Source organism: Zophobas morio, unplaced genomic scaffold (genome assembly GCF_036711695.1).
Source record: "Zophobas morio isolate AGI-343-1 ecotype UQ-CSIRO unplaced genomic scaffold, CSIRO_AGI_Zmor_V1 ptg000206l, whole genome shotgun sequence".
Taxonomy (NCBI): Eukaryota; Metazoa; Arthropoda; class Insecta; order Coleoptera; family Tenebrionidae; genus Zophobas; species Zophobas morio.
Genome location: NW_026972310.1, coordinates 21,096 through 90,955, shown reverse-complemented (window position 1 = coordinate 90,955; position 69,860 = coordinate 21,096). Strand labels below are relative to the sequence as shown.

Here is a 69,860-nt window from a genome sequence, read left to right as displayed (position 1 = left end):
AGTGACCAACGACGAGTTTTCCATGCACCTTTCTTTAAATGAAAATATTGATCATATTTATCTAGTCCTCCTTTAGTGGGTTATTAAGATAATTTCCAGTTTTTGCGAATTTTGATCAACTATTTTTTCGTCATGAATACATAATAAACGTAATAAAAACGTTCTTTTTTAGAGAAAACGAAACTAAAATTTTATTGCGATAATAAGCAAAATCTGAACTTAGCACTCGAGGTTTGCTATTCGAAAGTTTGTAGGTACATCGGGTTGTCTATTCTAAGAATGCACACCATGGTAAGGTTCTCTTCAAGAAGTTTTTCTGCCAGCTGGGAAGAACAGAACTAGTTTTCCGCTGTTACAGAACGATTCACATAAGAACATATAGTGTTGGTATTGAATTCGTGGAGGATCGTGCTTCTTTACCTATATATGGGGTCGCCGATGTCATATACGATGTTTCGCGTCAGCCGACATTACTATTTTAATGTCATATTTGTCCAGCTTGTTAATATGTAAACTTCAAACGTTAATGTGTTCCTTGGTGTGTAATAGTTGGTACAAATTTCGAAATTATGAAAATATATATTGAATTGGAGCGAACTTGTCTTACCTTCTTCTCTTAGATCGAGTGTATTTATTGCATTTATAGTATAAGGAATCGAGGGCTGCATGTGCTTATTTTAGTGCTGCCCATGCATGAGCTGCTGCAATTTTTATTATTTTCTGAGGTTGATTTGGTGCTCCTAGAGAGTCCAAAATTATCAAATAAATCTCTACAATACTTTTGGTTCTTCGACTTCATAATTATATTACGTTAAAGTCTATAGTAAATATTATATTATTTAACGTATTGTTTTATATTTATACTGAGGGCTTGCGGCCTATAAAATCAACAGTTATCAAAACGTAGGTATTTTATTAGAAAAGTGATTCGTTTTTCAGATCAAGTTGCCCTATATATGGGAATTCCTAATTTCTTAGGCCAGAGCTCATTATGTGTTAGATAATTATTCTTAGGACTCTACTCAAATACAGTAAGCTTAGGTGGACCAATCGCTGATTTTTGTATTTTGAAGCTTGCCTAGCAATATCTTCGTTTGTGTGAGCAGCTACACTATAGTTCAAAATTGTATTAATTTTTGGCATTTTTTCCTTAATATAGAATAACTTTTTAATAACGAAAGGGGTTATTTAACAATTCATACATAATAAACTTCTAAGTTCTAACTACATATTGTAAATACTTGACATTAAATTGGTTCACATATTATTCGAAAAGATATAAAATTTTTAAGTGGAAAGATTGTCGAAACTATTTTGCACGTAGATGAAACTTAATTTAGTAAACGAGGTTTTAATAATTAGCATAGCTCCTTTTTGCATCCTCTTTGGCATACTAACAATCAGATTGTAGCATTGATCCAGGTGTTATAGTTTTCCGATTCTGATTGTACGCGAGTTCAAAGCTCGTCCAAAGCTCGCCCAATTAGCAGGAGCTGATTCGTATGATCCCAATTTTACTGCAAGATACCCCATGCGTGCTCAGTGGGGTTAAGATCAAGAGATAGCGGAGAGCCAGACTAGCACCTGGAACGACTGTAATTGGAGCCATGAGCGCACTGATAGTGCGGTGTGATATGAGGGATTACCCTGCTGAAAAATCATTTTATCAAGATCAAACATACCGATCGCATGTCCTAGGTAATAATTCTTAATACTGTTTAATACGCGCTTGTGGTGACGCTCCTAATTACTTTTTCCAATATCCGAACCCCTTAGATGTTATACCTGACCGAATCATAGTCGATCCTCCCCCATGTTTATAAGTTTGCTCCACGTTGATCAAGTCTTCGATTATCACTTCCAACGCCACCTAATACCATCTGAACCACACGATTAATCTTAGTCTCGTCCGAAAAATTACTTTTTCCCAGTCAGAAATGGACCATTTTCCGTACTTTGCAAACTCATTTTAGTCGCTCGTGACGGTCTGCCGTAGCTGGTTTAATAAACTTTTTTTTCGCTTGAAAAAATACGGTGGCTCTTGAAAATGGTCTATCTAATGTTCTTTCTATGAATTCTGTAGCTCTCTGTGCAGATTTAATTGCACTCGATACCGCTTGTCGTACAGGTTAAGCTACATCACGATTTTTCAAGATCTTTAGAAGCCCCGGTTTATTGCAATGACGATTTGGATCAATTGGGCTTTAATCCGGATAATTTGGCGTTACTGACACCGCATTTACGAGCGATTCAGTATAATGGTTTACCTTGATCTAAAAGACATTCTACATCATTTTCTTTATCCACTGAAAGTGTACTCAATATTGGATTAAGACCTCTAAATAAGCTATCCTATATAGTCACTCAAACGCTTTAAAAAAAACCCCCTATGAAAAGGTGATTGTAAAGTTTGTATAAGGATTGAAACAATATTGCACGAAGGGGGGCCCGTGCAAAATCGTTTCAATCGATACCCAAAGTTTAAAAGGCCAAACTACACTAAGTAGGTCCTAATCTAAACCTATATATATAGGGGATCAATACAACCAATTATTACTTAAAGCATTATTGAACTTTAACAAAGAAGTTTTAAACATAGAAACAATTTTGATCGATAGTGTACTTATAACTTACTTAAAGCATTATTGAACTTTAACAAAGAAGTTTTAAACATAGAAACAATTTTGATCGATAGTGTACTTATAACATGATCAAAAAAAATAGTTCCACGAAGAAAGTTCGTCATCTGCCTCATCACATGAATCTTGGATAACTTTATCTCCACTATCTTCCTCTTCGCTCTCCCTTTTTAGGTGATTATCTTCCAACTCGGTCCCACCATCGCCCATACGGTCATACTCCCCTATTGCTAATATGAGTGACAGTAACAGTAACATCGCGTCATATTTAAGTTTATGTTTAGTTACCTTTAATCTAAATTGTATTTGAAGCGCAAACTCACTAACAATAGTTATAAAATTACTGAGGCGCAGGTACCGATGCGGTCATTTTTCCACTTAAAATAACGCATGCAAAGTATGCTTGGGTAGTCAATTCTGACAATACATCGAGAAGTTGCAGAACTTAGAGGAGATGTCTTTCGCGCCTCATAAACTCCTACAGCTCTTGCGTAAAATACCACCTACGTTCCAAAAAAAGAAGCCTGATTTGACGGAGAGCCCGTGATCTGAAAATCATTAAACGGTTTCAGCCCTTGACTGTCTTAAGCATAGTTGACAAATTTGTTGCCAACTGCCCAAGCGAACGGCGTGTTAGGCCCTGGTATTTATTTTAGTTGAAGTAGGCTCTTGATAGCGGAGCATTTGTAGGATTTATCAGGTAATGTTCGCAGCTCAGTTTGCAACAATTAGCGTGACTGTCTCGTGTTTTTGTGTACTGCGCAGTTAAGTGACCCTCGCCCATTGCACTTGTTTGAGGTCACAGAGCATAAACTAGCAATGATAGCGGTAGCACGTCTTAGATACTCTTTTGTAGCTCCTTCACTCTAATTTAAAAAAGGGAAACCACCTTGAAATTATTAGCTTCTGTCGGCCATACCTCGACTTATCACCTGTACCGCTGATAAAGTGATCTTAAATTTTAGTGCTTACAATAATATTTGGTACCTATGTCCCGTGATATGAATCCAGTAACCATCTCCAATAAGTTTTGTTTACGATAGAAAGAAAGAGAGAGAAAAGCTAAACACAGGTTCCGGAGTTATATTTTTACTTGAATTAATTTAGTTTACTCCTCCGCCAATGTGTTTAACTTTTATCAAGTTTAAGCAGAAATTATAATTAGATAACTTAGCTACAAAGCCATTAAACATAAGAATTATTAAATTTAGCCTTACCGTCTTGATTTTTTTTACATTCTGCTAGTTACAATAGAATAACACAGAAAACCTTCCGGCAAGTATGGCTTCTAATTAATAAAGGTATAAACCTACGATTCTGTATGTAACTTTTTAATTAAACATAATATTTCAACTTGCTAAACCAAATTGTTTTGTAATTCATACTAAAAAACAATAAGCAAATATAAATTCTAACAAAACTATAAAATATGCCTTTACTCGTTAAAAGGAAATTGACTGCCACTTTAGACTTAAAAACAATTTTTACGTCTTGTACAAAGCCTTCAAGACTGTTGCATAACAAATTGTGATATTTATGTGGAGCGCTTACATGCACATAAACAAATATGTACGCTTTAAAAAACTCCATGAAGTTTTTAAAGGTTTGTATAATAAATTAATACTTAAATATTAAAAATTGCAGTCCGACTAAGTAGAGATAATCGTCGAGGCAAGTTGTTCCCAGCCTGTGGGGGTTCAGTCCGTACATTATAGTAAGGTCTTACAGCATTAAAGCTTAAGCTAAGGCCGGAGTGTTACCGTTGAGATGCAATAATGGAGGACCCTTGGGCCTCCTTCAGCAGGAAAATACTTACCTTGTTCTCCGGTGATCTCGAGGTCCATTCGACGCAAAAAAATTATACTGATCTTCGTATTTTGAAAGCGGGAGATTTGAAGGTTCCAGAGGAACTTATAAAAAGTAACTGTCAGTATGTAACGCATCTTTTTAGACAACTAACTTATTTTCTTTTTCCTTGATTATAAATAACTTAATTTTTAGATTTCTTAGATACTTACTTAGGTAAAGTTGTGTTAGACGGCGTTTGGAAACCTTTCATAGAATTATTGGTACAAACCGTTATATTTCTTTCATATCCGTTAGCTTCCTTGAATTTTGGTACTTTGTTATCGCGTCTTTGTATCACTGCGATACGCGGAAATATTATTTTAAGCTTGTTCGAACAATATAACATTTTATTTCACTTATGGTTTAGATTTGTATTTTATAGTTTACATTTAATTTTTATTTCAATTCTATTTATAGTCTGTACCTAGCCTGGATTTTTAACAAGTTTTTAAGCTAAAAAAACACAATAATTTGTAGTTATTTTTAATTAGGACACTGAGCTTGAAAATGGAGAGAAACTGTTACACTTTGTATGTAACTTTCCTATAACCGTTATGAACCTAATTTTTTTAAAGTTTTTATATTATACTGTTACTTCTAGTTTAGTTGTTACTAAACTTTTTCTTTATTACTAACTGTATCTAGGCGAAGAGTGTTTATAAGTTAACCAGGGGCTTATTCAGCTGTCTTGAGCTCTTTAATGATTATCCTCTGTATTTGGAGGATCGTCTTTTTCAATATCAAAGTGGCCATTTTTTTCCGATCTGTTGTTCTTTTTTACAAGAAACTTTTGAAGCTTATTGCACTCGGGTATTTTGATTTACACATTTAGTTTCTTTTTCGTTAATAGTCGATCTTTTATAGTCTTCCGATAACAATTCGACCTCTTGTGCTAGCGAGCTTGAGCTGCAGAAGGCCGATATTACGTTGCAGCTGCTGAGGGAAATAGTTGAGGTACTGTCCAGTCTGCGGCTGACTCACCGGTAGTATGTCACCGTCCCGGGTATTGAGTGCCGTCATGATCCATAGGCGGGTTACAGGGTTTTTGGTGTTTGCTCCGCGGAAGTTGCTCAGAAGGCTATCTCAGCCCGCATGGAGAACATCCGGAAGCGTTTCGGTGTGTTCCCGTTTGCGCAGCCACTCAAACAAATTCTCAGTCTCTTTTCTGCAGCCGCCCGCTACCTTCCGCCGCTGCTTGCGTGGGTCCGCTCTACAGTTGTGAGTTGGCTCACCCACTTATACAGAGGTAGGAACCCATGCTCCGTGCAGCTGAAATCCTTACCGTTTGCACAAGGGTACTTGCCGGAGCCACTCCCACGGCTGGAGCTGAGTCTTTTCAGCTACACCTACCATTCGTTTGGCCTTATGAGGTTGGGGCGTTGACTTGCACGGCTACTCGGCGCTTTAAAATTGCTTTTGCTTAGAATTGAAGAAATCTTCGATATAATCGTAGACTACGATAGCGAGGACCACGCGAGTCATCCAGCGCTCGAAGATCTCAAGGTACTAGCTCACTGCACTGAAATCATCTGCCTATCAAATTGTTATTAGGAGTGCCTCCATCACACCGACTTGAAGGACAATTTGATTCACCGTTTGAAATCACAGTACACTGAGTACAAACACGGCTTTGTCTTAAAATAAACGACATTTTTAACAGAAACGAGGAACGGCTACTGCATCACGGTGCTGACACCAGCGACATCATTACACACCTCCAGCAATTAACTGCAGTACTTCCTTTTCACCTTTTATTATTCTCAAAGGATCGCTGCTACTCTGCAGGCCCTTCGCTTTATAGATCCCTCTGGGGCGGTTCTGAAGGCTGTGCAGGGTGGTGCTGTAGGTCTGCTCGCTGTGCCCTGTTCTCACCGATAAGCGCTGTAGGGGACATCCATAGCTACCTTCGCCTGCGCCCGGACGCCTCTCGTTGCCTCATCAACACGTTTGTGGATAACGACCAGTACATGACGGGCATACTCTCGGCCTTGCCGGTGCGGCCCTCACGAGCCTACACTCTTTATTGCTAGACGGTGACTGTATGTTACGAATAGCAGGCGGAAGACGAGTCGGACTCGGACTGGGAGCCGGAGCCTAGAGTCTCCTATGGTGGGTAACCAGACAGTTTGTTTACTTTTATTGAAAGAATTTCTTGAACGCAGAGAAGAATAGTTACGAAGCGACGATTTATGGAAGCAAAGAACGCTTTGCCGCTGACTACCACGCTGTCTTGGCGGAAACTCTTCTTTTGTCTGAAAACTGTGATCTGGATAAAGAGGCACCTCTTTTCTTTTTTTGCTTTTATTCCCGCGGACTGCTATTACTTCTAGTCTCATAGCTTCGTAACTTGGAGCTTCTGAAGGCTCGCTTCGGCGAAGATCTATTTCTCAAGTGCACGGTGTGTCCGTTGCTTCGATCCTCGTTGCTTTATTATCTGCCGCATGACTTAATGAGCAGGTTATGCTCGAGGATGTGGCGGAGTCTAGACGGCTCAATGCTATTCTTGGTCAGCGGGTTTGCCTCTTCTGAGCTCTCTTTTTCTCTAAACAAATCTTTTGGCATCAGGAGCTTCCGTTGCAAACGCTGATCATCTCGAAGTTATTTTGGCCCTCCCTGCACGAGGAGCTATTTTCACCTCCTTTGCTCGTTAAACGGCTAGAAAAATATTTTTCATAACGTTATAACTAGCTCAAAGTTGGCTTCCCTGTGCAGGTGGCTGAGTCAGTTTGATGAATCTTTCCAAAAGATCAAGGCAGCGAGATGTTTGTCATATTTGGTACTGCTTCAATATCACTTGGTTGTCTCGATCGCTCTAGATTAAGTAACGGGCCAGATGAACTACGGCACGGTAGAGCTCGAGCTTGTCTTTGGAAATAAAACCTTCCAGTATTGCGTTTCGCCCCTTCTTGCAACCATCATCATCCACTTCAAGGAGAATGACAAGATCTCCTCCGCTGAGTTAGCTACGCTCTTAGCTGTGCCTCCTCACGTTATCAAAAGGAAGATCGCTTTCTGGGTGAATGAGGGTGTCCTTATCGAAGTGGGAGACTCTACTTACGAAATCAACCAACTAGGCCCACATAGCCCTGCTCAGACCAGTGGTACTTTTGCAGCAGTCTTACCTCTTCCCTCTTAGTTCTTCTCCGTTCCAGCAATTTGCTTTGAAAGGGACGCCGCTATTCCAGCGGAGCCTCCGCAAGAGGCAGAGGATCTCGAGGTCTCGTGTGTTCTGCTAGTCATCTCGAAATGTTCTAAAGCTCCCCCCACTGTAGCTGTGCTGGAAGTTTGTGGTTGGTATGCTCACCAATATAGGGGCCATGTCTCTAAAGCGGATCTACTCCATGTTGAGCATGTGCGTGGGGGAGTCCGTGCCCAAAGAGACCGCCATCAAGACGTATCTGCAAAAACGCGTTATAGATGGGCATCTCGAGTATTTGGCAGGCAACTACTCACTGACTACCCACCAAAAGATTCCGAAGTCCAATTAGAGATTGGTTATAAAATAAATTCTTTATGGTGGTTTAGTACTAGAGCCTTCACTCGAAAGTCTATAAGCAAAAACACTCGGCACTACCTTATAATCATGCCTTGCTACTTTACCATCACGCGACTCCTTCTGCTAGTCGATCTGTATCTTCTACACAAGCTCTTAAAGTAGCTCAATGTACGGCTTTATTTAAAAGAGTAGTGAAAGGCCTAAAAGAAGTGCTAAGGAAGACCTCATGTTAAGCGACAAAGATCACTTCACTTCACTTCTACATTTTTAAAATAATACCAACAATTATAGAAAAGAAAACAGCACGGTAACTACACCCCGTAGCAAAAGTAAAAATTTAAAAGTTAACTTTAGGAATTTTTTATTTATAATTTATTTTTAGAAGTTCTTCCATCATAGTATGGACTTCATCTACCTCTTCCGCATCCCTAGGTGCTAAAAAGGTGCTCTTGGTTATATAGAAAAGCAATAGTTAAGCATTAGTGAAAACCTCCAAGATAGTCTTCAAAATCTATACTTTCATCGTTTCCTAAAGCGACGTCTAGTAAAATTTGAGAGGAAGGGAGGCCGGGAAGTCGAAGTGGCTAATTAACACATATTACTGAACGTTATAATGTGTAAATACGTAAAAAGTACTCTAGAAAAAAGTTTTCTTTCCAAGCAGATTTTTATAGGGGCGGCGAAACCTTGAGTATACCTCAAAACTTCTAATTGACGCTCTTCAGTGAAATAGTCCTTCTGTGGAATGTATAGTGTAAAGTGGTAATAATATAAATATACTCGTAAACAACCTCTTCTAATACTTGTTCAATTGCGTGGAGAGGAGATAGAGTATTTGCAACGTTATAAAATCCTCTTTGTAAGTTATTACAACCCCGGTAAGGTCCGTCAATGGGAAAGCTTGACTTGTGTTGGATCCCAGGTTTTAAGAAGCGCGCCTTGAGGCTCAAATTAGTTAACAGCGGACATAGAAGATAAAAGCGGAAAAATTTTATAACGACAAAGCTACCATTGATCCTAGTCTTCAGCAAGCAAAGTTAGCTCGCTGTTTTCTAAAATAACTCTTTGCGTTGGTACGGCCTCTGGCCATTCGTTGATACCAAGTGGTGCCTCAGACTTCGGAATAACCGCTAGTTAGCGCAGTGAACCCTCTTACTAAGCGTGATACGAAGTAAAAGAGCCCCGGAGACTAAAAATTTTCAATTTAACCGCTATAAATTTTATCATATTTTTCACTTTCATTAGTTTGCAACAAGAACATCTCATCGCTTTCAAATTACTCACTTTTTATATACCGTAGACTTACCTATTTTTTGCTTTCTCCTGCTGTCCCCCTCAACTTTCAACTCTAAGTATTTAAAACCCTGTAGGTTAACTTATAACTTTCTCTATGGAAGAAGTTAAGAGTCTTTATTTTTAATTTTCTAATAGGTTGATACACTCCCATCATGAATGATAGACAAAACAAATTATTATTTTTGGCCCAACGGGTAGCGGTTACACCCTCATAAAGAGTATATATATATATATGGTAATTATTCCAACAATGCTATAAATAGTTAGTACATAAATAGTTATAGTTAAACTAGTACTAGTAGTACTAAGAAAATGCTAAATATACTATAAAGATGAAGACTAAGAAGTTCGGGGGAAACCTATCTTTAAATTAAACTAAGAGTACAACACCCCTATATTTGGTGGAAAAATAAATACCAAAGAAATTAGGATGTTAATCTCTAAGGAAAAGCTTTGGAGTTGTTTAATAACTTGAGTTATACCATATTTACCATTACACTCTTAAAAGCATTCAGGTGCTATACGAGGTATTATGGTCGAAAAGAACTCAGAAGAATTTGAAATTGGAACGGAAAGTCAAAAATGCTAAACAAGTGAGGCAATTTAGACTCGAATGTTTGATAAAAACCGTTCACCTATGCGAATTTCTGCTTAACCTCCAAATGGAAATAAGAAAGATCCTATTCTGTAAAAAAACCTTGTGTTCTTATCAGTATCTGTAGAACCCCTTAAAACAGATAGAATTTTTCAATACTTAGACGTAGACTTTCCTTTTCAACTATAATTGAATTTTACTCTTTAAAATTCGGAAAAGACATCAACCTTAAACTAAAGGGCGAAAGTTTGAAAAAGCTAACCAGATGTACTATAAGCTACCGACAAGTTTTAACCTCTCATTGTGCGAAAAAAAGTCTATAAACCTCCCGCCAAAAGACTAGAAGGGAAGTATACTGGTACAATGTTTTCTAGACTCGACCTTAGTGCATGGATACGTCAACTGGGGGCATCCACTAAGTAATAGTACTTGCATAAATCCATATGGAGTAGTTCTAAAAAACTTGCAGACGAATAGAGTTCTCGTTATCGTTCCCCGATGCTCCGTTTAATTATACCACAAATTACATATCAGATTTGCTTAATATTGCTTTAGTTAAAAATATTTGTACCTTAGTTTCTGTAACAACGTTGTCGGGTCTTTCTTCAGACCGCCATCCCTTTCCACTCACACGTTAAAATACCTAGTATAATTTACTTAAAACGAAAAAGAAATTGACAAATTTAGTCAAGTTTAAAAGGATACGTGGAGGACAATCCTTTAACTGCATCTACGCTCTCTAACCTTAATTATACAAAATGGCATACTTAAAGTCCGTACTTCCAGAATATACAGTTAAACGGCAAAGACTTAAGCTTAATTGTTTCACCCTTAGTAACCGAAATAAAACGAACAATTACTAATAGAAGGTCTATGAAGACAAGGTATACACCTATTAAAACCTCGAATGACAAACGCGTTTTAAACCATAGAATTTATAGAATCTGCTTATTGCTTGTGGGAATTAATTCCTAGGATCTAGGTTGCTAATCCCACGTGGTACATAAATACCCATTTTGTTTTTGCCTTCTTTTTTTTAAGACTTATTGTGTTTTGATAAGGAACCCTTTAAAGCTTTGTGATTGAACCTGACAGAAAATGAAAATTAGGATCATAACTATCGTATAACAACCGAGTTAGTGCCAAAACGTAGCTATTTTTTTGGTTTCAAACCAAGAGTATAAAAAGCATACCACTACTTTATGCAAGAAATTTAAACTGAAATACACCATTTGATGTACCTGAAATATGATAAAGCAGTTGTATTTACCAATTTATAAAAGGCCTAAAATAGGCACGTAGTAATATGTAGTTGTCATAGTTCATAAACATTATCTGGACATTTAGACAGTGCGACCTTTTAATTAAACGAATGGTAAAAATAATTTGTATTTTTACATAAGTTATTTTAAAACATAGCAACGTGAATGTTTGCGTATAAATTGACCCTTTAATATATAATACATAGTGTTTATATATGAATTATTATATAATGCTACTTAAAAGTATAAGATACAAACATTTTTTCCTAACAATAAAAAGGTAATAGGTTAACGTAACAGCTATATAGCTCATATATAGCTCATACAAGGCTCATTTTATTAGTTAATATCATCGAAAGGCACGAAATTAATCAGTATCTTCATCAGAGCCCTCAACGTCAAGTCCTTGAGCCTTCCTTAACTTTTTTAGTCTTTCCTTCTTCCTTTGTTCAGCGCGCGATAGTTGAGTTTTCTTTTTAGGTTTTATTTTAATTGTGTTACCCAAAGCGTCAACCATCTCCGTAGCTTCCTCTTTCTTTTCAACTTTTTCTAAAAGCGCTTGTTTCATCCACTCAGGATCCCCCTTCAAGTTTAAGGTGTTATTTTCCAAATGCCAAACCTCAGGGCAAAGTTTTTCGCAAAAGTCATTGTTATGAGTAATCATAACTATGCCCCCTTCAAAAGTTTCAATGGCTTTTGAAAGTTGCGCTAAAGATTCCCTGTCTAAGTAGTTTGTAGGTTCATCAAGAATAAGCAGGTGTGGGTTGTTCCACATGCATGCAGCTAAAACAACCTTTACTTTCTGACCCCCAGAAAGTGCTTGAATACGTGTGTGCGTACCAAACTCGCGGTGAAGGCCGAAACCTTCCAAATGTTTTTCTACGTTCTCCACTGAGAGCGCCTTAGTATATGATGCAGCCCTTTCTGCAATCGACTGATCGACTTCCTTCAAAACTTTGCCCCAGCCATGCTCTATTAAAGTTTTCAATGGTAACCAGGACGTATCATCCCGATGCATCCATTCAACTTCATATTCTATTTCTTTTTTATTCTGACGCCGACCTTCAGTAAGCCTTTTAATGACAACCTTTTCTTTTTTTGAAACACCTTTATCGTCAATAAAGGTCCAAGAAATTGGTACACGCATTTTAGCTTTTTCTTCTTCAGTTACTACCATTGTAACCTTCTCTAAAGCTTCTTTGTCTTTGCCATATTGAAAGCGCCATCTAATATACTCATTAGGTGTTTTGCTTAGGTGGTTTTCTAGGTGGTTTTCTATATGATGAAACGCATGCTGGGCCACGTAAGCTACACGGGCATTAGGGTGTTTCCAAACTTCCCCTGAGCCCTCGTCCGGTGCTAATTCGCCAGTAAGCAATTTAATCATGGTTGACTTACCAGCCCCGTTGACACCAACGCATGCCACCCTTGAAGATAAAGAGCAACGAACAGTTACATTTTTTAACTGTGGTTTAGGAGTACCGGGGTAGGTGAAGGTGATGTTGGTCATTTTCAAAATGGGCTTGCCTTTGGTATTGATACCCTCTAAATTTCCGGGTGACGGGAACGTAAAAGGGGCTTTATCAACTTTTTCTTGTTCAAAAACTTTTCTAGCTCCAGGGCATTGATTTAAGAACATGCTTAAGTTACCTTTAAAAAATCTAAGTTTCAGAGAATCCACATATATAATATTAGTGCAAACGCGCTCTAGAAAGCCTTTGTCATGCGACACCATTATTGAAGTGACGCCACTTAACCCAGTAAGGTAATTTTCAACCCATTTTACATTATATACGTCAAGATGATTGGTCGGCTCGTCCAAAAGCAGTATATCTGCCTTTAAAAGCATAGCCCGGGCGAGGGCAAGCTTCATTTTCCAACCACCGGACAAAGATCCAACAGTTGATGTGATATTCGCGGGGGAATCATCGTTAAAGCCAACACCTTGTAGTACTTTGGCCATTTCTTCTCTAGGAACTCCGCAATCCTTAAGAAGCTCGTCTTGAAAGATGTAATCCAGTACCGAAAGATCGGACAATTCGCCTTGAATGTCAGTGGCTACAAAAACTGTGCGCACAAGAGAAGGGTCAGGAAAACCTTCCACTTTCCCGCCGGCAATGGCACGAAGTAGAGACGACTTCCCAGAGTCATTCTGACCAATAAGACCGTATCTGAAACCCCGCTTAAGTTTTAAATAGGTATTGTTCAGTAAAATCTTCGTGCCATATGCCAAAGAAAAGTTACAGTTGCAGAGCTCTTCTGCATCGTCTTCCTCTTCTGCATAATTAGGTGGGGTGTGATCCTTCAAACATTCCTCCAGAAGACGAGCGCAACAGATGGAGGGGTCAGCAATACCAGCAAACTTCAAATAAGGCAGCAGAGCGTTGGACCATGTCTTCGGCTCATAAGCTCTAATTGATATTAAGGACAGGCACACGTAAGCCACGTGCTCTAAATAAAGTTTTTCAGCATCTGTAAGTTCCTTGAGCCCAGAGGCCTCCAAAACCACGGGGAACATCGTCTTGAGATCGTGCAACTTAGCTATGTGGCAGCCTGTAAGATCAGATTTCCGCAAAAGCGTTTCATAAGCACTTCGGCATACATCACGACATTCGGGGTCAGACACTTCATGCTGAGCTTTCTCTAACAGTGGAAGCAGTTTCGGAAGAAAAGGAGCAAGATCAGTGGGTTCTTCAACAAGCTTGGTCATGTTTTCCACTATGCGCGCACACTGCCTCTTGGTAGCAATGCTGCGTTCAGCAAAGCCACGAATAAGAATAGGTGACATGATGGACAGAGCACCACTTTCAACGGTTTGAACAAAAACAATTCCCGCTAAAGCATGGATTGTTTCTATCACATCTTTAGGGTTTTCGATAGCATTGACTAGCATAGGGATAAATTCTTTAATATCTCTATTGTCCACTGACTCACATATTTCTTTTAAGGCAGAACGGGCGGCAGTTTTAACTTCTTGTTTGGTGTTCCACATAGCTTCAGCTAAATTGGGTACGACATCGACTAAATTTCTACTCATTTGCAAAGGAGCCTTCTTATTTAAAGTTCTAATTGCCTTGATTCTCCCTAAAGAAAAATTTTTTAAAAAAATAACAAAGTAGCAAACACTATAAAACGCCAACCCTCTTCAGACTGCCATTTACAACTGGTGGTTAAAAGCTGAGGAATAACATAAGGTACGCTGTTTGAGGCTATAACTTCTAGAGTAGCACGTAGAGCATTCCTAGAAGCTTCTTGTATACATTTAGTTTTATCGCCTAAAAGATTGACAAAAGACCCGACAAAAAAAATGAAAACGGGCTCCATCTTAAAACCAACTTGTTTAGCTAAAAAAGCTATAAGTCTGCAAGCAGCTTCTTTGGCAATACCCCCTATCTTCCCTGTAACAGTTAAGAAGAAAAAAAAAATTAGAACGTGAATAATCTAAAAACAAAAAGTAATGGTAATACTGACCTGAATCTTCAAAAGCACTGGTTAAACGATTTAGGAAATCTAACGCTGTAATAGCGGAACACCCTCTGCTTTTAAAAGATTCTGCCAAAGCTTTAAAGGAATTATCCTTTTTCTCCCCATTTAATATAGAATTTAAATGATCAATTGACATGACAATATAAACCGACGAAAACCTATCCAAAAAAAAAATTATAAAAAGAAGGGCCTTACGAACTCTTTTTGTAATATATGTATGACTACCTCTTTTAGTAGTTTAATAATTAGTTAGACTCAAGTAGCACGTGGTTTATTCTAAAAATTGCACATGGCGTGTAATAATTGCAAAACGTTGCCCTCTGGTGGTGGTGGTCGGGCTCTCTGATTAACTATACGCCTCTGGATAATCTCGTCTGTTTCCTTTTACTTCAGTGCCTTAGTGTAGTGTTTATTTTAGAGTAAGCGAGCTTCCGTCTGGTTCGGCGTTATAACAAGTATTGCCAACATAAGCTTTTAAGAATAACTGACGAGCTACATAACCTAACTGTTTTCTTTATACTAGAATTTACATTTTTAAAGGTTTCTTTTATTATTGATTTCATTTTTTGAAATTAGTAATTACTTTACTATTTGCACTGAGAACGACTAATAAAGCTTTTTGTTGACTTTATTAGTACTTAGTTTGGACCTGATTATGATTTAGGCCTATTGGTACGGCCTATTATATTTGATTTTATTTTATGAATATTTGCAAATCCTTTTTATATGATATTGTATATACTTTAAATTACCATAAGAAGTAGTCGTTTAACTTCTGTTAAAGAGGAGTTCTGTACTTTTATAGTATAATTTAAAGCTTTTATTTATTAAGTAATTTTTTTTTCAAACAAACGTGGGCGAATGCTTTATAGATTAAGTTACTTGTTCAAGTGAGAATATTTTACGACCGTTCACCTAAATTTAGTTTTTGTAAGATGATTCGTGTTGGGCTTCATAATTCCCTTAGTACGTGAATAATGAGGACTATATAGGACAATTTTGGTTGTAACTCGGTGTTAACTTCATACGTTGTATAAGTTTTATTTAAAAATAAGTTAAATTGAGAAGCAGGATTACTTTATTGAGTTTAAGATGATTAATTTTGGGGACTAAAATCAAAAGATCAGTCCCGACACTTGAGGATTGCCTTTTGTTTACTGTATTTAAACTATTATAACTAAACCTTATATACATTGCTGATAAGCCAGACCCGCTTAGCAAAGCTTACGTTTTTTCGCCAAGGTCTTTTGGCAGCGACCTGTACTTCGCGTTCGGTGGCGTCGTAGGAAAACCAGCTTGTTATGTATATTTTTTATACATTTCGACTGGGAAATTTTAATCAAACTCTCACTGATTTATCTATTATCAGTCTTAGCATTAATCACTTAAGTCAAGTCATTGTGCGACGAAGGCTCCAATGATGGGCTTGTGGAGCAACGCCCTACTACCATTTTCTGTTTACTTTGTATTTAGAGTTAACAGTAAACAAAGCTACTTTGTATAAGAAGACTCTTTTCAAAGTCTTAAAAGAGCGCGACCTTTTAAAAACTTTTCCACAAGCAAAAACTAAATATTTTTTTTCCTTTTAAAGAGCTTATAGAAAAAACGCTACAGAAAGACGGACTTGCTTTAAAAAGATCTATAATATTGTTAAACAAGAACTGCCGCCTGCTTTCCCAACACAATCTGCGTTTTAAACTGTAAAGAAACATGTTCGAGGTTTCTTTAATTTCAACCAAGAGGCCATCTGCTGAAGTTTTGAATAATATATATGTCGTCATTTTAGCAGAGATTTTGTATTAACGATATGAGACGTTCTACATGTAGACACCACCTCTACACGCGAAATAAGTTTTTAAGTTTCCACTTTTCTTTGCTCTACACACCTACAATTAAATCCATTGAAAAAAGGTGCGAAAAAAGCAACGAATATATTTAAGTATTGTTAAAAAGAAACCAAAGCCCCTAAAAATGCTATTTACCACACTAGTAAATGCTTAGTAAACATACCGTACAGGTCTTATGTAGTATAGTTGTTTACCAGGTGAGGCAGGTTTAACACAGGAAACATTGAGCCCTTGACTGCAAATCTATGATTTTAACTTTATAACAAATTACAGGATAGAGAGTTAAAAGGCATATCATCTATATCAACGGACTCTAATGAAGGTAAATCCATTTTGAATACAAACCGATAAAAAATTTGTTAAGGAGATATCATGATATCAAACAAATTTCAGTAATGCAACAAAGGGTTGATCCTAAAGGAATTACATATCCACCATATACAACTCCTAAGAACTGGTCACTAAAGGTTTGGCACGCTAAGAACTACAACATTTACTGACATCACCTTTTAATTTATCCTCTGCGATTACTTTGTAAATTAATTATCCAGCTGCCTATATAATAATTCGTTGTTTAGTGCATAATCTGCTTTTAATAAATTATTACCAAGCCTACATGCCGTAAAAGTTTGTGATAGAGAAAATGCAGATTAAGCGGTTAAAGCCCAAGGTTGAAAACAGCAAAATCATCAGTTTAAGGTGTTTCTCTATTACAAAAACTTTTAACCATAGACAAATAGATACATGGATCAGCCACTTTTACCAGTACGATATCTTGTACTAGCATAGTAGTAGAGGTGGATTTAAAAATACCACAAAATTATAAAAAATATTTATATAGATTGAACTTTATTAATGACACTGCATCGCTCAACAGTTAGTAAGCCTTATGAAATATGTTATAAAGTTACAGGGATTTCTAGAATTTCGAAATGTTTGTTACAGGGTTTGGCTCATGGTCTTTTGTAAGAGGTGGCTAACAAAAAGAACACTTTAGCGGTTCAAAACGTTTACTCTGATTAAAACTGGAGCGTTAATTTTTATTAAAAATTGAGAAAGTAAATAAGCCCTTAAAAAACTAAAAATAAAGCTTACATATTAACAGTTGCAACTTTTATTAAATGGGATCTTTGTTAAGTAGTGTAAAAAATAAAATATGTTCATAATGTTCAATTTTTTGCATATAACTTGGGACTTTGACAAGATAGTATATTAATATATATTTTTTAAATATCCTTAACACTATAAAGCTTTGTTGCCCAGCCTAACGACGATAATTAACTGAGTATGCTCTTCTGTAGAATGTAAGCCTCTCTTAAAACTTTCTTTACGACAAATTTTTTTTTTTTACAAAATAAGGGTATTAAAGTAAAATATTTTACTTCTGGGACATTGAAGCTGCAAGTTGGCCTTAATGGATAAAAATACACTTAAAACTGCTTTTATATTTCTATAATACCTAGTAGTACTTATTACGATTCAGAAACCTTAATGTTCCCTCAAGATAATGAAGAGCCAACCTAAAATTTAAGAGATTACTAAAATAAATTGAATTACCTCTCAATAAATTTAGCAATTTCTTAAGGATTATTACTATTACATAAATTTTTTTAAAAAAATGCTGTTATAAATGCAAAAACTTTTATCACCAGTTAACTGCGTCAAAGGTTAATGTCTGCTAAAGATTAGCGCAGTGACGCATTGATAAAATAAAAGATCAGTTTGCGCAAGTATAATAAAATATATTACTTATAATTGGGTAATGTACTTTTAAAAAAACGCCCACCAGTTTTAGCAATATTAGGAACGGGCATTTTATTAACGATATAGCTTAACCTAGAAAAGTTAAATCAAATTTATCGAGTTAAGTGGTTTTCTTGTAGCGTTTCCTAATGTTATCATCTCTTCCTTTTCAATTCTTTTCTCTTAACAAAAAAACAACCTCTTTTATTAACCTTTTCCGTCCTCCTCTTTTTCATCAACCCCAAACTGTTACGATTCTGGAGATAGTAAGGTTCTCTGACGATTATAAGCGCATAACTGTGAACTTGTAAGAGTTAAAATATATAATGAGAAAAAACAAGGGGATTCCCCCCTTCTGGTAGGAGCTCATAATCGGGGAAGCCTGGTTGGCAGTGATGCTTGCTGGCGTCTCCTAGTGACCTCGAGTCTTGTGCCTAAGGTCGCCTCTCTCGGTGGTGGTTTTTTACGGTTTTCCACTACACCAAACCGGATGGCAGGAGCCCTGACCCGATATATTCCACTTTCCAGTCCTTCGGGGCAGTCATTATAGCTCTCTAAAGAGGGAACCCTGGTGGGCACTCGTGCACCAACCCCTGCAGAAAAGGGGAATATAGATTAAGCGGCTTAAGGTCTCACAAGCAGACCGGGCCGTAGTATGTCAGTGCTAAAAAAAAAGAGAGAAAAAAACAAAAGAAAACTAATTAATTAACCTTGAACAATAATAGTTAACAGAGCCAATATCTTAGAGCAAGGGTGGAGCTAATGCCCAACTATATTAAAGCTGTGCACAGGCGGCAAAAGTACTTAAGAAAAACCGTAGAAAGAAACCTAACTTAGAAATTTGACGTAGAAGCTAAAGTAACTTAAAAAACACGAGTCAGGCGCTTTACATGAAGAGAGTAGCAGAATCAGCCCCCTTACCTGTGGTTGGAAGCATTAAATATCTGTTTAAGAGCTAAAAACGCAAATCATAAAATTTTCATGCATTGGTGCCATATGACATAATATCCAATGAAAATGATGATAGGGGCGCATAGATGCATGACACTAGCTACCTAAAACAGTAAGGATGTGTGTTTGTTGCATATCAGTCGATCGTTTATGTAACAACAAAAATTATGCTAAACTGACTTTAGAGTTAAACTTTTTGTTAAAAATAATCTTTAGTAAAAGTTAACAAAAATTTTGCAAAATATATTACAGATGTTTTAGAAGTATAGCGTAGTATAATACAAGAGGGGACCATTTAATCTCTCCCCTTTTATTCCCTATATATTACAGTGTGTACTTACAAACAGTTTCTTCACAAAAAGCAAAAATACTGTCCTCTGTATTTTAATGACGATTTCTGTACTAAAGAGGTCACATTAACTATATATAGATTAGTAATTTAGAAATACTAAAAGTTATATTTATTACATTAACATATGCCACACTAATGCTGAACTTGTAATGTTGGTGGCTATTTAATTATGTGGAATGAGGTGGCAGACTAAATTATCTACAAAAAACCGTCTGATCACGAAATTCTTAATATTCAACTTTAAAAAAATAGTAAAATATTTGATATGCCGTTTTATAAAAAATACTAAACTAATTTGTACGCTAATATAGCAAGATTAATTGGACCATTCTGGAGCCACAAAGAGCTCACTAATCGTTGTTTCGTCTTTTTAGTAGAAGAATTTTTAACCTGCTCTTTCTAAGTATGACCAAATCCAAGTTAGTAAGTAAATTATCTAAACATAGTAACAATCTTACACTTTGATCAAATAAATTATAATTGGGTTAGTAAGTAAATTATCTGAACATAGTAATAATCTTACACTTTCATCAAATAAATTATAATTGGGTTATAAATCTATCGGTAAAAGTATCCCTAACACGCTCTGAGAGACTAAATACGTAAATTTGTCATGCTGGAATGAGATTCGTCGTCTTAGCTTAGCAATTTGAGCATGGACTCGCAAACTTAAGATCGTGAGTCCGGGCTCCCACTGATAAAACTATTTTTTTCTGTTCTTAGTGGGTTGCTTTTTTTTTTTTTTTCAACCTCCCCTTACAAATTCTAATATTTAAAAGAAAAAAATCACTTGTGTTCAGCAGTAAGCCAAAATGGCCGATTCTCTGGAGGATACGCTAGAGGAGAGGGTCGTTTGGCCTAGCTGGCTTTTCACGGAGATGAAAACCAACCATATAGGCGAATTAGCTGCCGTTTTTATGTATATAGGTATATTTTATATTTACTATTATATATAATTGTATTTATTTCCGGTTAAAAACAACTAGTAACCTTTTAAATTTTTTTATAATAGGAGCTCAAAGAGCTTTAATACTTAAATTTAAATTGCTATCTTTTTGGTATTTCTGATTTTAAAGCTTTCATACTACGTCTGTCATTGCTATATTTATTAGCCCCTACTTTATCAAATATAAAGAACCAATTAAAAAAGCAATGAACTTTGTGCGTCGCCAAGTGGAAACTGAAACAGTTCATTTTAAAATAATGTCATCTCTGCTACCTCAAACCCACCAAACGCGTTTTTGTTTCTTTTGGAGGATAAACGCCTTTCTCTTAGGATTCCTACCAACTTTTATTGCTGGCCCTAGAGGTCGACACGTGATCTAACTTAGCCTATATTCTCTTCATATTCTTATATAATCCTAATTTCATAGCACTTTACTGGACTGTTTACGCTGTAGAAAAGTTTGTTGAAAAACACTATAACTCTCAAATTATAAAAATAATTTTGGAAAGTAAGATAATTATTACTCTGGTTTCGTTTTCGACGCAGTTTTATTTCACTGTTTATATAAGAACTTCCGGTTCCCTCCTTGCTGTCTCTTTTAAAAAACTTTAAAGAAGATGAGGTTTACCACCAGCGCGAAGCTGCTGAACACTTATATGGTCGGTTTGATCATCCCGCTATTTTAAATCCGGCCATAATTTCAAAGGTCTGGACCAATCTAGTTTACTATGGCTCGTTGTGGGCTGCGGAACTTGTCAGGTGGATTTAATGTTATAACAGAATTTTAAAATGCGCTTAAGAGATAACAAGAGTTTTATTGTAATAGTGATAGGTTACGGATTAATACATATTTTCTTCCACTAGCTTATAAATTTCTTTATAAAAAAAACTGATCATAGTATAACTGTTTCGGCATTTTATAAAAGCGTTCTTCCAAGTCACTTAAAATCTGTGCAAAAAATAATTAAAAAGAAATTTTGATTTTATTGTGTAAATAAAAGTTCTAGGAAGAGATGCACATTTGACTTTGACGAATATATATATTCTTTAGTGAAGTGAACATCGTACTACGGGGAAACTCGTTTTATATTAGGATTTAATTAAGGATTCAGTTTCTAACAGTGTATATTTCATGATAACTTTTCTAACCAAACAATGGACTTTTTTGAAGTCTGTAAAAGAGTATTACAGCATTATAGTTTAAAAGTTCTTTTTGGTAAAGCTGGGTAGCGTTCTGTTATGGAATAGGCTAAATAGTTTATCGTTAGTAAAGATATGTGAGGCTCTTAGGAAGGGTTTACCTTTCTAAAGTTTTTTGCTTTATAACTGAGAAAAACATTGCTTAAAAGTTAGCAGATTAATAACACAGAAGTGTCGAAACAAATTCCTGCAGATATAACTCTAGTTAAAGTACTTCTCTTTATGAAAGTACTTCTTTCATTACGTTATTATAAAAGGTTATTAACAATTTTAAAATAACAAGAAAGCTTTTAAAAATTTGGAGCAACTATATTGAGCATAATTATAGATTTAAGATCTATCCTTTGAAAACTGAGAAGCGGTTCAACCTGTAGTTTGCGGAGTGCAGTTTGCTTGTTAGAAGCTGCAGCTTATGCTTATGTCATGTTCGGCATTGGCACAATTCTTACAGCCTTCGCTTAATGCGCAACAAAAGCTTAACCCCTTATAGGTTACAGGTTACTATGTTTACCGCTTGTCACCTAGGTTCAATTTGCAAGGGTAGGTCTGTGGAGATTAACCCTCAACGACAGACCCGGCCCCTGAAACGATCTCTGGTAATTTTGAGTACCATGCTCTAACGGATTCGGCGGCAACCAATATAAAAAGTGGTAAATTTAGTTAGGGCGAACGTTAAGTTGAGCATGTGTTGCGCGATCTTTTTATTGGACAAAAAAAAGGGTTCATTCCAGATGTAAGTTTATTTATGGTTAAATAGGTAAATTTGTTTTACTGTTTTATTTTGATATATTATTTGGGATATATAGAATCCAATTTTGACAACGGATATTTAACTTTAAAGTATAGTTTCAACATAGGAAGTGTTTTTGCACAAAAAAAAACAAATCTCTTTTAGGCCTCAGAGCTCTGCCCGTTAAAGGGTGAATTATGCTGCGTAATAAAGAGTATATGACTCTCAAGTTGCTGCCGTGATCTTTGCCATCAGGTAATTCAAGTGCGGACGCCACGACAACTTAGAATCTATATCCTTCCTAGGTATATCAACTGAGGGCACCACGGAATTTTCATCCCAAGGTAATGGCGTTGGCAGTGTAGTGCATTTCTTTATTATGAAAAGCAATTGCATTTCGCTGTGTTAATAATGAGGTCCCATTGGTACTATGAGCTAGCAAGCGAGTTGAAATAAAACTGTGGCCGGTGGCGCAGGGGCTGGTGGATTAGGAGGGTTGACCAACAGAGGCGTGTCGCTCGTATCAAGCGCGAAATGTGCGGAGCTCCTCCCCCGCGAGGCGGGGAGGTGGCGATAGAAAAGTAATCATTCACACTCTTAAAATTACGCTGTTTAGGTACGACATGAGCACAGCTTGAAGATCTCATGCCAGCTTGCGTAACATGTCTTTACGTCACTCCCGGTCTAAAGCCTTCTCGACTTTGCAAAAAACAGCACCACTAGCCTAACATAATATGTAAAATCAGATCGTTAACTTGGTAGGCAAAAGTTCTTGAACCGTTTATTGTTCTTTCCGAAATCTTAACTAAAACTCCTGAAATTTATGGGTGCCTACAACCATCTTTAAAATATCTGATATAACTGCTTCAACCACCTTGCCTCTTGTTGATAAAAGATTGACCAGTTAATCTCAAGAACCAACGCAACTCAGTCGAAATCAAAACACATGTACTTATAATAGAGGGAGTCTTAGGCTTTGTACGGAAAGTTTAGCCTGTAAAGAAAAAAAAAATCTGCAACTTTACTTTTTTTTAGCACCTCTAGAAATCAATTCGATTTCCATTCTTATAAATTTATCGATTTTTCTTAATATTATACCATGCTCGACTTTTTACCGCGATATCCCCCTATCTCCCGCTTATTTACATTTTTATATATGGCAAAAGTTTAGAGTCGCTGAGCTGGTAATAATTCCAGGCAAAGTGATGTTATCCGAGTAGAAGCTAACTCTCTTTTAAGCAAAGTTTAAAAAAATAAGTGGTAATAAGAACAGTTAAACGATAGTCGCCTATATTTATCAACTGTAAGAGAGAGATAAACAACGTAAATAAAAAAATATACACATGCAAGCTTAAATATGAAGGTAAAATATAAAAAGTAATTTATACAGACCACTCATATATAGTATGCCACGCTTTTTTAAACTTTTGAAAAGTTTTATCAAAAAGTATTTTAATTACACTGCGATCTACGCCTTAACCTTACAGTAGTCGCAGGAGGTCTCACAGATGTGGAAAATTTAAATTCAGATACATCTCAGGAATCAATGGATATTACGCTCCGCAGTTTAGAGTACCTTCCGATAAAGTATTCTCTTAGACTGATACATATTCGCATTGCTTTATGTGTTATTTAGGGAGTTAGCAGCGCTGAAAGTCCGGGAGGCCCCCTGCAACTACTAACCGTGTTATTGTGTAACTATTGCATTATTTATGGTTATAGTTATGAGGTAAGAAGGTAGACTGTTGTATAGTTTTTTTGCAACCTTCCACTTTTTTCTGTAGAAAATTGTGTGGAGTTGTGAAGCAGAACAAACTCGTCTTCTTCACGTTTGCATGAGGAAGTTCAGGCAAATGAAGGGATACTCGATGATGAGCAAATAGACGAAGATATCGCCAATTATGAAATCCGAGATGAATTTGACACGGAGGAAGAGTTATAAGAAAAAGAAATTGAAGTAGACGCTGGACCATGGTATCTAGTAAAACACGAGAATACTAAGTGGCGTAAAATGGCTCCACCAAAACACGTTAGAACAAGAACACAAAATATATTAATTAAAGGGAAAAATTATCCTTTAAATTATTGAAAATGTTTTTTTGACTAAGAATTTATTAAAGTAACTGTTGAAAATACCAATAAATTTATTTCATCAAGCTTATTATACTATGCTCGGGAAAAAGACGCTAAATTAACTAGTCGAAGTGACAATATTAGCTCTTCTTGGCTTATAGTAACTCGCTGGTATGACCAAGAGTGGTGGCCTAAACATTGAGCAACTATAGGCCACCAATGGTACAGGGTAGAGATCTTCAGATTTACACTTTCTATTGAGATTCCGTTTTCTGGAGGTACATACGATTCGACGATTATGACACCCGAACCAAAAGCAAAACTACAGATAAGCTGGCATGGCAAATTTTTGATTTATTTGCCGAAAACTGTAAAAACTCCTCTGTTCCATCCGAGTATCTAACAATAATTGAAAAATAGTAGGGGACGTTGCAGTTTAAAAAATTTATGCCAAATAAACCAAATAAAAAAATGGTGTCAAAATTTTTGTTCTGGTAGATGCGAAAATGTCCTATACTAAAAATATGGAGGTATAAGTCGGGACTCAACCGGAGGGACCATTCAAAGTTAATAATGAGGCTGCTAGTATTGTCAAACGACTTAGTGATCCAGTGTGGAATACTGGAAGAAATATTACTATTTGAAATTGGTTTACCAGTCTTAAATTAGTTGATGTCATGTTACTAAACCACCGACTAACTATTCTAGGTACAATTAGAAAGGATAAGGGAAAATACCCCCACTATTTCTCAATGATAAAATCCGTCCAGCGTTTTCAAGTATGTTTGGATTCCGAAATAAATCCACACCAATTTCGTACATCCCCAAAAAAGGCAAGATTCTGCTTTCAAAATCAAGTTTTCCTGAAACCTAAGATAATAACAAGCTACAATCAATTCAAGGGAGGTGTACTATGGTCGACAAATCATGTGCTTAGTTTAATTGCCTCCGCAACACAAAGCGGTGGCCAACAGTAGTATTCTTTAGTATGCCTGAACGTGGCTGGTATAAGTTCTCAAGTTATATATGAAGGAAAGGTTGACCTAAGTAAATTTTGAAAACAAATTTTTTTTTTGGAATTCTATTTTTTTTTTGGAAATTCTATCATTTGCACTTATTGACGAAATTTTGAGAGAGCGTACGATAAACCGAAAGATATTTCGCAAAACATAATTGCTAGAGCAAATGAACCCGAAAAAGATTCAAGGAAGAGACAACCATAAAGGAAACTGCTCTAAGTGTGAGAGTAAAAAGCGAAAAACAAGATATTATTGCGCAAAATGTAAAATATACTTGTGTTTAGAACATTCCTTTGTTATTGGTAACAACTGTTGCGAAAAAATAGATAATATTTGGCCAAGTAAGATGCCCTTCTAAAAAAACTGGATACTTTTACTTTTTTTCCAAATGAACTTTCTTTTTAATTTTTCAGAAGTAATATAATGATGTTTAACATACAATATTTAAAGAAAAGTTAAAAATGTAAGACTATATCATAAAATTTTTTCGTAGCATTGATTTTGTTTTCTAAATTTCCAATTCAGATAGAAGTTAAATTTTTGTGTGACTTGTATCCTAATATCTTAATAAACAACAAATGTTTAAAAATTAACGGTATTTTTATTTAATATAAAAGTAAAAAATTTAAAACTCAGGGGGTCTGAGAGACTTATTGCGACTACTGTAGAGTTAAAAAAGAAATTTAGAAGTATGATTCTCTGTGATAAATATTTAGACTATGCTTTCCTTTAACCTCGGTAATCCGATATTATTATAACGGAAATGAAAACATCTTGACGGTTTAATTGTGGTTGTAGCTGCAAACTGTTTTTTGCAAAGCTTGTAACCTTATACTTTCTTGTGTGCGAGGGCTCTCCCGCTGAAAGTGAGCCTCGTTTAACTGGAATTTAAGTATACACACATGTTAATAGCTGATGTGTCGAATTTGGTTATGATAGGCGTAATAGTTATTTAGCAAACGTCAAACTAACAACGACATGCGAAACCTTGTCATTTTGGTAATTTGAATACCGTGCTGTGAATAAGTTACTTGTGCAAAAAAGTGAATGAGTCAAGGAAATCAACGAAAAATTATTGGCCACTTATGTTAGGGTATTTAAACCTTTACTGACCGGTATCTAAACCTTTAAGCCCTTTAGAATTAATTGTAAACAAATATATATATATAGAGATGTACCGATGTTTTATCAGTACGATTCAGAATCCAAGCAAAAGTCCAATCAATGGACAAAAAAGAGAGTAAAACCATGACACAATTCGAGGTTCAGAGAGTGGCTACCAAACTTATGGCAGCGATATTTTTAGTTTGCGCAGGAATACCTCTGGTGGACACCTCCCTAAAGTAAAAAAGATGAACGGGCAATAATATGCTCACGTAATAATCCAGTTGTGACAGCCATTATTAAGAGATGCAGGAGGAAAACTTATTAAAGAAAAACTTTTATTACCAGACAACGCGCCGGTTCACACAGCTCAAGTTGCACAGCGACTTTGAGGGAATTAACCATTCACCCGCAGGCCAGATTCGGCTCCCAGCGATTTTTACTTGTATAAGGCTTCACGTGATAGAAAAGTTATTAATATAGATTGAGGCTATATTGAAAGATAAAAAATATAGTTTTTAAAAAAATGTTTTACTATCCTAGGCTAAATTTCCGCCAGACCTTTTCACCGTAGAAAACAATGGCGTACCTTTAGAAATTAAAGAAAACAACTTAATATTACAGCAACAGTTACTATTGCTATCGCTTAAGAGTCATTAAATAAAACTTGGCGCAATCATTCCCAAGCTCGTGCATTCTGTCAAGAGATCTACATATGCCACAGCCCTAGGTTCAGAGCTGTTCGTACTTAGTGATGGAGTATGGTAATCTTTCTGAGTTGTCTAGGGAGCAGCTAACTGATATTATATTAAAACTTAAGCAACAGCTTGACGACTATAATAGTGCTTTTAATATTATAGAAAATCAAAAACATAGAGGTGATAGAGAAGAACCCGACACAAACATTAGATGTAACCAGCGCCTTATCAACTCTATAAGAATAAATAATAAAGTCAAAAAACTTAGAAAAAAGGCATTTGACTTCTCCTTGTACAATAAAAGAAAAGTAGTGTTTAAAATATTATACTTTGGTTGGTCCTATAGTGGACTAGCCTCGCAGGCCACTGTTGAGTCTACGATAGAGGTTGTAAGACGTATATCTATTGTGTAACACTAAAATATATATTTTTTAAAGATATTCAACACTTCAAGGTGATGCTATATATAGTATCTGTGAAAATTAAAACCTCAGTTTCTTAGAAGCTTTTTTTTTACATACAGAATAAACTTTTCGAAGCCTTAAAGAAAGTATGCCTCGTCGAAAGTAGGGAGACCTGTCAATACAGTCGTTGTGGCAGGACAGATAAAGGTGTAAGCGCTTTTTCACAGGTAAAACTTATTCTATGAGTCCTCTTCAAAGCACTTACATAATCTTTTTGAGATTGTTAGTTTGGTAGTGCGTTCCAATCTTGCTAATTGCAGGGGAATTATCAAAACGGAAAATAGAAATGTTCTTTTTTTTGTATTTGCTTTATTTTATAATATAGATTAGCTATTAGAAAAACAACTCAGGTGCGCACAGGAGAAAGCGAGTTAGATTATTTACAACTTATGAACCGAGTTTTACCAAAAGATATTAGGGTCCTCGCTTGGGCCCCTGTTGATCTTACTTTTGATGCAAGGTTTTTTACTTGATTTAAGAAATTGTGTACCCTTAAGAACAAAGTGCTGTGGAAAACAACCGTAGCTTTTTTTGTTTAACGACTTTATAAAAGTTATCTGAAACTTTTTTGCAAGTAAAATTTTTTTTTACCTTTTGTAGATTTAATTGTCAGTCACGTGTTTACAAGTATTATTTTTTCCTCGGCTCACTGGATGTTGAGGTAAGCGCCAAATATTAATATCTTTTAATTCAAACTTTTTCACCACTGGTTGCAATAGAAGATGAAGTTAGCAGCACAAAAGTTTCGCGGTATTCACGACTTTCGCAACTTTTGCAAGATGGATTTAGCCAACGGCGTCTTTAATTTTGAACGTGAAATTTACAAGTTCGACATCTCCCTCTGCACTGATGTTCAAACTTTTTTAAGAGATTTTTGTGGGCAATCCGAGATAAGAAAGTAGCTGTTTTTATTTTAAGCCTGCTTTGCTCTCAAATTTGTCAATAGTATACTTGATGCAGTTTATGAATTTATCATCCACGGCTCCTCCTTTCTCTGGCATCAGGTTCGGTGCATGGTGGCCGTCTTGTTTCTAATCGGCAGCGGACTTGAGGAGCCCAGTGTAATAGACGAGTTGCTGAATGTCCAAAAAAATCCGAGAAAACCCGTTAGGTCACGGACTAGTTTTTGAATCAATAAGTATATGTTTTCTATAGATGTACAAGATGGCGCCTGAGATGCCTCTCACTCTCTACGATTGTGTTTATGAGGAACTGCAATGGCAAAGCGAAGAAAGTTACTACCGTTCCTCCCTTTGCCGTCTTCCTTTAAACTTGCTTTATAGTGGAAACCTTGAGAACTCTTGAGTCCCTAAACGATCTTTGGGAAGAGCATGCCGTAAAGGCGCTTCACATACGCAACGCAATGGCCTCCTTTAGCCAAAAGGCTTGTTCAAGGACTACAGGTCGGGTCTAAAACTTGCGAGAATACGTTCCTACCTTAACCCTTCTCTATAAGATACCGCAAAAGTTTATGTACCTACGTCGAGGAGTAAAAAATACCATAAGTTGTTATTACGCCCTAAAAATGGTACTGTTTCTGGTGGTAAATAAGCAGACAATCTTTATTAGGACTAATGATTTGTTTCCACAAGGTACTTTACAAGAAAGATTGTCAGAACTATCCAGTAATAGACTTAGAAGATTAGAAAAAAATGTAGTAAAACGCCCAGGAGTGTACAGAGAAAGTGGAGTTCTACCCTTTAATAAAAACACATCGAGTTAAACTCTTTAGTCTCCTTCCCTTTTTACCTTACCATTTTTAATAGAACTTCCTCTGGCTTCTATTCGCACTGTCCTCCTTGAATCATGCAAATTGATATTTTGTGTGTCAGTCCAACTCACTTGTTGATTGCCAATACTCTCAATACTATTATGTATAATATTATGGCGAACTACCTCGCTTATATACCGCTTGTTTACTTTTAGTCGTCTTCTTAAAGGCCTACTCAAAGTAATTTGGGTTAATAAATAAATTATAATAAACTCATAAATAAAAGAAATTATAGGATAAATAAATCATAACGAAATTTTTGGTCGTAAAGGGAACCTAATAGTTGAACCGACACCACCCAGGCTTTCTTGTAGTTGCCGAGTTTCCTTTAACAGTTGTGAAGCCCTGCATTTCATTATTCTAATAAGTTTAGTTGGTCTTAGAATTATATATAATTTTTGGTCGAATGTAAATGTAAATATGGTTTTTTAAACTTACGCTTCTAAAAACAAATCTTTTTCAGGGGTCGAGTCCATTGATAGAGCCGGTCTACTATCTAAAATCTTACGTTAAAGTTACAGAACTTAATGGTTTTTAACCAAACTCCCCTACTTTAAAACGACAACAAAGGCTGAAAGCATAGAAAAAGCTAACACTAAATATTATAAGGAAGGGCCTTAAAATGGAAGGTTATATAACGTAACCGTGTGTTTATCGGCGCAAAAAATTACTGCTAAACTTTTCACTTCTAAACTACTTTTTGGTAGCAATTTTATATAAAAAGTCAAGGGGGACGCAGGGAACGTTCTTATTGTTCTTAAGATAAGGTTAACTCTAGTTACAAACGTCTAAACTATGAGTTGGTGAAGTTTGTTTTTTGGTCTATCAACAAGAACGTATTTTACAAATATTTAATAAACTATGTGGACCGCGGCGAGTTAAATATAGTACTAAGATATAAGGTCTTCAAGGCATACAGGCCCTAAGTGGTTTATTCTGTCGTGTAATATATTTAAATAGAGAATATTAGGTGAAAAGAAGGCCAAACTAGAAAATATTTCTTTTTTAACCATCCACAGTAGTTCCATTTTTATGATATCTTCGAAGCCACTAAAAGTTTAAAGTTGCATCTGTAGTTTACTAAATATCAAAGTCTAATTCTGCTGTTCATAAGCTTTATTATCTCCATAATTGCGCAAGCCCAGTAACTACTTATAAAGGCGCCTTACTTCTATTACACTAGACTGAGGCAGGTCAAATGTTTCATATAACCATTGGTTCGTTGTTCAATGTTTAGTACGCCAACTCGTTAGGGTATGTCGTTATTAAACTATCCGCGCCTGGCAACCCAGTATATGTAACTGCTTAACAGAATTTCAAGAAAAAACTGCAAGAAGAATACAGTTTGCTTCAAAAATAGGGTTAGGTTTAAAGTACAGAATTATGTCTGGTGGTGGCGGACGGTTGCTCATTACTGTTATATGAGAGTAAGCCGAAAAGGAGAGGCTAACAAAGGGATTTTAATTATCTGACTCTGTGTTAAATAATTTTTTATTACTATTTATAAAGTCACTATTCAATGTTAATAAAGTTATAACCGAAGCAGAGAATTTATAACATATTAATATGAAAAGGACAAAATTCGAGATTAGCTTTGTTTTAATATATATAACAAATAATTAGAACCGTGACATACAAAGCAAACTCAAAACTAAAGAACAAGGGACAAACAAATAAATTTGAAAAGAATATTTAAGAGCAAACTGGGTTTTAAGGGAAAATAGCACATCTGAAGGTTAAAGCAGCACAGTCATGAACAAAGTAAGGCAGCGCTTTGTTATAAAAAATATTAACTAAACCTGAAACTCTTAATCAGGTAAAGAACTTGCTATAAACCTATTCTAGTGACGAAGGTAAAAAAAAAAATACACAGCGTTGTATACGCCAAAATAGTATTTTTTCTATACCAAGTACCTTTTCCTACTTACCCTCGAGGAAGGGTTAAAAATATTTTTCCGGTCTTTAGAGTCACCTTCCAAAAGCAAATTAAAAAATCTTTGTGCTATTAATGTGGTAAAACTCTAAGTATTATATTATTTATATAAACCCTTAGAAACTTGTGCAAATGAAAAACCTTGTGCTTTATATAAATTTAAATAGAATTTCAAAAATATAAACTTTTTAACAAACCACAGTACCACAAATTTACGTGGAAATAAAATTTAAACATCGCCTTTTCTATGAAGTATCCTTATGAAATGAAAAAAATGCCAATAATTATAATAATACTAGTCCAAATACTAGAATGGACAGCTTTACGACGACTACCAAATTATTTTTGGTCTATTATCTAAATTTATCTTTAATTTATAATTCTCTACTATTAAAGAAGTATGACTAAAGTTAAGATTTTCGATGACGTTGCATGAGGAAAGACCTTAAATAATCACCAGCACGTAATTCGACGGTTTGTTTTAACTTAAATCATAAATTTCTTTTCAACAAAAAAGTATTTAAGTGAATTAGAAACCTACCGCAACTCTTTTTCACTAAGAGTTGAAAATACGCCTTTAAGATATAAGTATATAATTTTGTGTTAGCTAGCAGGGGACGAAGAGTGGTTGGAATACTGTGGGGCATCGCTACTCATTATCAGCCTGGTAGCCGTGAGGTAAAACCGTAGTTTGCTTCGCTCGAAAGACGAGCCTTCCTGCAGGTGAGTAGGTACACAAACCGTGGGGCATGTTTTCCCATGGGCTAGCTTAGTTGGTAGGATAAGCACTTTCGAATTTTAAAATAGAACTATAATTTTCATAATAGTTCTTTGACTGAAAAATAATATTTTTCGTGTTCACAAGCACTACTGATATTAATTAAGAAAGAATTAATAGTTAAGTATATTAAAAATAACAAAAGGTGCAAAGGCCATACTTATAATGACAAGGAGTCTACACTAGCAAAAAAGTTTTTCAGGAGTATGAAGTGGAATATTACAGTTAGAAAATTGTCCTTACTATAGTTACATTAAAAAATTATCGAGTAGTTCTTTCCGACCGTGCGCTAGGCAGCTTATAACCTTCCAGAATAACGTACAACACTAATAAAAACTCGGTGCGGGCTTTAGCTCTTTAGCATTTTCTTTCTTACCTGTGTCATGCACATATTAATTGCAAACTCAAAATTTGATAATACTATAAGTAAATGAAAAAATAATTTTTTAGAAATATTGACAATAATAACCAATTATCGTTATTACATTTACTTATGTTAAGGTTATTATAACTATTACCGTTAAAATAATGTTTTCACTGTTGGTAGTCGAAGAGAAAGTATTACAACTAACATTCAATTTTGTCAAAGAACTTAAAAAGTTCGACGGGTATTTAGGTCTTTTATATATTTTATACTACAAAAGCTGTGCGTCACTATCTCAATTAGTACGCCTTTTTTTTAAAATCGACTGATAAGTTGCTAAATCTTCTCAAAATAAAAAGTGTTTCAGGAGAGCCACTTCTTTGTACTTAGACATCTTTGCTAGAAGGTTAAATTCTGTCACATTATCGGCATAAACTCGCAAACTAGGTTCCTTAGGTCCTACTTAGGAGCGGAACCATCCGTTTAGCAAAATGTTGGAATTAGCTGCTCAAGTCCTCTTGTTTTGAAAAGATATAAACGGGGGAAAACCCTTGCGATAAAACTTGGTTATAAAGATTATTTCTGAAAAAAGGCCTCTCAAGCGTTCAACTTCAGAGCAGTCCTGCAAAATATTTGCATGGATAATAAAATAACTTGTTACTTCAGGTTGTTCCTTCCAGTACTAAGCGACTTAAAAGAACTTTGCTGCTAATTAAAAATACTGTGCAACAGGTACGCTTTGTCAACACAGCTGAACTGTATAATATTAAGAAAGAAGCAGTAGCAAAGTAATAGTACCATAAATCATATTATATTAGCACTATAAGATTTAGTAACATTACAGAATAATAAGTAAAAAACTATAACGGCCAAGTTTTCCCCAGACAGTTCTAGGAATTGTTTTGGCCGCGAGTACTTTGTATCGGCGGGAGTCATAAACAAGCCTGTCTTATTAAACTGTTATGGTGATAACTGGTCCTTATTTTTTTAATTATTGATAACATTTCCTGGTACTCGATCTGGTCGTAGAAGGAAACAACGAATTTACGGGCTCTCAACAGGGTGATTGCGTACACATTGGCTTTAAGCTTGCGTTAAAGCAATTTCATATGTACATGTGGCAAAAATAATTCAATCCCTAACCCATATTATATATTTAGAGTTCATTGAGCGGTCGGCTATAGCGTGCAACTGCCCAGATTTCGCAATGGATTTCGCGAAGAAGAAATTTTGATCTGGTAATTTGTAGGTGAAATGAGGTTACGCTTCATCCGCACAAGCTTAGTAAAGGCTCGATACTTGTCTGCTGTTGCTGGAAATATTTTAATTCCTTGACGGATACCGGTGTATTGTTGGCGCTGTTGGCCAGTCATTTAAATAATTTAACTGAGCGTTTGCAAGGCAAACTAATTTTTTCCCAACCTTGTTCGGTTTGGTTCAATCTTACAAATCTAAGCTAACACTTTTGCAAAACTATATGGGTAAAGGCGAATTGCATTAGAATTTATGAGGGCGAGGTTGCCTAATCGACCATTAAAGATCGAAAAAGAGAGTCGTGTGGGTGGGGATCGGAGCCACTACCCTGAATATGGGCGTCAGTGTCCTTAACCATTGAGCTACGACGACTCTCGAACCCGGTATGATGGTTTTACATATTTAACAAACTGCCCCATTTTTTACTAGAATGCAAGAACTGATGGCAGAAACAAAAATTCAAGATTTCACGAAGCTTAGAAAACAAGTTTTACTCTTGAAACTAAAGTTTGATAGGAAATTTACTGATTTACAAGAGGATGTTAAATATATCCAGCTTTTCACACATTCTTTTTCAATCTTACCTACCAAAATTGCTATTAATTCAGCTCACCTCCGAGTGAAAGTTTTGATTACAAAATCACGTGGAATTGCATGTAAATTTTAAGGAAATACTTGGAAATCCATCCAGTCAAAAGTTTGCCTCGTTCTGGAATTGCTTTTCAAGACAGATTTGCCAAATTTTCTTGATAGATTTGACTCAATGGGTATGTATGAGAAAACTTGTTCAACTATGAATTTTATTAAAAATAAATATTGGGCAATATTAACCGACGAATATTTGAAAAATCTTATTCTTTTTAGGTCCTCACGTAAGACCCCGACAATGAGAGTCTGACACAGGCCAAGCAAATTTAAAGGCCTCATTAATATTTGAGTGCAATTTTCTCAATATTGTAAAAATTGCTGCTTTCAATGACATTAACATAAGTATGTTTACGTTTTACAGTACCCAACAGCAGAGTGTGCAGTGTTTGATAATGTTGTAATTCATAGTAGTTATCTAGTTTAGGTTAATATTAGGTAGAACAACGGCGATAGTGTTTTGTTTCATATATTTTATAATATAAAGTGGCACTCTAGAACAAAAAGGTTGACCACGTTGCTTTAGGCCAACAACTGGAAAAAAGAAATTCATGTTCGTTTTTTCCTGGGCTAAATTTCCTGGTTCCTGATTGCTTTAACCCAAATTATTTTTCTTGTGAATTTTAGGTAGATTTTTGTTGTTTTCCTTATATCTCCTGTTGCTTAATCGACTTTTGTTTAAATTACTTTTTCATGCAATTAATAAATTTCTGTCAGAGTTTGAATATATAAATAATTTCATTATCTTTTTTTATTAACGTACGGTAGTAGTGGTTTATGATTAATTTTTGTAATATTTTTAAAATATATAAATTTAGTTTGGAGTAATGTGTTTGTTGTTTAATAATACTTGTTAGACGGGCTTAAAAATTGCATAATTTGCGGTGTCATCAGCATACTTCGCAAGGGAAACATTATCGATGCGAAGAAATAGTTATCTCCTTTAAGGGCCGGCATGCTTCAGTCGTTTAAGTAAAAATAATGTAAAAGGTTCTAAAGAAATTTTATCCTAAAAAAGGACTTATTTAAAAGGCTAGGATTACAGAAAAACTAAAACTTATTAAAAATAGCTTCTTTAAGAAAAGACATCATAATAGAGGCAATTAAAGAGAATATTAAAAAAACTGTTACTATTACTGTAAGAATTGTTATTGGTAAATTAAAGGTCATAATTACCATTATTACTGCTTTGTAACTCATTATAGATATTATTTCACAGCATGTTTGCAATGTTGCAAGCATAAAAGTCACACAACCTTTCTGCCACCTTATATGTGCAATATCGATTGCCTATGTTTATATTTAATACTAAAATTTTTTTTTTTCTTTTCTAACATGCCTTCTTAGATTAATACTATAATCAGTAGTATGATTTTGCAGTTTTAAAATATGGTTTTTCAATTTTTACAAGTTTGTTTTTAACGCATTAAAAAATTTTAGACATTAATTAAAAAATATTATTTAATGCGTGTTAAAAATTACACTAAAAGAGTAGCATTCGGTAACAGGTTATATACGCGAAACCATCACACCGGGATTGAGAGTTGCCGTCGTAGCTCAGCGGTTGAGCATTGACGCGCACAGCGTTAAAATATTTCTGGGATTTTTTAACTAAAGGCTGTCTATATGGTTTTTCTTTAAACCGAAACTATGCGGTCCTTCTTTGAACAGGTCGTAGGTAGTAAACAAGCAAGAACAAAATACACAGCGAACAACTACAGGCATAAAAAAGAGCTAAAAAAAGAAAAGCCTCTGGTTTATTAGTCGAAAAATTTTATATATATATATACCAAAAAAATTAATATGCTGTTAGAAGATCCTATAGTTGACATGCACATTCAAAGTCGTGAGTTCTATTCCCAGCGACGATGCTTTCTTTTTCGGTCTTTGAAGTTCACGTATCTAACCTCACCCTCATAAATTTCTAATGTTCGGTAGGGATATAAATTACAATTAACCCTGAAGAAATGTGTGTATTCCAAGTAGGCGCTAAACAAAGCTGAATAAAGTGAAATAACAAGATAATATTTGTAAAATAAAAAATAACTAAGGTAAAATATAGTAGGTTTAGGGATGGTTGAAAATAAACCTACTCAAAAAATTAGTTTAAAGAATTAAACATCTCTACAAATACACTCTACCTCTTATTTCTCTTAACTAAAAAAATAATTTTAAAGAAAAGGTAAAACTCTTAAAAGCTTTAAAAGACTAAATTTCGACCTAACAACTGGTATGTGCGCGGGGGTAATAAATGTTTATTATCACTGTAATTCATTTCTACTTATTCTATGGTAAAAGGGGACAATTTCTATTTAATATGACATTCTGCTTAAAATTTATCCATATGTCATTAGTAAGAGGGCACTAAGGAATTGTGAATTTCATATGGTCACTTATTTTTGCTTCACGGTCTTTATGCCCTTTTCATGCACAAGTTTATTCCATCCAATAAAGCTCTTATATCTTCGTCTTTTTTTTTGTGTTGCTTAGTTCTACCTCTAGTGAAAGAAGCATTCCTTCCGTATTACATAAACCTTGTTATACAGAGTAGTCCACAACGCATGTATTCAATTTTGCTCCTATCTACTTGTCTCCTTGAACTTCTTTGACCATATTTATCAAGCTGCAGTCGGTGGTTGAGGTAATACTCTGCCATGCAGAAGCAAGTTTTCTTCCATCATTAGACTTTATATCAGTAATGGCATCTATGGCGTTAATGCTTATTAAATAAGCCTAAATGGAGATACTCCCATTGGACTAATCAGTCTCTAATCTTAAAAGTTTAATAAGTGACGTAAAAAGTACAGAAAGCCTCAGTCAACTTTGGCTGTTAATCTTTTAAAATATTTACTCGTAGAGTAAAGAAAAGTATATATATATTAGTTTATATTAAATGGTATAAATATCTATATAGAGAGCAAGTAAGAAAAGTCCACTTGGCCAGTTGAAAAAATTACTATAAAAAGATTTAAAGCGAAACTCACCCGTTCAAATTTGTTTTTATTTTATATTTTTTTCTTAAAAAATTCTATGCATTAATTAATTATTGATTATATTAATCCCTTATATGTATATTAGTTTAGATTGAGATATATTTAATGTAGTTTGTATTAGAAAAATTGCTTTCTTAAGTCTTTATCGCTTTTAAAGTTAAAGTATCGACAAAAACGTCGTTGCACGTGATCCTCCTTCGTGCAAAATTGTTTCAATCTTTATACGAAATTTCAGGATCACTCCATCATAGTCGGTTTTTATTAAAGCGTTTGGGTGACTATAAAGGATAGCTTATTTAGAGACTTTAATTTTGAAAGCGCGTAAACTTTCAATCGATAGAGAGGAATGATATATAATCTCTTTTAGATCAAGGCAAGCCTTATACTGAGCTCACTCGTGAATGTGTTGTTCAGTAAAACCACAGCATCTCGAATCAAAGCTCAATATGATTCAAAATTGTTCTTGCAACGAACCTGGGCGCCCACTGATCTTGAAAAATTGGGATTTTAGCTCGACTTGTACGACAAGTGACATTGGGTGCAATTGAATCTGGTCAGAAAGCTTCAAAAATCATAGTCACAAGATTAGATAGACCAGTTTCAAAATCGGCCTTATCGATAGCATTGCATTCTGCTGATCTCCATGCGTAAAAAAGTGTTAATTAAACCCACTTTGACACACCGTCACAAGCGACTAAGATTTGAGTTTGCGAAGAAGTACGAAAATTGGCCTAATTCCGACTGGGGAAAAGTGTTTTTTTTCGGACGAAACCAAAATCAATCGATATGGTTCAGATGATATTAAGTAATGTTGGAAGCGATCCGGCGATAATCGAATATTTGAACACCAGGTGGTCCAAACGTATAAACATGGGGGAGGATTAATTATGATTTGGTCCTGTATAACATCTAAGAGGGCCGGATCTTTGGAAAAATGTAAAAGGGAGCATCACCGCGAGCACGTATTAACATTATTAAGAATGACCTACCCAGAACATGCGATTGGTATTGCCGTAGGCTTGGTGAAATGGTTTTTCAGAAGGATAACGCCTCAATTGCAGTCGTTCCAACTGCTAGATTGCCTTGCAATCTCCTAATCTCAACCCATAGAGCATGCATGGGGGGCCTTAAAGGAAAAATTGGGATCGTACGAATCAGCGTCTGCTAACTTGGACGAGCTTTAGACATGTGCACAATCAGAATAGAAAATGGAAAAATATTAAACCGGATCAATGCTACAATCTGGTTGCCAGTATGCCAAAGAGGACACAAGCAATGATTCTGAAAAGGGAGCTATACTAATTATTACAACCTCGTTTATTAAATTAAATTTTTCCTACCTGCATAATTTTTTTTTGTAATCTTTTAACTTTGGAATCACATCTTCTCGAATATTAAACCCATTTAAGATCAACTATTAACAAAATGTAGCTAGAACATAGGAGTTTACTGTGTATAAATTTTAAAGTAATTCATTTAAGTTATTGATATGTTATTCTATATTAAATGGAGAAATGTAAAACATTGAAACAATTTTTCGCGATAGTGCATACTGTCTAACATAAATTTAATTATTTCTTTACTCAACAAAATTTAAAAAATATAATGAATTTTAACTGAATTACTTCTTCGCATGGTTAATATTGTTGGTTTATTTTGTTAAGCGTTGAACCTTTACTCTTGTTCCTAAATAGTAAAACAATTGTTTTTAATGGAACTTGTACTTAACTCATTGCAGACTTTCGACTTATACTCCTTTTCTACGCATACGCCGGATCATTATATACATTTGTAGGTAAAGCCTTTTTTAGTGAGAATTTTAAATTTCTCTCTACAACTTTTTAGTTAATATACTAAAAATACTGTTTATGATTTACAAAATAACTGACGTTAGCAGGAGGATATATAAAAATATAGACAGAAACAGACACCTATACATGAGGACAATCATTTCTACTATGTATCTTTTGGTTGACTTAGCGTAATTGCCAAATTTGTAGGTTATGCTGCCTTTTGCCGAAATATTTAAAATTAAGTTTTTCTTAAAGTAAGTTAATTTATTAAATTCATGTGAATTTTAAGTGATCCGTTTGATTTAAATGCATACGTATAAGTTGTGATGTGTTTAGCGTAATTTCTTAATAGTAGTGTTTACAAATATCTTTATTTTTTGCGGTATTGAATGCATTTATAAAACCATGAGCAAGTAGAATCTTGTCCATGAAATAAAATAAACTGCTCAGTCTTTAGTCTCAAAACTGGGGTATATTGGTAAAACTATATTGAGAAAGCATACCTGTATATTATGAGGTAAATGCGGTTAATATAAAACCAGCTAGAAGAGACAGAATATAACTAACCAAGGTTAAAAAAAAAGTATTTTATTGACCTTATAAACGAAGGAACGTATTTGTTTAATTAAATAATAACTAAAACAAAAACACAAAACATAAAAATGCTTCTTTAAATAGTATGTTAGTTTTATAATTGTTTCAAGTTGCTGAGGGCTGAATAAAGCTCAAAACTAGAGGAATAAGCCTGCGCGCCGCCTCTATGAGGTGTTGTGTTACCTAAACGGCTCAAAAGCTATTAATAATTACTACAGTGCTTTTAAGATTTAACTAACCCTATATAGTTTATGTAATATGATATACTATGTACTTATTGTTTTTTAATATTTAGATAATAAAAAACTTTAACTCAGAAGGTCAACACAACTTTGTTTTAAACAATTGTTGGTTCACATAAAATTAGTAAGGTCTACCGTTTAAAATAGAAACAGTAAAGTTCCAGCATGAGGATATCCCATTTTTACCTGCTTTTTGTTTTTTGGGTAAGGTGTTTTGGCATAAGGAATATTGCTCTTCAAAACAAGGGCAATATTGGGTGATCACAACATGCAATAATTGTGTCGTTTCGAAAATATGCTCGTGGCGAGCATTAATTTTAATAGCTATTGCTTGCCTAACTTCTACATATATATATTGTCCCAATGAATTTATATACCTTTAATACCGTCCTAGGATATATATATTATTTATGCTTCTTACAGCCACTACCTGGGAAGTACTCTATTAAGATTAACAGTCGGGCTTTCTTATCCAGTAACTTATTGTGGAAATCTATTATAAAACCTATTCCACATGAATGTATCTAGTGGATAAGGCGGTCATTGGGACCAAGTAAAGGAAGTAATCCGAAGAGCGGAGTAATTAGTGAAAAAAACCAGTTTTAGAGTAAAATATCATAGCGCTTAAGTGTTTATAATCAATTTTTACCTTTTTTGATAAAAGGGGAATCTTAGAAAGTGGATGAGGTTATGACGAGCCAAGCTGAAGGCGCCAAATTAATTATGGAAAAGGTAAACGTAAAACAAAAAAGAGCGTACGTAAGAACTTCTAAAAAAGTTTGTAGACCTATTATAGCACTGAGTAAGAAAGTGGAACAAGTCTTTAAAAATGTGATTGCGAGGGTCGCCCTTCAGGGAAAAAACGGTCATATAAAAGAATATTTAGCTGCGTTACGTTAGATTCTAAGATGGAAGGAAATTAGATAAAAGTTTACCGTTCTAAGACTAAAGGTTTAGACCTAAATTATAAGGAAGAGAAGAAATAGGTTTGGTGACAGAGTATAACGAAAGCACATGTGTGCCTCGATAATAACATTAAGAAAAGACTGTAATAGGAGCCATGTTCGCAACGAGAGTGTGGGGTGAAAGGAGACAGTATTTTGCTGAAAAACCATTTTATCAAGATCAACCATACCGATCGCATGTCCTAGGTAATAATTCTTATTACTATTTAACACGTGGTGATGATACTTCTGGTCACTCTTTCCAAATATCCGACCCCCTTAGACGTTATACTTGACCAAATCACCAATCAATCCCCCTCCATGTTTATACATTTCCACCGCCTGGTGCTAAGCCTTGGATTATCGCCTATCGCTTCCAACGCCACCTAATACCATCTGAACCATACGATTAATCTTGGTCTCGTCCGAAAATTACTTTTTCCCTATCAGAAATGGACCAATTTCCGTACTTCTTCGCAAACTCATTTTAGTCGCTTGTGACGGTCTGCCGTAGCTGGTTTAATAAAACTTTTTTTTCTCATGAGAAAAAACGGTTGCTCTTGAAAGTGGTCTATCTAATGTTTTTTCTATGATTTCTGAAGCTTTCTGTGTAGATTTAATTGCACTCGATACCACTTGCCGTATAAGTCGAGTTACATCACGGTTTTTCAAGATCTTTGGACGCCTCGGTTCACTGCAAAGACGATTTGGATCAATTGAGCTTTAATCCGGATATTGTAGCTTTACTACCCCCATATTCACGAGCGATCTCAGTATAAAGTTTGCCTTGATCTAAAAGACATTCTACATCATTTTCTTTATCCACTGAAAGTTTACTTAATATTGAATTAAGACCTCTAAATAAGCTATCCTATATAGTAACTCAAATGCTTTAAAAAAACCCCTTTGAAAAAGTGATTAGGAAAAGTTCGTATAATAATAGCCCAGTCATTAGGGGACCGACAACCTGAAAGTCATTAGAGACTCAGAGAAGCCTTCAAGAGCTTTACACGACACCGTTGACATAGAAATGGTCAGCGCATCTGACACTGCCCCTATTATCAATGAAGGGCTAGCTACTGCGGTTCCCCCCACCTCCCCTGCGAACTCGTAAAGAGAAAATTGCCCCTATTACCCTTTGTGAAATATAAAAGTGGACTCTTCTTGTACAACTTTTGCTATTCACCGGTGCCATGGCCCCGAGATCAAGGGATACTCATCTCAGAATTAAAATATTTCGGCCAACAGCGATAATGCGCAATTAAGAAGTACAACATTTCACCTATTAATTCTCAGTAGACAAGGTCATTCAAATTGTTATTGGTGGAATTTATTGTGAATCGACATTTTCGCTGTCGAAGTGGAACTGAGCGCGCAAGGCTTCACACCCCTTGGAGTGTCACGAACGCACAAGGAGACACGGTCAATGATGAGCGGAAGAAGCATCCGTACATTAGTACAGATGCATATACCCAGAACGGAACGACGAAAGTTATTAGAAATGAAAACTACTTCCCATCTTCAAATTAAAAAATAGATGAACTTCGAAAAAGCAACCTCGTTGGCCAGTGCCAATGCTGCCAGATCTTTGGCTACTCTGCAAGCTTCTGCACTGCAGCACTTTGGTGCGTCATATGCGGTAAGGGTTATTTGACCTAGTAGTATACCAAAAACACGAGACTCGCCTGCTAGATGTGCGAAATGCAGCGAGGCGAAAAACCCGTGGAGAGCACTTTTTGCAGATGACCTACCTATTTGACCACGACATCCGATTACCACCTCGGATCCTAGCATTACCACAACCATATTCTATGCTTCCCGCATGAGAGCGAGACAGCACCAAGTTCCCCCCTGCGAATAATCTTACCAAACATTGATACCAACGTTGGTAATGCTGGCACAGGTACTCAACATAAACAAGAACAGCTATCGTAACCGACTCGAAGGCTTGAAGGCTCGAAGGCTCGAAGGCAGCTGTTAGCTATTTGACGACAAAACCCCTCGACCATGCTCGAGGCCTGAAAAGCTTAGAATTTGTTTGCAAGGGCTTTTAAAATTCGAACGTTTAATCACATTCGATTATTGGTTTAGAACGCGGAGGCGTCTAGAAGAAAAAAAACACGAGTCACAGGAGTCAATGCAATGTGAATGAATAGATATCTGTGCGGTCAGCGAAAATGCACCACTCTTCTAATGTACCAATAAACACCTGCAACTTGGCGACGTACCGTCATGATTGGTTGTACACCATTGATGGAGGTGTATCTATCCTTATCAAGCGAGAGATCCAGCACCATTTAAGGGCATCACCAGCTCTGCAAGGGATCGAGGCAGTTTACCCTTAACCTGGCTAGCTAGGGGCCCATTATGTAATACCAATCTATAAACCGTCCGGCCAGTCATTCACGTTGTGCAATCTCGACCCTCTTTAGTGCATGACTTTCCAGTCATTCTATGCGAAGATTTTAAATGTAAACATGCTGCGTAGAACAGTCGGGTTGCAAACCGGGATGGCTAGATCCTTGAGGTTTTGGCTGAGGAATGCGGATTAAAAGGTTTTAGGACCACAGTTACCAAACACACATGGCTAGGAAAACGGGCACATTGGACGTGTTGGGTATCGTCGTGATAAAAAATATATGCCTTCCAACGGCTATTTTAGCTCTAAATGAATTGTCGTTGGATTATTTATCTGTCCTGCTCGAATTGGGAGACTGAAAGGAAGCAATAAGAACAATCTGCCACTCGAACACTACTTCGGAACGGGGATAACGGAGACGAAAGCGATGTAGGTAAAGTGAAACTTTTTGATGATTATCTATCTGCCCTGCGTTAGCCATCTACCCCCTCAATTGTCGACAAAACTTCCTTCGTGCCTAATGTTATCTCGTCTAATATCATTTATTTTCTGTAGTTGTCTACCACAAACAGGATCAAATCTATAATTAAATTACTACTGAAGCGAAAGGCGCCCGACCCTGACGGCATCACTAACCTGAATGTTAAAACAGTTACCAGAGGCTGCTATGTATCTCTATGTGGCCTCGTTCAACTTGATATTGATCTGCGGATATTTTTCCAGGCGTTGGAAAATGGCGATGTAGTGATGTTATCGAAGTCGCCGCAAATGACATCAGAGCTTCGCAACTATCGACCCATTAGCATTTTGTCGGTAGTTGGTAAGATAACGGAAGCAGAAATATTTAACTTGTGGATGCTCTCGAAATTTTACCTGAGTTTCAGGTTGCATTTCGCAAGGGGCACTCAACGATCCAACAAAATCTTCGCCTAACTGAGTGGGAGACCAGAGCCAATAATTTCAAAAAAGTCTCCTGCGCTGTCTTTCTCAAAGTCGAGAAGACTTTTGTCCAAGCATGGCATGGTGGCCTGCTATACAAGCTACATGCTTTGGCGATACCGTGCAGTCTTCAAGAGATTCTCCAGACGTATCTAACTAACCGGGTTTTAACGTGTGAGTAGGCGCTGCACTCGCTATCTTACAGCGGAAGTCCAGTAAGGCTTCCTTCCATCACTGCTGCTTATGCGCTCTACTATACGAACGACTTTCCTCTTCCGGTCCACCCGCACATGCGGGTCACCATTTATGCCGAGGTTAAGATGATTTATTCTTCGTCCAAGATGCCCTTTTTACTACTTCAGCACTTAAAAATTTTCCCGAGTCGCTTGCGCTGGTGTCGTCAATATGACCTCTCCATTAACGCAACAAAGGGCAAGGCGTTCATATAACGAAGAAACCTTATGCGCTGCCGACTCCCTTAACTTTTAAAGGCATGGAAATTCCGTTGTGTTCTTAGGTAAAATACCTGGGGGTTATCATAGGCTCCAAGCCATCGTGGCGTCTAAACGTAAATTACGAGGCGGCGAAGATCAAGGCAGAGACCTAGATGGTATATAATATATTATGCAGCAAAAGTAAACTTGTGTTGCGCAATAAGCGAAGGTTTTTTGTGTTGTGCATTCAGCCGATTAAAATATATGCATCTCCTGCCTTGGTCTACGACTTATCGGCAATAATGTCCTCACTTCAAGTGGGAAAAACTAGGCTGCGCTTTTTAACTAACGCGCCGTGGTTTGTGCGCAATGATACACGTCACCACGAAATAAGGATCAAGCTGCTGACCGCACTCCTTAAAAATGATGTCCTCACCCTTTACAAACAGACAACTGGACACGCTTATCGCCTACAAGCGGTAGAACTCACGAGTTGTGGGACGGCGCGAAATACCGCCGTTCTACGCGACGCACTCAGCACGACGGTTGAGGCTAAGTTGGAAGTCTAAGTTGAACGTGAAGGACACATATTAAGATAATATACTTACACTCGTGGTCTACTAAAAACCTGTTTGAGAGCTCGTGTATTCGAATTTGTTAACTCGATCCAGCTTCAGGAACGCCATTAATATATATATTATGCTCTACGCATCTGTTGCCTGAACATATGACAGACCGTTGATGCTTGCACCCTTAGAGACAGCAATACAAGATCCTGCGACTAATAACCGGCCCACGTTATTTCGTACGGAAGGTCACGTTACATGACACCTGGTTTTGGAAGGACTTGAAGTCTTTTTCCAAAAACTTCTATTTCTTGCGAACGCTAACAGGCATCCTCCCAGTGGATTCAAGTACATACGAACCCTGGAAAGGCTCACGCTTTCGGAGGCCCTGCGATGTGCCTCAAGCGCATATTACAGTTTTGTTACACCTCTAATACATATGTAGAAAGTTGTTTTTTTTTTGAAATAACCTGCCCGAAACGGAATACGTCTGACCTAATTAATATAAATTATTTGCAAGATTAAGCAGTCTGCGCTCGTTATTACCAAGCATCTGCACAATTCAGTAATTATAAAAAATAAAATAATTTCTTTAAATATGGTAGAAAGTTTTTGTCCGTTTTTATAAGCAGAATGATAAAACAACAAAATGTATTAGGCTTGGCTTGCTTGTCTCATTATATCTGATAAATCATTTATTTTGTCGTTTAAATTGTTTTAAAACAGAATTTAAAACGTCTTCGCTGGTTAGCGAGTTAATAAGGTCTTCTTCGGTTAGCTCTATATTATTTTTTAAAGCAGATGCTTCGGTTACCGCTTCCAGAACATAATTGACGCACGAGCAAAAAGACAACTGAGTTTCTGTTGGATTTAGCCAGGGAATGTTATAATGGCTGCCTTGCACGTTTGGATGAACATTTCTGCGATGACTTTTAATTTCACCTTCATGTGAGATAAAGGGCCACAATAGCAACTTTACTAGAGATTCTTTTACTCGACTCTCTCGATCACAAGGAAGATCGACCCACGCATTCACGGAAACGCTGGTCTTGCAATCGACGGTTTTGACAAAATGCCACCTATACATAAATTTTGGTAACCATTACCTATAATTACTTTTTACAAATTTAGCTAACCAAAATCAGCAACTTAAGTAAAATCAAACCATTTGTTAGGGACGTAAAGTACATCGCCAGGCTCAAGCACAACCTTATACTTATCCTGAAGATTTAATTCTTCTATTTTGTGAATGCCACTGTATATACTCGATTCTTCATAAGGAATTCGGGTGGGTTTTAGTTTTTCGCTGGATTTCTTATCAGGTGAGACTAAAAACCATTCTTTGTATCCATAAATCTTAATAAAAGGGCGTGTATGTAACTTTAACATACATAAAAAAGCCTAATATATAATTACTTGAGCAACGAGATTAAAACCGTATGCGTCTTGGTGGCAAGGTGTATATGAATCAACAGTGCCCAACCAAAAAGTAGTGCTCTCACCTCCCTTATTAATTCCAAAATCTTTCCAGTTAACTGAGGAAAGAACACAGGACAAACAACTTTCGCAACGGAAAGATGAACTAAGAGGTAGCTTTTGGCCTGAGGTGTGCAGGTTAAAATTTAAAACAAAGCGTATAGCAGAGAGCTTATATCAACTTAATAATTTTACCCTCACAAGAAAAGTTTTCTCCTGAATGATTTAGTGTTTCTCCACAAAACTTTTTGTTCTTCTGCACTTGGCTATAGTCGGTCTCAAAAGGACCAATACACCTTCCCTTTAAGCCGTTAAAAAATTCCGGGAAATGCTTGTAATCAATATAACCCCAGAACTTAGATATAGGATACTTATATATTAACTTAAAGTTGCAATTTTTGCTCGTTAAAACACTCTCAGAAGGTTGAGAATCAGGAATTTCTAACGCACTTGACCAACCAAGGAATTCAGAGAGAGTGCAGCTCTCTTGGGCACAGTCGGCTTCCCAAACTATGTTTTTATTTTTATTAAAGATACGACATGTGGTAGTAATATTTCCAAAATTTTTATTAAGAAACTGAGGTGACCATTTATAAGCAGGCCAGTGCAGGCAGGCGTTTTTTATAACAATGGGTTCTTTTAGGTTTTTAAAAGATTCCTCGCTTTCTGAAGTTTCCTCTAGTTGTAATAATTGTAGGTTTTTTTTAAAAAAATTGAACTCTTCGGAACTAAATTGGGTGACTGATACCTTTTTAAAAGAAGGCATGACACTGGTACTTCCACTTTGTACGTCTTAATTACTGCTCAACGACAATACGGGTGGCACGTCCATAGAGCTAAGGCACGCCTCCTGCATCCTCTCCACTGACCGTAACCCTTGATTTAACGGGCGGACCTTTCACGAGAGTGCTGTGCTCCAATCGAAGGCATCGAGAAAGGGTTAGAATTAAATTAGGAGAGAGACGAACAACTGGAAGTCATGAAAGAGAAAAAAAACGTAATTTTTTTTCTTAAAAAAGTTATATACACCCAGAAAACTCTTATTAGCACGGAACGTTGCACATTTTATCAAACAAATAAAAAAAGGAGTTCAAGAGAGAGGAAAACGAGAGGTAAGGTAAGACGATTATACTAACCATCCAGTTTAACTGTATAAATCTTTTTAAAAGATTTTCTTTTGGCAAAAATGATATTGTTCATTTCAATGGTGTCGATTATGCGCAGCGTTTATTAATGACCAATATTCAACAGGTAAAACATTTACCATCTTTTGATTAGAGGCAAAGTTCTATTTTTGTATTGGTTCCTGATCTAATAACTCCATTTTTAAAGTAAAAATAAACGTTGAATTGTTAAACAGCATAGGAGTTAATATACCAGTGCTCGCGGGCATTGCAACAGCCGTCAAGAAGAAAAACCGAATTATACACTGCCCGTTTTGATGTATTTAATCAACACGTGATGTATTACAATAATGCGCAAGAAAAAAATTATTTTATTTACTTATTGGGTAACCTACAATAAAAAGTTAAATATTTAAAAATTATGTAATTTTACACAAATATGGCATCTGTTAACGCTCAGCGATTATTTATATTAAGTATAAGCTTCATCCAATCCATCAGACATCGCTTATATTATGTCTTTGTTACGAAATTTTCTACCCCGAGATTCAACTGAGTTCGATGGGTCAACCGTTTTTAATTTTCGACAGCGTGACCTCTTTCCTAGATGCAACATTCAAGAGGACGACAACTGCTATAGAATTGAAGCTGACTTCCCTGGCGTCGATAAAAAAAATATCCATTTGGAATTAAAAAATAATGTATTAACACTTTCAGCTAAACAGGAAATTAGTAATGAAGATACTGAAGAGAAGGGTATTACTTGGCACAGAAGAGAAAGATTTAGCGGGACATACAATCGAAGTTTTCATTTGCCCGAAAATGTCAAGGAAGAAGACATATTTGCTAACTACGATCACGGAGTTTTGATGATAAAGATTGCCAAAAGTAAACCCGAGTCTCCTAAAGCACGTAAAATTAATATAGATTAACTTAGAGACTAGAGACCTCGTACCAAAAATAAAGGTGCTATATCTTTTATATAATTTTTTTTTACAATGTTATTTTTAGAAGGGCACCATCACAGGTAATGACTGTAAAAAGCCTATACATATATATATATCCAAGGTAGGAATAAATGTATAATTAATTTAGTAGACATAATTTATGATATACACAGAAATTAGGCTGCCTCCATGAACCAAACACCTTTCACTCAGGAAACACAATGCAGAGTAATCAGAGATAAGATCTTCCCTGCGGGAAAACGTCATGAAAGACGTCATTTAATTATATATTAGTTAGCATAGTATTTTCAAAGGACGCTATATAAGCCAGAAATTATGTATACATTAATAAGCTAAGTCGCGGCCATTATGAACACTCCTAATTAAAAGTAACACCTTTAAAAAAAAGATAACTAGGCAAGGACATAATTTGCCATATGAGCTCTGCTAAAGAAAGCTCCGGGTAAAGTTTCAAAAATGATTTACTAGTGGTTTAACTAATTATAAATGGGCTCCTCAGTAAAAGTACTAGTGATCTCAAGAGCTCTGAGGGAAAGTAGCTTGCGGCGCAGCTTTTATAAATAGTTTGCTTGATGCAGGTAAACGTAGAAGTTTAGTTAAGAAGAGATCAGTGCGTAAGTATCACATGTTTAGTATAATACTGTAAATGTAGCTTAAAATAGATAAAAGATTTAAGTATATTAACAGTTAAACATTACAAACAATAACGCGAGTATATAAAATGTCTTAAATTTTTTACTTTTACTCATCACAAATTAAATATGGTAACATGTTTCGGTTTGCGAGTCCCATGCTGGAAGTGAACGCGCCCCTTGCAAAAGTTTATGTAGGTGAGGTTAATAAGGGACATACTCTTCTAATTTATTAGTCGATCTACAGCTCAAATACGTTTATTAACAAGATACTCCAGTCCAGAGCTCATTTTTGGCAGTAAAGTTATTAATAACAAAATTTAAAAGCGAGGATTTCGTCCCAAAAAAAGTGGACGTACTCCCGTGTCTTCCCTGTGAGGGGGGCGGGGGAGGTAAATTTTTTAAAAGGTATCAAGTTGATAGTAGTCTTGAAGGGTGTTAGAGCTCGACACCTTAACTAATTTCTTGTCTCCTTAAAGTAGGCGTCCACTTTTTGGCGTGGAGGGAAATCTAAGGGGAAGCTAGCACAGCTTAGTAACGATGTGCAATATAGAAATATTAAATAAATGAAGACTCTCTCTTTCCTTATGCAAGCTGCTTTACCCTAAAAAAATATTTTTTAAACTTGGTAGCCGAAGTAACGTATCCTGTATTTTAAAAGCAAAAAAGTATAGAGAACTCTAGTCGAATTTAAGCGATCTCAGGGCTGTAAGCCTTTACATAGTTCTCTTTCAAATTAAAAGGTTTTTTGTTACTCAAATTCTTATTCATTACCAATTACCTTGACATATAATTTATACATCAATTATATATTAAAATGAAGCAGGCAAATATTTATCAAACATAAGCCATTGCAACTAACATTTCCTTTATACGTGACGCTTATTTCATTCATATTTTTGTATTCTGTAATTTTACTGGTTTCCTTTTACCTTCTTTATGGCTTCTTCCTACTCCTACATAAATTTTATACCATAACATTTTATTCTGATTCATGTCGCCGTTAACTTTCTGAGCCGCAAGTTTTCGCTTAACTATTTTGAACTGGCGTCAGATCCTTCTCTTTTTAGATCTTGTACTTGGAGTTTACATTGTTAGGAGATTATAAGGCATCGTTTTTAATAATAGATGTTATATCAAAAACCGCCTTAAACTTATTAAGAGCGACAAAAAATTAATTAACGTGCTTCTGTGATCTGTGCAATAAGGTTTACAAAGGTAACTTGTGTTTTTATTATTTATTTACGATATTACTTGCAGGTATGCCAAAAAACAATTAATTTTTCTGCTAATCCTGTTAGAAAAAAACTACTGTCGTGTTATATTAGAATTATCAAATACGTGTGCATATTTCATAAGAATTTTCAAGCAGATACTGTCTGCACTATAACCTTTGTAGATTATTATATAATTATGTTTACAGTAAGCCTTTGCTTGTTTAAGAGAAATAAAATAAATATCTCTGAGAACAGTAAGATCACTTAAAGTGGAATTAGAGAACCTTTATTATATATATGTAAGCATATATGCTTAAAGAATTTTTTTTAATTGAAAAAAGTTGCGCAAGTGGTTCATCTGCCAGAAGCCAGTTGCTATAGAAAGATTGTAGAGAACATAAAGTAAGTTACAACAGGAAATAAGGAGATTTAAACAGTAACATTGAGGTACTAAATAACTGTTAGAGGCAATGATAAGTAGACGACTTAATAATTATAATATAAACTAACAACTATTGGGGGTTTCTTATAATTGATTTTTTATGGTCTGAACAAGGTTTTGCAAGTAAACGGCAATATATTGAACAGTATACAAAAGCTAAGTAAAAGGGGCCCACCGCTGTGATCGAACTGTAATTACCAAGAAAAATTTTATTTGTTTACTAGAACTTTATTTAACTCCAAAACAATAAAGTCTTTAAACGCTATAATAAAACATACTACATATAAAGTTTAACACAGAAGAGGTGCGACCTCACAAATCAAAAAATAGAAAGTCTTGTTATTATAAGAATACGGAAGGCAGTAAGTTAAATCGTGTAGTATCACAGCTAATGGTAAAATTATTATTTTATTATTTTATTATTTTATTCTATATTTATTGTAATCCTAAAAAAATATATTTTTTTAAATTTAAAATATTTTTATATTTACTTTGATTATGTAATTTTTCATAAAAAAATATTATATATTTTTTTTAAAACGAAACCCGGCCACCAAGTGGGAGCCAAAAAATAAAAAAATTACCAAGAACTATCACAAGTTGAAAAAAAGACCAATAAAAAAGTCTCGCTTCCGTTGTTTCGCTAAGACGTCGAAATTTTTCCTCGCGGACCTAGGCGTTGATATAACATGAATAAAACCTCTGCTTAAAAATAAAAAATTTCTTTTTAATATAGCCACAAGCCCTCTCATTTAGAAGAATGTCAATTTGCGTAAATTTAAAAACTTTATAAAATAATTATCAATATTTTGACCCGTTGAAACTCCTGTTCCTTGCTTATTTCTTCAGCTTGAACTGTTAGTTTATAGGTCTTGTAAAATAAAAAAATTAAACCATATGTTTATGGTTGGACAAAATTTAAAAATTCACCTGTAGCTGAATTTCATCTAACTTACTCTGTTTATCATCCTCCTCATTATCTTCTCCAGTGTTAAGCTGAAATACAACTTTCTATAGGTTAATTTAGACAAACATTAATAATAATTATATTCTATACACTAAAAAAAAACGAAGCAAAAAAATACTATTTTATTTGTTGACTGCCAGCCTTTACCGTGGACTTTAATACAAATTTTATGTTCTCTGTTAGTACAATACTAATTAAAAAAGGTGATGAGGACATAGAGTAAAAACCCAGGCTCTTGAGAGATGAAAGAAAAAACATCTTTTGAGCGACGATAAAGTTGATCTACTACAGTATTTTCAGAAGGGTTCTGTTTAAAATATATAATTTAAAATGCTTTATTAATCAATTAAATAATGAGCAGCTGATAACAATTGCTAACAGTCACTAAAACCGATAACATGGGGTCTTCCTTCTTAGTTAAATCTTCGTAAGATAAATCGTATTTACCTTAAGTGAGTCGTTTTAACAAAAGTCAAAATTAAGCTTAAAATCGTAACCAGTCACCGTTGTATGCTCAGGGACATCTTCTAAAAAGCATTGAAGTTCGCCTTCCGACAAGTAAAAATACAATCCTTTAACACTCGCGATGGCAAAAAAAAGAATTAGAACGCAGTTACAGAAATTCATAGTTTTGAGCATAAAAAGCGCTCACCGATACAAGGTTCACACCGCCCTTAAACTTAAGAAAGGCAAACATTAAAATTTTACTATAAAAAGTTATTTTTTAAAATTTTTTAACTATGAAAAGAGTTGATTGGTAGCATTACTAAATAAATCCGTGTTCAAGTGCACGTTTGTTATCATAAGTATGAACCTTGTATCTTCTAAATTATATATAATTTTTAAGTATATTCTTTATAACTTCTAATAAATTTATGTTATGCAGTCAGCTGGGAGGGGACTTTAGATGTTTCATCACTATAGTTTAAGAAGCGTAAAGCACCTTGTAAGCTTTTACCACTCGGCCTAGTGTAATTAAAAAAACCGCTGCAGAGAACCATGATCAACAACTTTTTTATTATAGGTAGATTTTAAAGTATTGTAAGTTATAGCGTTGTGAAAAAATTCGTTTTCGGTGATAAGGTAATCAAATTAAAATTTGTATTAGCTTTGAAAATGAATTAATTCGCACTAAATGATAGTTTGCGTAAATGGTCTAAGTAAATGTTTCGCACCTTGTAGTTTATTAAAGACTATAGGAGAAGAGTATGCTTAACTGAAACGTCATATAACATTATTGGCCCCTTTTTTTTAATAATTTAATTGGCTTCGACTATATTCTAAAGTTCTCATTTTTTACTGTTTACAAAAAGAGGGGATAATGTTCAAGGGCAGTGCGCATGTGACTATAGAAGTTGGGCTCCGCACCCCCTGCAATTTTTTTTCTTTAAATGTTGTGCGGTGGAGTTAGTGACTTGGAGTCTATAGTAATTAAACAAATTTATAGCGCTTTCTAGTACTTCGACCTTTCTATATTATATCACTTTTTTTGTTAATAATATACTTTATATTACCTATATTATATTACTTTACTGCCTATAGTAAACAAGTTTTCGACTTACAGCCCGTGAAATCATTTGTAAAGATGTTCCATTTTTTTAAGAGCTTGTCCTTTATGTTTTAAATTAAGTTAGGTGTCTAATCTATTTTAATTTAAAATTTACAGCTAACTAAAAATGCCTAGTTTGATCATTACCGCATTCAACAGGTAGCAGAGTCTCGGTTTCAACTAGGGTTAAATAAAAGTATATTACTTTGAGCTTTGGTGACATAGTGTAAATCAAGGTAGAAAGTTTAGTCGTGATTATGGTACCTTGCTAAGATAACCATTGTCTTCTAACCTTAGCTACAAAGCTAAAACCAAGATTACCTCCTAGTGTTTAAGATGCTAACTAGTTTCTTCCTGTTAAGATGTTTGTAAACAGGTTGTTTCACCTTGGGGTAGTGTATGAAACTTTACGAAAGCTGCAAGATATAGCTAACGGTTCAAGGAGCCAAAAGGGCTCATAACGATCCCACTAAGATCGCCAACCTATGCAGTAGCCAAAGTGTTAAACTATCAAACAACTAAGGTCTTACTTGCTGCAGTCACAGCAAAGTTTCGGATGGTAGCGCAAGGCAAGCGCCAAAGTTAGTAAGATTTTAGAATATACAAAGCGTTGGCACAAGCGCTAAACCATCGAGAACAAGTTAATTTCAAGTTCTCTAAAGTTCTACTTTGGGATAACACAAATACCACTCTATAAATGATAAATCATTATACCAAAGTAGAACGAAAAAAAAAAGTAATTTTCAAAACTTTCTCTTTGTTCACTAGCAGGACCTGTCGGTGCACTCAGCAAGCTGAGTCGACAGGCGAAAGCAGAAAGAGCGGGATTGCTAGATATAAAAAAAAGAAAGTTTTGAAAATTACTTTTTTTTTTCGTTCTACTTTGGTATAATGATTTATCATTTATAGAGTGGTATTTGTGTTATCCCAAAGTAGAACTTTAGAGAACTTGAAATTAACTTGTTCTCGATGGTTTAGCGCTTGTGCCAACGCTTTGTATATTCTAAAATCTTACTAACTTTGGCGCTTGCCTTGCGCTACCATCCGAAACTTTGCTGTGACTGCAGCAAGTAAGACCTTAGTTGTTTGATAGTTTAACACTTTGGCTACTGCATAGGTTGGCGATCTTAGTGGGATCGTTATGAGCCCTTTTGGCTCCTTGAACCGTTAGCTATATCTTGCAGCTTTCGTAAAGTTTCATACACTACCCCAAGGTGAAACAACCTGTTTACAAACATCTTAACAGGAAGAAACTAGTTAGCATCTTAAACACTAGGAGGTAATCTTGGTTTTAGCTTTGTAGCTAAGGTTAGAAGACAATGGTTATCTTAGCAAGGTACCATAATCACGACTAAACTTTCTACCTTGATTTACACTATGTCACCAAAGCTCAAAGTAATATACTTTTATTTAACCCTAGTTGAAACCGAGACTCTGCTACCTGTTGAATGTTGTAGTAATCTCGTGGTTATTTTCTACCATTGACGATTGGTTTAGAGATCTGTTAGATGTAGTAAATTAACTTTATACCTTATTAACTTATATCTTTAACTTTTATCTTACTATTTATAATAAATTATTAAACTAACTTAATTACCTCTAACAGATCTCTCTTGGAACCAAGGTTCTCCTTACGAGCCTGAGGAAGAAATTAACTTCCTTAAAGAAAATTAAAACAAACTAACTGTAAACTGACTGTTACATACCCTTCCTGATCTAAAAGTTATTCTACACACGTTGACCAGTTCTCTGATACAGGTAATTTAGCACTTGCTTCTAGACTTTTAGTTCTACTTTGTAGCTAAGGCCTCTAAGTTAAGCTTTATCTCTCATTCTAAGCTAATACACCGAAGCTCTAAGTTTGAAACAAGCCTTGGTAAGCAATATTTCTAACCTTATCTTGGCTCCCTGTGTTAGGGTTGAGACACCAAGGTGAAACAGCCTGCTTAAACTACCTTTGAATCGAGTAGGAAGAAACTAGTAACCTTAGACTAGGAATGAACTAGCCACCTTCAACTAGGAAGTAATCTTGGTTATGGAGCGTGTCCTTTAATCTGTTATCTTCTCTTGGGACATGCTCCTCCTTTAGATCTGGACAGTGTGACCATAATCACGATCCTAGGCATCATAATCACGATTTTTTTTTCACGATCCTAGGTTGGTTACCCTTTAGGTAGTTATTTAACTTTCTATCTTATTGTTTTTAACTTTTTATCTTACTAACTACCTTTAACAGATCTATTTTAGTGCTTCTACCTATACTAACTTTATCTAATTTACTTTGACTTTTGTATTTATTATTTTCATAGGTAGAAGCACTGTTTATAATTTTTGAAGACGATTTTTACATTATTAATGTCTTCAAAATCACTCATAAGAGCAGAGAAATCTGCTCGTTGTTTCTCGCATGTCCTGTGCGATCATCTAACTTGAATGTCTTTGTACCTCACTTGTAACTTAGCGTGGGACGTGCAAAGCAACCTTTACTTAGCTGCGACTGCGGCAGTTAAGACCTTTGTCTATTTAGTTGTTGATTTTGGCAACTGCATAGGTTGGTGATCTTAATGGGGTCATTAACTGTTTGCTTTGTGAGCATTCGCTTTGTATCGTACACTCTGCAGGCTAGTAAAAACTAGACTCAAAGGTTTCCAGGCGCCTGGCAGTATAAGTGGCCCAGAAGGTCCTATAAATAAAAAACGTTTTTAACTTTAGGTTATTCCTTGCGGGTTACGGATGGTTTCGATCTACGTCGCTTAATAGGTTGTCATCCTTGGATGGAATACCGTTCGGATGAAGATTTATCTTTGCTTTGGTCATGTCACCTCTACTATCCGATGGTGTCACGACAACGATCATCCTTGAAGCCCTCTGCTTAGGCGGATTATATATTAACCTAAGACCAACATGGCTAGCTTCCTCTTTGAAGCTTGGACTCGTTATCTGATTATTCAACCAACCTAGGATCGTGATTATGGTACCTTCCTTTGCTAAGCTCTGAATCGTGAGCTGAACTGTACCAAGGTGAGCCACAGGTTGCAATAGCTATCCAAATTATGACATGATAGAGACGCGCGTGTCGAAAGACATGCTCTTAAAATTGACAAAAACCTAAAGTTAAATGAAGTCCTTCAGCAGGTTCTATCTTACCTGTATTCGACTTGTGCACAGTTTAAGTAATTAGGACGTTAGGAGAATTGCTCGCAATTTAAATGACTTTATAAAGGTATCAAGCAATACCACACAAACAGATAACTACTGTTTACTTGTTTGACCTTTTGACGTTTAGTACTGGCATTGCCAGCTGAAGCAAGTTTTAAATCTAATTTGCCTAAGCTGATCGGTTGTAGTTAACTTGAATACTAGATAAATAGTTAACGAAAGCTGCTAAGTTGTAGAGCACACTACTTGAGTTTACGGTTAGTAGCCAAGACGAACGCCGCTCGAGCAAGAGCTCTATAATGAGTAATGGTTCTATACTATAATCCTTTGTTCCGAAGGACGCATGCTTGATCTTTTCAGTTAAGCTTGTGGTATGGTACTGGTAGCAGACGCTTTTATCTGTGTCGCGGCTCGTTACTGCTCATTTCATGACTGGTTCATTACTTGGGCTTAGACTCAGCCTGTCGACACTAAATAGTGTGCCCTACTAGTACTATACTGTAAGTATAGTACTAGTACTATTTATAATACCGCGCCGCTCCCTGTGTTATTCGTCGAGAGGTGCAACAAATCTCAGGTGCATGGAAGTGTGGTTGTAAGCGTTTAAACCTTAAAACTATAGTTAATGTTTTGTCGGCATACTGTGGAAGGTGCATCTGAGCAGAGGGCGATATATTAGACTTGAAAGCTAAGTTGTTAAATACAATCCTTAAGAAACACCTGCCGTATACCCATTATAGTTGGCCACAATATTGGATAAGATTGAATTTTTAGTGCGAAGTCCATAGATATTTTGTAAATGAAACTTTTAGATAATAGTTATTCCTATGACCCATTTTTTATTACCTTTTCTAGTAGTACCTAACTATTGAGTGGTAGAATGGCTTTTGAGGAAGTCACACTGAGTGCCAAAGTCAATATGGTTAAACTGCTTGTGCTGAAACCAACTAAGACAGATAGCAGACTAAGGTCGCGGTATTTTTTCCCCCATGTTTAGGTTATATTATTTATACAGTGGTTTAATAGTTGATTAGAGAATATTGTAGCGGCTTTCGTTATATGGTTAATCATTCTTTTAAAGACTTCGTCTGGCCCAGTTTCTATGTAAAAAGAAGTTAACCTCCAAAAGTGATTAATGAACCGGCGCATTGAACCATACACTGTAAGTATATTCATTATTTCCACGATCTGCACCAGAAGACTGCATATATATTTTTTTGCTAGTCCTCATAGTATTTTCCTCACTAAAATCCGGAAAAAATAGTAGAAAATTTTTTCGACGTCAATTTTTTTTTTTGCAAAACTCATACTTTTATTTTAACTTTGCTTGTAATTCCTATTTAACATGAATCTGGTATCTTATTGTTAATTCTAAAAGCCATATTCAATAATTATTTATTACGTTAATATAATATTCATAAGCATGAATTTGGGGAATAGTATTTAATAGAAAATAAAGGGGTAGATAGGCAGGGCAGGTTTAGTGGTATGAGGAGCTTAGGGGATCATGTCCTACACGTTTACTTTTTTTGTAGCAAAAAGTGATAAATCTTTTAGCTCGGTGGAGCATGTTAGAACATGTTCATTGGCGCAGTAGAAATGGGTATAAATAAACCTGCTGTCAGAATTGGTCATGTCTTAACATGATAAATAAGTTTCGGATTTTGGTGGAAGTATAAGCCACTCAGTTTTCATCCTGCCTTTAAACGTGACTGTGCTTGTGTATAGTTCTATATTATGGCTTCAAGAGGTTGTGCAATTCCTTCAGACAACTTTTGTTTTATTTGTGATGAAGACTAAGTTAAAAGTCAGCAAAGTAGCATAAGTGATCCCGCGAAGGGTGTAAATAATTTTTAAATTTACATGATTTAATTTGAATAATTTTATAATTTAAATGTATTTTGAGGATCCAAACAAACCTTGAGCTCTTCAAAAGGTGTGCGGAAGGTGCGAGGAAGATCTTCGTTTGTAATTTAAGGGCAGAAAAACTCTTCGTTCTAATATCCCAAAGATGCGGCGTGCACAGCAAAGCTACACGGCTGATTGTTATTTCTATTCGATGGATGTGAAAGACTTCAAGACCAAAAATAAAAAGAAAATATCTTACCCAAACCTAAATTAAGCTATTCGTCTAGTACCCCCTAGCTTTGCAATACCAGTTCCTCTTCCTCCTAGGTTGGACGATATACAGTGATTCGGATGACGGAACTATATTTTCACTCACTATGGACCCAGCTCAGATTTTACTGTGGATGAAAGACCCCAACCTTTATTTCAAGGTAAACTTAATGACTTAGAGATTTAAACCTTTACCAAAGATGCAGCCGAATTGCTAGGGTCAAGACTGAAAAATAAAAACTTGTTGTTACCTGAAACGGCATTCTCATGACATTGGCGCAGGAAAACTAAAAGAATAACAAAAGGTTTCACAGGCAAAAAGAGTGGACATGTGTTAGTTATACCATGAAGCAATTGGTTGTTTAATTATGAGATAATGCTTAGAGTAATGTAATAAAATTTGTGAATTCTTTCATCACTGTTATTTATTATTTTAAATCCCTAAAATTTGCAAAAAAATCGTACGTGGTAGGGGAAGTGGAGGACAATTTTGGATTAACCATCCTAGAAAAAAATCTACCAAAATATGCTATGAAGCTACCTGAGTTATCTTCGTGGAATGCTGGAGTATATTATAATAATTTTAATTTATAGACTGAATTCATTATAAATGCGCGTTTTAATTAGTGTGAGGAATCCTACGTAATATCTGTATGAGTCAATATTTGTTATTAAACATAATAACTTATATTATTTTTGCTTATATATACTTTCTGTGAACATGTTAGTTGTTATCTATGTTATCATGCGTGGTGTTCTATAGTATTTTTTTACCTTTTAATACTCGTTTTACTAAGAGAAAACCACAAGTTTTACTCAGCCGTTTTCATTAATACGCTATTACCTACTGCGTAACTATTAGTAATAGAAACGAAGAAGAGGAGTGGAGAGAGCAGGAGACTGACTAATTCTTTTTCTTGATTTTTACGGATGCTCGAAATGTCTAGAGCAGGCCGCATAGTCCTAATTCGGGTGCAAGTAGGCGCTCGTAAATCTCCAGGGGGAGCATCACAACTGTTCCGTTTTCTGAGGGGAGTACGTGGTTAGTTCCCCGGTCACCCACCGTAGTACTAACCAAGTTCTTGGAGATTGGACTTTTCAGTCGGACGGGTTGAAGTGCTTTTCTTAGTGCGCCCCCGCTTAACTATATTTTATTTATTTATTAATAAATAACAGTTCCTGGTACTATCAGGTCAAAAAACTTCGAATACTCGAGCTCTCAGTCAGGAGTGATAGCAGACATTACCAAATAGCTTTCAATCAAAAAGGTGTCATTATTTCCTTGACATGAGCACACAAAAACTATAGTTAAGGGAGTCACGTAAGCGGTGATAACGTGCTCGGCCCATGGCTCGTAAATAAGTTCGCTTACCGGCAGGCGATTAGCGTGCATAAACCTGTCGTAAAGGACCACGCATGGCGTTGAAAGACAATGTTCAAAGGGCCCAGCTGAAGGTCCCAAGAAGAGCTTCATTTCGCAAAAAAATCACGGCGCCTTTATCAGAACGCGCAGCAATTTGCTCTGTCACACTTGGAGCGCCGGCACTATCGCAGTGGGGCCGTAGGTCCAAGCAGAAGACGCTTATGTCACTATTGTCTGGTTGTAAGACAAATAAAAATGCTGTTTGTTTCGCAGAGAGAGCTTGTTCTTGCCGTATAGCAAAGGGTAAAGCGCCTCAGGTGCTGCCTTGACTCTGCCACTACATGGTTCACATGCGGCTTCTAGAAAAATTTGTTGTCAATGACTCTCAAATATTTCGCTTGAAAACACCACGGAATCTTCACGACATTAAAGGTTTAGGACATCAACAAAGGGACGCGTTTCTTAGTAATTGAAAGCGCTTTGCTCTTCATCGCATTTATAGAAACTTTCTAATTATGCCACCAGTCAGCCAGGGCGTAAAAGTAGCGCTGTATATGCTTGCATAGCAAGCCGGGAGACTTCGAAGAGGAATATACGGTCGTATCACCAGTGTAGAGGGCGATTTGTGTGTAGATTCGATAGCAAGGGAACGCCACTCATATAAAGTGCAAGTAAAAGGGGCGAAAGTGATCCCTAAGGGACCCTGCTGTCAGAGATTGCAGTGGTGACTGAGTACTTCCACGCGCTCGCTGAAAGACATTACCACTTAGATATGACTTCAGCACGTTGTGTAAATCATGAAGAACGGATAACGAGCGCATTTTGTGCAGCAGTCCTTCATGCCAAACTCGATTAAATGCTGTCTTAACGTCAAGATAGCGCATGTTTTTTACTTAAAGTTAAAAACGCGAGTGGTCCATTCAGTTAAGCTGAGGTGCTTTTGGGACGTTGAGTGCTCTTGGCGAAATCCAACCTGAAATTCTGGAAAGGCGTCCCGAGCGTCAACGACCTCTCCCACTTTATCGGCCGCTGACAAGAGAGAAATTGGGTAGGCGCACCCTAGGCGCTGATTCCAGTTTAAATGTCTTAGGCAGCATCGCAACGGTCGCCATCTTCCACTGATCGGAAAGGCGCCCAAGACCACCGCAGAATTTACTAGGTGGTACAGATAATGCTTCCCGGTTAATTACAATTTCTTCAGCATCTCATTGGTAATGCCATAGGGATCAGGCGCCTTTCGTTTGGGTAGCACTTCGACAATTGCTTCAACCTCGCCCACCTTAACTGGTTCAAGTGGTCCGTGGAGATTGGGAAGAAGGAAGCTCAGCTATTGGAACGCATCATTGGCAGTTAAATGAGCAGCTGGCACATTTCGTGTAGCAAGGAAATTAGCGAATAGCGTAGCGCGGTCTTCATCACTCTTGGCCACTATATTTTCTTCAGAGAGTTGCAAGCTCATAATAAGGATAAACGGCTGCTGTTACCTGACTCGGATATATGGTGCAGCTTGACCGCCCATGTATTGTTAAATTGGGCCATTAGTTTCTCTTTTAAGCACCTGTACAGTTTATTAAGCGCAAGTTTGGCTTCGGCGCATGCGACGCTGTGACCACTAGGAACGAGACATCGACATTGGCAGACATGCCTTTAGTTCCTCAGCCAGGCGATCGAGGCGATACGTTTTTTTCACGCGTTGTTGGGTCAGTAGCGGGAGCCATGTTCCGTGCACTTTCGAATAAGGCAATAGCCTCATCCAGCAGAAGGGGTGTAGAAGGTAGTGACGGACACGGCGGGAGAGTGGTTTTTTAAAAACTCAGCATATTTGTCCTGGTTTATAAAAAGCGGTTATAGACTTCGGTGTGCACTTCCCATCACCTAATTCGAGAATAAACGGAAGGTGCTCAGAGGACAGCTCGTAGAGCACTTCAATTGTCGCTGTGAAATGTCAACGAAAAAGGAGAAAAAGAGAGCGGGAGTTATCTATTGCGGGCAATTAAGCTTTTTATACGCCTTTACAAAAGGTTGAAGGAACGTTACCATTTATGCATATTTGCTTAGATTAAATTATAGTATTTGAATGAACATGTTTAATCGGCTCCGTTTAAAAGATGCATCAGAACCGATATTACCATATTTGTTAAAATAAATATTTGGTATAGATAACCCTGCCAAAATAATTTTAATTAATTTATCTTTTAAATTATGGTTTCTGTGTGGTTTAGTTTTGTTCAGTGTATCTGTAGGTTATTTGCGTATATTTCGTAATATAATCCTTAGGGAACGTGTACCAAAATGGTTTATTAAGTTTTGTATGCAAAAATGCGGTCGTGGTGTCTACTAGCCTTACTAACTTTCCTTTGGTTTCAAAAATGTCTTTAATAAAAGAGGCGGATGTTCGTTGTAGTCAATACAGGAATTCTGCTGGAAATCCTCCACAGTTAGACCTGACTTAAATAAATCACATCCTTTTTAACGTGCATTCCCCATGCGGTTGTTTGTTATTATTTTCTCATGAAAGATGCCATTAAATGTCAAAGACTTTATATTCGTCGTATCCTGTAAATAATAAAAGTTCTTTTCGTGCTAGATTCATTTAACCTTTCTTTCCTTCCCTAATTTTACCTTCTTTAAATGTTAGTAAATTAATACTGTCAAACTGTTCTTGTGTTACCTTTCGTTTTCATTTTATTTAAGACCGCTGTTGGTTTATGGGTTTTTTTTTCTGTTTTTTGGGTAGTGAAAGTCAATAACTAGTTTATTGTGCGTTTAATTGGACATCCACATATTTATTTTCCATTTCAATCTTTTATTGAAATGCCGGCTCTTGCGAATTAATTTAACTTATTTCGTTTTTATAATTTTTTAAAAAAGTTTTTTTGTCGTAAGGTTTGCATTTTATTGTAGTTCATTATTTTTTTTCTTGCATTTTACTTTATAGATAGTTTTAAATATCTTTATTTGTTCATAGATGTCATTTTCTTAAGAATATTTAACTTTAGTTACCTATTTTTCATCTCTTGTGTTATGGTTGTTGTAAGATGATTATATTGGTTTTATAGAAATTTTCTTTAATTATTTTTTTTTAATTTTTTACTTTTGTTTATCGTCTCTATCTTATACTTTTTATGTGTAATTGTTTCAATGTTTGTATTTTTATAGACTTTTTATATTAAGGTTCTTATTTTAATATTTTTTTTATCTTTATTTTGTTGTTTTGTTAAGAGTAATATCGTTGTTATTAGTATATAATAAAGTTTGTGTTAGATTAAAATTATATTCTAATGGTTTGGTTTCACTGTTGTTTTCTTACTGTCCTTGTTGTACTAAACAAACCTGAATTAGGTTAATAATTTGCTTTTTTTTCGTATTTTAAATGATTATAAAGCAAACAAAATCTCTGGAGAAAGTTTGGTATTTTGTATAAATCCCGTTTGGGACCGTGAGTTTTTAATAGCTGTCATTTATAAAAGCTCATGCTTTTCCGAGAACTATATATAACAGATAAACATAAATAATTTTCGAGCTGCCTGGATAACACCACCACACCACCTAAATTAAACAAACGAAAAGAAGAAAAAATTGTTTTTTTTATTTTAGTTGAGTTGCGCAGATGCTCGGTAATATCGAGCGCCAGACTGCCTGACCTCGCAAATAACTTAAACCGTATCCAATTTCGGCGGGTCATCTCACAAAACAACTTTCTAAATAGGTGTTAAAGGTATAACAAAACTGTTATTGTGCGCATGTGCATCGCGGGGCCTCCGAAAGCGTGAGCCTTTCCAGGGTTTCGTATATAAGTTCTTGAAACGGTCGTCATGTATCTTCTCCTTCCGCACGAAATAATGTGCGCCGAGTTATAAGTTGCAGGAGCTTGTTTTCCTCCGTCTCTAGGGATGCAAGCTTTGACGGTATGTCCCAGCAACAGATGCCTAGGCCATAATAGGGCATACGCACACTTGTCAAAGGCGCAGCGGGTAGAGTGTGTAAATTGTTGCTTTCACCTAAGTCGTGCCGTACTCTACCTGTTGCCTCTAAGTTAGTTGCTTGTCGATGACGACGCCCAAGTTATGGACTTGAGGGCCCCATGGGATCTTAACACCTTCGAGGGTTAGAGGCGCGTGTAGCGTGATGCATCTTAAGATGAGAATTGCCTTGCTCTTTGTTCCATTAATGTTTACCCCCAACTGCCTACACCCGGTGGCAAATGTTTCCAAATAAGGCTGCAGGTATTGCCGTAATAATGAGGGGCTCTTCAAGGACGTTAAAACTGCAGTATCGGCAACGCGGTGTGAGTTCGCAGGGGAGTAAAATATCTAACATGTACAGCGGAAGGAAAGTGCTGAGAGCTGAGAGCCTTGTGGAACACCAGCTGTCAGTCGACGGTATGGAGACAGCGCAGGAGACCCTAGTACCATACACGGTCAAGGCTTTTTCAACCTCGAGAAAAACGACGCCCAAGGATTTTATAAAATTAAAGTGCGAGTTGCCCACTCAACAAGCTGCAAAAGTTGTTGCGTCGTCGAGTGACCTCTTCAAAATGCAAATTGGAATTCTGGAAGCGCCTGGTGTGTTTCTACAAACTCTTCCAGCCTGCGTAGTAGGGTCGCTCCACGGTTTTGCCCATCACTGAAAGAAGGCTAATTGGGCGATATTTACTGGGGTTTGCTGAAGCCCGAGGAGTCTTAGTTAGCATCACGACGGTGGCAGCTCTCCATCGCGTTGGGAAAGGGTCAAGCGAGATTGCAGAAGTTGAAAAACAGGAGAGATGATTAATCGCTACCGGCAGCAGCTTATTTAGCATTTCGTTAGTAATGGCGTCGGGAAAGTGCAGAACTATATTAATTATTTTCAAACGAGCTTAAATTGATAAGTCCGTCAACAATAGTTGGGGAGTCCTGCGGTGTCTTGCCTTCGGCGCTTTCCGCCGCTATCATGCCATAATTAAGTGGTGGAAGTGGTGTGTGACAACGGTACTCAATACGTTTGACGAAGAGTCAATAAGATGAACCATCCCCGCTCCCTACTGCTACAGACACGTTTGTAGTTTCGCCTTCAAGTGGTAGTTGTGAAAGGCGGCCACCTCCTTTCTAATGTGTTAGTGAAGACCGTTTAAAATTAGTTTGCGGTCGAGGTTTAGTGTGCAGCGCCTAAGTCAATTAACCGGCGCCATTGACGAATATGGCTTAAATATAATCTGGTAGACGGTCAGGGCGATAGTACTTTGCGACTGGTTGTCACCGCAGTATGAGCAGCTGTCAATCCGCCCCTTTTATACACCAGTTAGTGATATGCCCTCAAGCGCTCACCCCTCCACGTTATACGCATGCGTAACATTAACACCTTCTATAGCCCTGTCATCTAATTTTAGCTTGTTATTGGTGTTGTGTACAAAGAACTTTAAAGCCAGGGGGTTTATATAATAGTATGTTTGTCTTTTAATATACATATTATTAGGATTTAGAGAAAAATATAGAAAAATATGAAAAAATAAAATATAAATGTTAAAATAAAATTAAATTATAAAATAAAAATAAAAAAAAATAGAGACAAGAAGAGGTAAATAGATTAACAGAGGCGGTTGTTCTTTATTCTTTTAAGTTTTTAATATATCATTAAATAATCTAAAGTATGATTAATTCATTAAACATAGTTTATTGGATCTTGAATTAAATACTTTTTTTTAATAATATGCTTTAAATTTTCATTGGTTTAAAATTTTGTTATAACCTCGTACTATCCTAATTAAGTTAAAATATTGTTTGAAAAAAGTACTGCTTTGGAAGGAGAGTGCTTTGGTGAAAATATCAGCTATGTTTGTTCCGGACATAATAGGTTTTACATAATAGTTCTTTGCTTTACAGACTTGTTTAACCGAAAGATATGAATATAAATATGACGTAATCTTTTTGATGACGCATTTCTACTAAAAATATTCATTACAGACGACATGGCTGTATAAATTTGTACTATTATAGGCGGTCAGGGAGCAATTCTTTTAAAAACTTTTTATGGCTATAGTATTGGTTATAGCGTTACTAAGAGCTATATACTCAGCTTCACAGGAAGGCGTATTTATAAAGCTTCTATAAATTTTAGTTTCCCATTGTAATGAATTATCGTTTAGAAAGATTATATAACCCATTGCAGTATGATAATTATAATTATTGGCCCAAGAAGAGTAGAATAACAATTTTACTAGTTAAAAGATTGTCGATTATAAGCTTCATACGTCTTGTTTGGTAGAGTTAAGTTAAAGCTCTTTTTATTAGAATTTATAAAAAAATAGAAAAGGATACAAAAAGAAAATATGTAAACAAAAGATATGCAAAAAATATGATAAGATAATATAATAAAGCTCCTCTGTCTCTTCTATTTTATTATTTTTTTTCGTGATATCACAGTGGAGACACACGGGGGGTCCAAGACCGCTTAACCCGTATTGAATCTGTAGCATGGTGGTTGAGGGCGAGTGCCGCCAGTGTATATTCCCTATAGAGATATTTTGACGTCCCCGAAGGACTGAAAAAGCGGTAAATACCGAGCTGGGACTTCCGCCGTTCAATCTAGTGTGATGGAAAACCTCTAAAAACCAACACCGGGAGAGGCGGCCTTAGGCCCGGGGCCCGAAGCAATCAGTAGTACTGGCCCGCGTCACTGTTAGCCAGGCCTCCCCGACTATGAGCCTCCCACCAGGGGGAGCCTTCTCCGCTATTCTTACCGTAAAAGCCTTGTGGTATTTTTATACTACAAAATGGATTCGAAGTTACAATCAAAGTTCGTTTCACCACCAATCAACTTCCACTTTTTCATCAAAGTTTTTTGTAAAAAAATTACCTTTTATAGTAATTTTTTGTATACTTAAAAAATGGATTCGAAGAGCCAATCCTTTTAATATTACGGCCAATAAAAATCTTTTTTTTTTAAATTGAATTTGTTATTAATTTAATTTTGTAATTTTCTTGTTACTTTTAGCGGTTTACGTTCCTCATTACTGTTTTGTAGAAACCCTCCTAAAATGTAGTTACATAATATGCTATATCTGGCTTGTGCTGTCAGATATGTTTCCTAGTGAGCCAATGAGGTTTTATAATCCTCATTGTTGTTATCAGCGTTGCTAGGTCGTTTAAGTTTCGTATATCTAGATATAGGAGTATATAACTTGGTGGTTGTGTTTATACCATATTTAACTGCAAGTTTCTAAATTGTAAGATTTTGACTAGGGAAATAAATTAATCATCAGTTCTATTACTAAAATTTTATCCAACTGAATGGCCCTTAATTTCGCATTCTTGGCGCATATTGTTAAAAAAAATTGTCAGCCCATCACAAAGTAATGCAATCACCCACTTCTATACCAACAATAACATCGAAATTTTCCAGTAAAAAAATATACTAGATTTAACACACTTTGTTTATAGCCATATTTTGTACTCGTCTAGAGGTCAAGAAAAAAAAGTCTAGCTGATTCTTCTAAAACATTAACCTGTTACGTTCATATTTAGAACACACTTGACGTCTTTAGAGTAAAGTCCATCTAGTAATCGTCTTTATTCTGAGTTTAGTGAATTTTTTAATTAAATACATGCCTTGGGGCATTTAGGAGTATACTGGTTCTTTAAGTTTAGTATGCAAAAAAAGCAGTTGTATAGGCAGCTGTTTATAACTAACCAGACAAGATTAGCAATATCAAATTAACTGATTTTTCATATATAATGATATAGTAATAATTAATTGTTATTTTGAATTGCAATGTTGAGTAGTAAATGAAAGAACACTCTTCAGATAAAACTGGAGAATAAATTACATAGTAATCAATACCAGCTATTCGTTGATAACCTATTGCTGTTAGTATTGCCTTATGCTGTTATTACTTTTCTTTCTGTAAAGTAGCCAGGGTGTGGATAAAATTCTTTCATTCGAAGGGACTTTGTCAATGGTAATATTAAATCCTTTTAGCATAAATAGCGAGTTAAGTTAATTCGTGGAGGCATCATATATTGTGTTTTGTTTTCCAAATTTTTTGCTTCATTGAAAAAAAGATAGGTTATTGCTAAGTTTTCCTCTTTATTCTTCTTAACATTATCTATGTTATATTCAAAAAACCTAAAATTTCTTTTATTAGCTTCAGACAAAACTTTATCTAGTATTTGTTCAAGAGACAATTTTTGTGGATTAGATTCTGAGGTGTTTTATTTTGTTATCGAAATCTCTATCGTAAAACTCTAACCTTGGTAAAAATTATGAAGCATTCTAGAGGTGTTACGATATTTACATCAGAATTTCGCTTATCTTCTAGATCAACTTTTTTTTTTATTTGGCTTATGTATTTAGTTTTAGGTACAATTTTTATAGTTAAATTAGACATTGGTATTAGAAGAGATTTTCATTTGAATTTGTGATTGCATATAAGGATTGAGAAGAGAAAAAAAGGGATCTGAGGTGGTTATGGTATAGCCTAGGAGCTCTGATATTTTGGAAGTAGGGAGATACTGTACATCTTTAAAGTGGGAACAGATAGAACTTGCTGTGTTTTAGATTCTATATTTTTGGCTTAGTCTCAAAATCAATAACATTACTGATATTCGTTGGTAATGGGTAAACGTTTGATGTACTAACAAGATGGGGGTAAAAATTTTTAGTCCAATATTGCCAGTTCCAGGTTGATTGTTTTTGTACAGAAATGTGTTTTCATAACAGATATCAGCCCTCGACCGAATTATTTTATTGGTACTAGAATTTAGGATAGCATATCCATCATCTGTTGAATCTGTTGGTTAAGGAAGTAGGATTCCCTCCGTTACTGTATCTTGAGATTTTGTTCTGTAATTGTGATGAAAAAATAAATTTGGCAACTTAAGGGCAAATATTTTTTTGAGTAGTTTTAAGGCCATAGAACTCGGTAGGTGTAAGAGCATTGCTATGGAAATGTTATATATAAAAAATAAAAAACAGCATCCCTGAAAGCTTCACTCCAATATTTGAAGGTAATCATGATTGCTTTAAGATGTATCTGGTTATATTGCATAAGGTCTGTATACTACATTCACTAGGCATACACTGAGCTGTATTCTTGGGAACAGTGGTAAATAGGATTCCTCCGCGGTTTATAAAATTTTGATTATTACGTTATTTTTTTCCCTTAGACAGGCGCTCTCGATATGTCCAATTCAATTGCAATGTGTACATTGTTCGTTAATGCGTGGGCCCGGGCTAATGTTCCTTGTTCAACGCATGCGCACCATCTTAATATTTTAATTTTCCTTTTTAAATACTTGTATAGAAAATTTTAGCTGGTGAAGTTGCCTTGTAATACTTTAGAAGGTATTTAATTGTATCTATTAGCTTTAAGTAGTGCACTGAAGGCATATTTGTAATCTATTCCCTCTGGATAGTTGCTGGAAGGCTGGTCTAGAGAGATTTTGTCGTACCTAAAATCATCTCCAGAGCTATATACGAGTGCAATTACTTTAAAGACTTCAGCAAGTTC

The 69,860-nt window shown here is 35.8% G+C and overlaps 7 protein-coding genes across 11 annotated transcripts; 4 read left to right on the top strand and 3 right to left on the bottom strand.

Moving 5' to 3' along the window:
* The first annotated feature begins 4,319 nt into the window (after positions 1-4,319).
* Positions 4,320-8,555, top strand: LOC135146041 (anaphase-promoting complex subunit 2-like). 4 transcript variants are annotated; one of them, XM_064078196.1, is made up of 27 exons: positions 4,320-4,353; positions 4,407-4,559; positions 4,641-4,708; positions 4,979-5,017; positions 5,133-5,297; positions 5,352-5,470; positions 5,528-5,604; positions 5,659-5,733; positions 5,782-5,857; positions 5,912-5,990; positions 6,039-6,094; positions 6,148-6,220; positions 6,273-6,321; positions 6,375-6,481; positions 6,542-6,596; positions 6,650-6,765; positions 6,826-6,885; positions 6,945-7,001; positions 7,053-7,141; positions 7,200-7,263; positions 7,321-7,588; positions 7,640-7,704; positions 7,760-7,965; positions 8,013-8,117; positions 8,171-8,312; positions 8,366-8,426; positions 8,481-8,555. In XM_064078196.1, exons 2-25 carry the CDS (start codon positions 4,415-4,417, stop codon positions 8,214-8,216), a joined length of 2,259 nt encoding a protein of 752 aa, XP_063934266.1. In that variant the 5' UTR covers positions 4,320-4,353; positions 4,407-4,414; the 3' UTR covers positions 8,217-8,312; positions 8,366-8,426; positions 8,481-8,555. The 4 variants fall into 4 exon arrangements, with proteins under 4 accessions (XP_063934266.1, XP_063934267.1, XP_063934265.1 ...); XM_064078197.1 differs by having other exon boundaries at positions 4,325-4,559; positions 6,545-6,596; XM_064078195.1 differs by having other exon boundaries at positions 4,325-4,559.
* LOC135146047 (proteasome maturation protein-like) lies at positions 8,345-9,597 on the bottom strand. The gene is made up of 5 exons (XM_064078203.1): positions 8,993-9,597; positions 8,775-8,921; positions 8,620-8,721; positions 8,474-8,567; positions 8,345-8,418 (listed from the first exon to the last, which is right to left on the bottom strand). The coding sequence occupies exons 1-5, from the start codon at positions 8,993-8,995 to the stop codon at positions 8,345-8,347; spliced, it is 420 nt and encodes a 139-aa protein (XP_063934273.1). The 5' UTR covers positions 8,996-9,597.
* A 1,904-nt stretch (positions 9,598-11,501) lies between these two features.
* Positions 11,502-14,758, bottom strand: LOC135146046 (uncharacterized). Its single transcript, XM_064078202.1, has 3 exons — positions 14,608-14,758; positions 14,277-14,534; positions 11,502-14,220 (listed from the first exon to the last, which is right to left on the bottom strand). The coding sequence occupies exons 1-3, from the start codon at positions 14,756-14,758 to the stop codon at positions 11,504-11,506; spliced, it is 3,126 nt and encodes a 1,041-aa protein (XP_063934272.1). The 3' UTR covers positions 11,502-11,503.
* Positions 14,759-20,159: 5,401 nt separating this feature from the next.
* On the top strand, positions 20,160-21,349 carry LOC135146051 (uncharacterized). Of its 2 annotated transcripts, none has more exons than XM_064078208.1 (6): positions 20,160-20,237; positions 20,295-20,442; positions 20,528-20,573; positions 20,628-20,824; positions 20,889-20,969; positions 21,031-21,349. In XM_064078208.1, exons 2-6 carry the CDS (start codon positions 20,328-20,330, stop codon positions 21,228-21,230), a joined length of 639 nt encoding a protein of 212 aa, XP_063934278.1. In that variant the 5' UTR covers positions 20,160-20,237; positions 20,295-20,327; the 3' UTR covers positions 21,231-21,349. The 2 variants fall into 2 exon arrangements, with proteins under 2 accessions (XP_063934278.1, XP_063934277.1); XM_064078207.1 differs by having other exon boundaries at positions 20,173-20,241.
* Positions 21,350-26,731: 5,382 nt separating this feature from the next.
* On the top strand, positions 26,732-29,687 carry LOC135146045 (tRNA pseudouridine(38/39) synthase-like). The gene is made up of 14 exons (XM_064078201.1): positions 26,732-26,826; positions 26,892-26,961; positions 27,318-27,671; positions 27,809-27,916; positions 27,969-28,037; positions 28,100-28,209; positions 28,350-28,410; positions 28,469-28,647; positions 28,696-28,855; positions 28,905-28,983; positions 29,033-29,152; positions 29,206-29,277; positions 29,342-29,467; positions 29,516-29,687. Exons 1-14 carry the CDS (start codon positions 26,732-26,734, stop codon positions 29,596-29,598), a joined length of 1,686 nt encoding a protein of 561 aa, XP_063934271.1. The 3' UTR covers positions 29,599-29,687.
* An 18,786-nt stretch (positions 29,688-48,473) lies between these two features.
* LOC135146044 (uncharacterized) lies at positions 48,474-48,890 on the top strand. The gene has a single exon (XM_064078200.1). The coding sequence runs from the start codon at positions 48,474-48,476 to the stop codon at positions 48,888-48,890; it is 417 nt and encodes a 138-aa protein (XP_063934270.1).
* A 2,198-nt stretch (positions 48,891-51,088) lies between these two features.
* Positions 51,089-52,858, bottom strand: LOC135146042 (transmembrane emp24 domain-containing protein eca-like). The gene is made up of 9 exons (XM_064078199.1): positions 52,837-52,858; positions 52,682-52,756; positions 52,564-52,631; positions 52,412-52,491; positions 52,303-52,360; positions 52,148-52,228; positions 52,032-52,088; positions 51,802-51,889; positions 51,089-51,150 (listed from the first exon to the last, which is right to left on the bottom strand). Exons 3-9 carry the CDS (start codon positions 52,582-52,584, stop codon positions 51,089-51,091), a joined length of 447 nt encoding a protein of 148 aa, XP_063934269.1. The 5' UTR covers positions 52,585-52,631; positions 52,682-52,756; positions 52,837-52,858.
* Positions 52,859-69,860: the final 17,002 nt, after the last annotated feature.

Excerpts from the sequence above, each read along its gene's own strand:
- LOC135146041 (XM_064078196.1), top strand. The coding sequence starts at position 4,415 with ATGGAGGACCCTTGGGCCTCCTTCAGCAGGAAAATACTTACCTTGTTC. Across the intron at positions 5,298-5,351 it reads TTGAAGCTTATTGCACTCGG|TCTTCCGATAACAATTCGAC; the intron begins GTATTTTGATTT and ends GATCTTTTATAG. Across the intron at positions 5,471-5,527 it reads AGTCTGCGGCTGACTCACCG|GGTTTTTGGTGTTTGCTCCG; the intron begins GTAGTATGTCAC and ends GGCGGGTTACAG.
- LOC135146047 (XM_064078203.1), bottom strand. Across the intron at positions 8,568-8,619 it reads AAAGAAAACTTTTTTCTAGA|CCACTTCGACTTCCCGGCCT; the intron begins GTACTTTTTACG and ends TGTGTTAATTAG. Across the intron at positions 8,419-8,473 it reads TTTTGAAGACTATCTTGGAG|CACCTAGGGATGCGGAAGAG; the intron begins GTTTTCACTAAT and ends GCACCTTTTTAG.
- LOC135146046 (XM_064078202.1), bottom strand. The coding sequence starts at position 14,758 with ATGTCAATTGATCATTTAAATTCTATATTAAATGGGGAGAAAAAGGAT. Across the intron at positions 14,535-14,607 it reads CAGTGCTTTTGAAGATTCAG|GGAAGATAGGGGGTATTGCC; the intron begins GTCAGTATTACC and ends TAACTGTTACAG. Across the intron at positions 14,221-14,276 it reads TAAATGGCAGTCTGAAGAGG|GGAGAATCAAGGCAATTAGA; the intron begins GTTGGCGTTTTA and ends ATTTTTCTTTAG.
- LOC135146051 (XM_064078208.1), top strand. The coding sequence starts at position 20,328 with ATGGCCGATTCTCTGGAGGATACGCTAGAGGAGAGGGTCGTTTGGCCT. Across the intron at positions 20,825-20,888 it reads TTTTATTGCTGGCCCTAGAG|CACTTTACTGGACTGTTTAC; the intron begins GTCGACACGTGA and ends CTAATTTCATAG. Across the intron at positions 20,970-21,030 it reads TATAAAAATAATTTTGGAAA|AACTTCCGGTTCCCTCCTTG; the intron begins GTAAGATAATTA and ends TGTTTATATAAG.
- LOC135146045 (XM_064078201.1), top strand. The coding sequence starts at position 26,732 with ATGACACAATTCGAGGTTCAGAGAGTGGCTACCAAACTTATGGCAGCG. Across the intron at positions 28,038-28,099 it reads TCAAAACGGAAAATAGAAAT|GTGCGCACAGGAGAAAGCGA; the intron begins GTTCTTTTTTTT and ends AAAACAACTCAG. Across the intron at positions 28,648-28,695 it reads GGGCAATCCGAGATAAGAAA|TATACTTGATGCAGTTTATG; the intron begins GTAGCTGTTTTT and ends ATTTGTCAATAG.
- LOC135146044 (XM_064078200.1), top strand. The coding sequence starts at position 48,474 with ATGTCTTTGTTACGAAATTTTCTACCCCGAGATTCAACTGAGTTCGAT.
- LOC135146042 (XM_064078199.1), bottom strand. The coding sequence starts at position 52,584 with ATGTTATCGGTTTTAGTGACT. Across the intron at positions 52,089-52,147 it reads TAGATGAAATTCAGCTACAG|ACCTATAAACTAACAGTTCA; the intron begins GTGAATTTTTAA and ends TTATTTTACAAG. Across the intron at positions 51,151-51,801 it reads TCAACTTGTGATAGTTCTTG|CAACTGGCTTCTGGCAGATG; the intron begins GTAATTTTTTTA and ends ATCTTTCTATAG.